This window comes from Hemitrygon akajei, unplaced genomic scaffold, assembly GCF_048418815.1.
Source record: "Hemitrygon akajei unplaced genomic scaffold, sHemAka1.3 Scf000093, whole genome shotgun sequence".
NCBI classification, from domain to species: domain Eukaryota; kingdom Metazoa; phylum Chordata; class Chondrichthyes; order Myliobatiformes; family Dasyatidae; genus Hemitrygon; species Hemitrygon akajei.
The window spans coordinates 758,829-830,917 of NW_027331979.1; the positions used below are offsets into that span (position 1 = coordinate 758,829).

Consider the following 72,089-nt stretch of genomic DNA (forward strand, 5'->3'; position numbering starts at 1 on the left):
CGCTACCCGCTGGATATGGCGGTCTTCTTTTAACCTTTCCTCTACTGGCTGACGGCCAAGCGCCTGCGCAGTCTTGCCTCTCTTTTACCCGGAATGGTAAAAGTACCTTCGCTCCCGAAATCAGTCGTTCACTCGCAGCCTTCTTGCTCCGAATCCAAAACCTTTGAAGATCCCTTGTTTTTTTTAAACGTTTTACGCTCTACTCTCTTGACGCCACGCGCCAGCGCAATCTTGCCACTCTTTAACCCCGAGTGGTAAAAACTGCCTTCGCTCCCAAAATCAGCCGTACACTCGCAGCCTTCTTGCTCCGATCTGAAACTGGACAGCCGCAGATCTGAAACTGATTTCTCCACCATTCCTCCTTTCACAGATGTACCCTGAAATACTGAATTCCCAATATTTTATGTTTTACGATGTTACATTACAAGGGTAAAGTTCGCATTTCGTTCCAGCTACATTATGGAAAACATGGCAGCGAGAAGGATCCCACTGAGGAACAGGATAGTGAACAAATGAGTTCCGTTTAGCTGGTGTAACCGCATCCTCTCGCAATCTACAGACCGGAGAATCCGCCTGAGCCCCGAGCCAAGCAGAGCTTCATTAGGTTCCAGTTCCACATTAATTTGCGAATCAGAAGTAGCAGGAAAACCCCGGCAAATCGCCGGCAACAGAACGTCCCGGAGGAGTCTATGTGGGTTGAAATATTGGGATGGAGTATCTGAGATTATAGAATTGGCAGTATACGGGCTCTACTCCAGGTTTGTCAGCTGGGTTGGAGATCCCTCAGTTTGCAGGAAAAAAAAGATGATCGGAGCGTTTGGACTTTGGTTGTGGAAAATCACCGGTTACACCACCCAGTGGCGCCTAGTTTGCCAATTATTTTGATGTATCAAAAAGGGATAACAATTTTGACCCAAGTCGATGTCAGCAAACAAAGGACGATAACTGGAGATGGATTGAGCTTGTGACGACCGTGATGTGTGTGTTGGTATTGAGATACATCATTCATGACTTTGATTTGTTTATGAATGTACATTGCACGGTTAGCAAGTTGTGATACTCAATTAATAGGTCTTGTTGACACTGCAACGTTACAATGTATTTCAAACAGATGTTATGGAGACAGACCGAGATATGGCGAATGGTTTTCAACTTGGACAAGTGAACAATGGTGCATTTTGGGCGGTGAACCATGGTGGGCCTCGTATGCTGAATGGTGGGGCAACAAGTGTTGTGGAGCTGAGCGAGCTGGGATTACAAGGAAAAAGTTCGCTGAAAGCAGACGTCCAAGCATAGAAGATGGAAAGGAAGGCTTTAATCATGCTGGCCTTCATCAGTCAGGCACTGAGTTTTGTAATACAGACATTATATTATAGCTATATCAATAGTCGGTGAGGTTACACAGAGTATTTCAACAGATTCATTGATTTGCGAGAATAAAATCAGGCCTGTGAGGCATTATGTAGTTAAACCATTTTTCCCAGTATGAATCAAATTTTTCCAGCTTGTGATTAACAGATGCTGTTATCTTCTCCATTTTGTAAATGTCCATTGTAATTTCCATTCATGTATTTAAAGATGGGCTCTCCTGTGATAACCATTTCCTAGTAAGAGTCTTTTTACCTGCCACCAACAGTATATTCATTAAATATTTATCTCTTTTCAACGATTATGGACGTATATATCCAGAATATATGGTCTAACACTGTAAGAGTATTTCACAGGGTATTTCTAAGGGTATGTCTTGCAGGGCATTGTGTATCCCCCCCCCCCAATAGTTTTTGATAACAGGGCAGTCCCAAAAAAATATGATAATGATTTGCATTTTGATTTCCAGAATTTCTCCAGCAAACAGCGAGATTACTATCATAATGGGATTTCTGAGAGGATGTAATAAATTATCTTATCAAGTTTTTCCATCCAACCTCCCTCCATTTCTATGAACTGGTACACTTCCACTGATATTTCCATATTATTGTTCATTCTTACTCAGATATAATTATCCCTCCTTCCTTCTCCCATTTTGTTTTAATGTAAGAAGTCGAATGTGTTTTAAGATTTGACCACCCCTTATTCATGCTTCAAATGATTCTACTACCATTATCTGAATTACATGCTTTTCTAAAGAGCTCAATCAAGCATGTATTTGCCTTGGTTAAATTTTTAAGCGTCTTATTAACATATTGTCGCATCTGTAAATACCGATAAAAATCTTGCTTTTCTAATAAGTGTTTCTCTTTAAGTATTTCAAAACTGAACAGTGTTCCTTCTTTCATTAGAGGCAAAGAACTGTTATTCCTTTAGCTGTCCAGTCCTTAAATCTAGCTTCCAATTTATTTGGTGTGAAATCCGAGTCATATGCACACCATTTAAGAATTGCAATTTCTTCCTCTAGATTATATTCTTTTATAGTAGTTCTCCATTAATAATCTCTAAGAGAAGGTAGGCCCCATCCCCCTCTTTTCCTTTGCTAATTGCAAAGTTTCGAGACGAACTCTAGGCCTTTTACCCTGCCAAATATACCTTGATAGCATCTTCTTCCATTCATTGAATTGATTTTTATTAATCTCTATTGGGAGGCTCTGAAAGAGGTATATCAGTCTGGGCAGTATATTCATTTCAATAGAGTCAATCCTTGAAGTGAGAATGAAAAAAGAATCAGGTTCCATCTTGCCACATCTTCCTTATATATTTATATATAAAGGCTGATAATTACATTCTGATAATTTTGTCAAATCTTTTGGCATAATGATGCCCAAATATTTGAAAGACTCCGTGTGCCGTGCCCAAGGGTATCAACTTTAAATTACTCTTGGTGGACTATAGTAATTTGAAAGTAATTAGGTTTTATCTATGTTGATCTTGTAACCTGATAATTGACCAGATTGTTCAAAGGATTGCATAAATTTAGGCAAAGAGTGTGTTGGTTGCCCGAGATTGATCAAAATGTCATCGGCATAACAAGTCAATTTATGCTCTGTCCCTTTAATAGTAATTCCCCTGATATCTTAATTTTGTCTGATGTATTGAGCTAATGGTTCCAGATATAACCATGCACAACCCTGTCTCGTGCCCCTTTCCAGGGTAAGACTATTTGATAAATATTCATTGATTTTAACCCTAGCAGTTGGATTGTCATATAGTGTCTGTATAGTTTTAATAACTGTGCCTTGGAAACCAAATCTCTGTAAAACCCTGTAATGAAAATTCCAATTAACCGAATCAAATGTTTTTTTCAGCGTCCACACTTATCATTATTGCTTCGATCTTTTTTTTTGTATATGATCCATAATGTGAAGTGTCCTACGTATATTGTCCTGTGTCTGGCGTTGTCGTATAAAACCTGTCTGAACGTTACGTATCAGTATGGGTAGAAAATCCTCTATTCGTTTGGCCATGATGGAGGTAAATAACCTATAATCTACATTAAGAACAAGATATTGGTCTAAATGACCCGCATTCCATTTTATACTTGCCTTCTTTCGGTATAGCTGTGATTATCGCTTCCTTCCAACTGGGTGGCATTTGTGCCTTTTTTAGAGCCCAGTTCAGTGTGGGGAGTAAAACAGGAATTAACTCATTTTTAAATCATTTGTACCACTCTGCCGTATACCCATCTGATCCTGGTGACTTGCTTAATTTAAACCTACTAATTGCAGCTTTTAATTCAACTTCAGTTATGTCAGCAGTCATCATTCTATTTTATTCTTCTTTTAATCTGGGTAACTCTAGAGAATTCAAGAAGCTGTCAATTTGATTTAGGCTTCCCCCTGAAACTCTGGAAAATAGAATTTTGTTAAACAATTCAAAAGTTTCTTGAATTTCACTTAGCTTATTTTTTATCATTCTTGTTCTTGGTCACCTAATTCTATGAATTGTATTTTCTGCTATTTTATTTTCAGTTTCTACGCCAGTATTTTCATAGATTTCGATCCACTTTCATAATGGCTCTGTTTCAGAAACATTAAGTTTTTCCTGATTTCTTGCGTAGTCAAATTATTTATTTCATTCCTAATTCTTTTAATTTCCCCTAATGTATCCTGTACCAAATTCAGTTTGTGTTTTTTATCCAGTTCCTTCAGCCTATTTTGTAATTCCTCTAACGTTTTATTCCTTTTTTTTCTTATATGAAGATATCGCTATAATTTTCCCTCTTAAGACCGCCTTCAGAGTATCCCATAAAATGGAAGGTGAAACCTCTCCATTATCATTAAATTCTAAGTAGAGACCAATTTCTTTTTTAAAATTTGTTCCTTAAAGTACGGATCATTGAGTAGACTTGAATTTCGTTTCCATATAGTATTCTTTGGTTGTAGGTTAAAATCAACAGATAAATGTTTAGGTGCATGGTCACTTACATCAATTGTCCCAATTCCACAGGTGTTTATTTTGTCTTTGTCTTTTCCAAATGTTATGAAGTAGTCTATTCTTGTATATACAGAATGGGGAGCAGAATAATGAGTGTAATCCCTTCTGTCAGGGAAAAGGTCCCTCCATATATCAATTAAACCAACATTCTCAAAACGTGTATTAACTTTCTTATGTAAAGATTTTGTTTCATAGGTTTTTCTATTGGAAGAGTCTAAGCTCGGTTGTAATTGTAAAGTTTAGTCTCCCCCGCGTATCAGGAGACCTTCTGTTTCCTTTACCATAATATCAGTAACTTTCTGAAAGAAACCAATATCACTTCCCGCGGGTGCGTATATATTCAATAGAGTAACTGAATTGCCGTCTATATTCCCCCTTACCAGAATATATCTACCCTCTTTATCTCCCATTTCGAATATTTTTTTTCAAAATTTAGCTTACTTGAGATATGAATAGCAACTCCTCTCCTATGTCCTGATTTTTATGAGGAGAAAAACAGATTAGTGGAGCCCATTTTCTTTAATTTTTTAATGCTCATTATCACTTAACTGAGTTTCCTATAAATATACTACACGGACTTGTTCTTTTTTTCATTTTGGATAAAATTCTCTTACGTTTGATTGGATTTAATAGCCCATTGACATTAAAAGAAATGAATTTTACCTTGTCCTTAGCCATTTGTATTTATCTGTCAATGTCTCAATGAAATTAGAACAAAACTTAATCGATCTACTCTATGAACAAATAAGAACCAAGAAACGAAAATAATAACAAAAATGGCAACGAACATGTGATTCCAAGGCTGAGGTCTCTGGTAGATGACCCTGCGTTGAGCTAGACGAAATGTCTAGCTGTGGGGGATAACCCCTTCTACTTGTGAGTTGAGGGCCCCAATTGCAGTATTCATAAAAGACAGTGAACAAATACTTTACGCAGCAAAGATTCCCCTGTGTACTCCTCCTGTGTGTGTGTGTGTGTGCGTGCATGTATATATATATATATATATATATATACACACACACACACATATATATATATATATGTACACACATTACATATAAACACATATATGCACACAGACACACATATATTTATTCTCATTTTGGTGGGGAAAAAGGAGTAAGTGAGCGAATAAAGAATAACAATTAAGTAATATAAAATTCACATTATAATAAGTATTTCTCGAGATAGGTATATCACGGTGTACTTTTGCTTCTGTGTAGCTTCTCAGCATTTTTAAAGATAGCCAAACCTTATTGTTCTTCTGAAGAAGGTGATGACTGTCTTTGGGATCTCCCGGTCTCTTCCTGATATGTTTCTCTCGGCGTTCTCCTGTCTCCTGCCTTCTCGATTCTCGCACTATTTCCCAACCGGAGCTGGATAATTCCTCAGCCAGGCTTTCCTTCGTTTTGGTCATGATGACGGACAACCCTCTGGTTTTCATGTCTGTAGTCGCCTCTTCCACTGTCTGGTACAACTGCGTCCAGTTGTCATAAAACACTCCAAATTTAGCAGGGTTCAGAGTTTGAAATCTAATCTTATTTTGCTTTAGTACTCACTTTACTTCAGAGAATTCTTTGCGTTTCCGGAGGACCGCGTGGGGGGGGGGTAATCTTGGTAGAAATACATTAATTTATCCTCTAAAACACTCTCTTCTTAACCCAGGCCCTTCTTAGAACTCGCCTTGGTGCTGTACCGAAGGAATTTAATTATTATTCAGCGTGGCTTTCGATCCTGGGTAAATTTCGGGACTAACGCGCAGTGGGCTCTTTCGATTTCCAGCTCCATGGCTGGGGGAAGCACCAGCGCGTCCCGCAGTAACTTTCCAACAAACTCCGTCATGGACGACCCCTCCGCTCCTTCGGGAACGCTGTAGATTCTGATATTTTTCCACCGTGATCTTCCCTCCAGGTCAAGCAGTTTACCTTCTCGGTGATGTATTATTTTTATTGTCTTACTCAGTATCTGTTCCACGTTTTGAACGCGATCTTCCACGTTCTCAACTCGAGTCTCTGCCACCGCTATTTTTTGATTGACGCTGGCGAGCTCTGAATTAATATCACGGAGCTCCTGCTTTATATCTTTCTGGACCTCCATTATTTGTTTCAGGATTTCGAGGACATTCGCCGCTTCGACTGAACGAGACCCAGCGTCCGCCGCTCTAGCACGCGGTCGGGTAGGAGAGCCGCCCGCTGCATTCCTCTCGGACGCAGGCTCTGCAGCGTCGCTTTTTTTATTTCCATTCCTTTTTCCCATTCTTGCTCCTCTTCTCAGTTCAAACATTTTTTGAAAACTATTATATTTGATGGGTTAACAGGGCTTAATACGCGTTTTTCCGGAGGAGCTAGTGACTTAAGCTGCCATTCTCAACGATGACGTCACCGGAACCCCCCCTTCGCAGTTTTTTCTCATTTATTTCTCAATTCCTGCTATAACGTTGTTTACATTTTACAGTTACATCTACATTTACATTATTCTTTGTTATATTGCAAATTGCTCTCTACTGCGGCTATTGTTTTGCTTATTAATTACTGTACTGTCTTGCACTGTTTTGTGCACTTTATGTAGTCCCGTGCAGGTCTGAAGTCTAGTGTAGCACCATGGTCCCGGAGGAACGTTGTACGTTTCTACTGTGTACTGTACCAGCAGTTATGGTTGAAATGACAATAAAAGCGACTTGACTTGAGTAGAGTTCCTTCGTGCAGGGATGATGGTGGCTTATTTGAAGCAGGGAACAGCAGCCTGGATGTGTGAAGTGTTGGTGGTAGCTGTGAAGACATCAATATGCTGAAGTGCACACTGGGTGTTTTCTGGCCCAGAGCCTGGGCAGAGTCCTTGTTACGTCTGCTTGAACAAACATTGACTACTCTGCTCTCAGAGGGGTAGTTGTCGTGGCTGGCTTGCATTGTGCCTCGAAGTAGTATTTAGAGCGCCAGGGAAGAAAGCGTTACAGGTACGGTCAAGGTTTTTTTTCCCCCACACTTCGTCTGTAAAGCCATTGATGCCCAGTCTCATACACCAGGGATCGTTTCCCAAGGTTGTGGAGTCCGCTTAAGGGAACCTGAGAGGTGATCTTAATACACAGAGCTCGTGAGTTCCTGGAATGAGCTGTTCCGTGTTTGCAACTTTGGTTGTCTACCACGGGTTCAGTATTCTCAACGTGTTTGGTAATTCCTACTTACTGTCACCTGCCTGTGAGCAGCTGGAAATTAAAGGAACACTCAAAATGCTGGAGACCTGAAATCAGATCAGAAATTGTTCAAAGCCATTCCGACACAAAGTGTTAGACCGGAAAATTATCTTTGGACAGATTATCTGTTGAGTTTTTATTTAATCTGTAGCTTTTTAGCACATTGCCTTGGAATGATTCAAGTCTCTTGTGAAACAGAGTTGAGTGTAACTGGGAAATTGGATTGAAAACTATCAGATGGAATTTGTGGGGTATTTAGTTTTGACAGGACAAACGAGGATTTGATTTATTCATTGACTGGTATGGGGTCTGCGATGTGGGACAAAACAAACTGTCATGGGAAAACAGAATTACTTTAATGTAACAGCAGAGTTAGATAGTGTCTTAAAGAGATCCCAGATTAGAAACCCTTTGCTGGAGATATACAGAGGTATTGTGCTATAAATAGCGTGAATTCAGTTAGGCGTTTGTCCATCAGGTCGGGTGAGGACATGGATTTAAGGGGAATCTGAGGGGGGAACTGCTTTACTCTGAGGGCAGTGCGAATACTGAAATGCTCCCAGCCGAATGAGAGATGAAGGTTCAATTGTAGTATTTAAGAGATATAGGTGTACGGATGACAGCGGTGTAGAGGGCTACGGTCTGGGTGCAGCTGGATGGGACCAGACCGAACACGACCAGGAATGGATGGGCTAACAGTCTTGTGTCTGTGAAGTAAGGGCTCTGTCAATCTCAATTGAATCTTCTACACATAATCCACATTTGCTGCAGACTGGTCGTATCCAGCAATATATTTTTATTTGAGACCAGAGTCCGCACTGCTGGAATTTCTGCAGAGCTGAAACTACCAGGAGATTGGCTGAATGCACCTCAACAGTGTAAATACAACCGCTGGAATTTCAGTTTCACCGTTACAAAATGGCTGAATGTTCAGTTCATCTTTGCTATAATGAAAAGCAGAACATGCCACATTGAGCGTGTTACTTCCTTTTTCGGTTATCTTTGCGAGCCACTTCCTCCGTCGCCAGGGCAACAGCTCACCAGAGCTGCAAAAAAGGGTGAACATGTTTATCGCACTCTGGTTACTGATTCTCAGCGGAGAGATAAGGACCTCAGCAGCCGGTGCTGATACGAGGATGCTTTGAGTATTCACTGTGCGGGATGGATGATGTCTGTGCCGGAATGAAGAAACAACTGATGATTGTAAGGATTTCATTTATGCATTTCTGTTCAGTGTGTCAAACATCTTGCAGTCAGTCAGTATTTTGTGCATCAAAGGAACAAAACAATCTCCTCTACTGAGTTTCTAGTGCTATATTTCAATTTTATGTTTGAAACATTTTGCTCCTGTTATACGATGGGGAAGTTCCGGCTAATTGACGTGGGCTAGATCACACTCAACAACAAAATAATGAACAAATGTGCTCAATGTAACTGTGGAGACAAGTTGAAATGTATCAGTACACTCTTTGTGATGCAATGCCCATGTTTCCCGTCTGATCCCTGTCCAGACAAAGCATCATGAGGCTCCAGTTCTGTCATGGGTTGGTGTGGGTGTGTATGTTTTTGAACTGGGATTAGCTGAGACACTGCCGCATATTACTGGCGGCAAATCGCCCCGAGAGAGTTGGTGGTTGAGATACAATCTAGGGATGTTGACTCCAGGTATATGTAACTGTTGGTGTTTGGGCTTTGGTCCAGGTTGGTCTTTTACAGATGGGGTTGGATTCTCCTCCTTCTGCAAAGAAGCAGACGTCTCCGGAGACTGGATTTTGGTAGCGTGCATCTCTCATTGTGAGAAGTGGGATCACCCAATGCGAGTTGTGGAAAATATGTGCAAGGCTCGCGGTGTTGGCTGTGATCCTGTGATGTTGTGACCTGGAATATCACAGATGATTTGACCCAGATAAAATGGATCAGGAGATCAAGTTGTCCGAGTTTTTGAGGTTATGAGATCATATTTCAGTTCTCTGTTCAGATGTTTGCTTCTGAAGTTCCTTTGGAAGCAATGCAGAGAATGCTCCCATTCCGTCCTCCACAGTAAAAGGCTGTGAATAAATAAGCGGTTTTGTGTTTTGCACGAGTAGCAATGGATCCGGGTGTTCATGTTCGATTCGTGTTTGGAAATTCCCCCTCACTGTCATCTTTCATTCATCCAGTGGGAGTCAAAGAGAAGCTCAAGATGCTGAAGATAGAACAGAGTATAGAGCCGTTTATTACAGGAACAGGCCCTTCGGCGGCAATGCTGTACTAAACCAGCTAAAAGTAAATCAACCCCCCCCCAAAAAAAACTAATCCATCCTACCTAAACAGTGTCTATGTCCTCTCAGTATTAGTCACATTGATTGGCTTATCTAAACGTGCCTTAAAAAGCCTTTGATGTATTTGCTTCCACCACCATAACAGGCAGCTTATTCCCGGCATCCACCACTCCCTGAGTAAAACGACTTACCCTCTCATTTCATTTGCATCTAGTCCCTCACACCTTAAATTCATGCCCTCTGGTATTAGAAATTTCTAACCAGCGAAAAAGATACCCCCTGTCTACTCTATCTATGTCTTTCATAATCTGATAAACGTCTATCACGTATCCGCTCAATCCCCACCGCTCCACGGAAAACAAGCAAACTTTGTCCGCAACAAACTGGATGATATTTAAATCCATTCTGATGAAATATTAGGAAACAGAACCGCTATCTTTGTTCATCTCCCGAATGCAGTTCTTGCTGAGCATTTCTGTAATCCCAGTCTCTCTTTATTCATTCACACTGAAAACATTTTTAAATTCCTGGAAATAGACCAGTACACCAGCGCTCGTTTTGAGATAGTTAGTAGAAGAGTAAAGAAGCCACAGATTTTCCAGTTAATTACCCTGGTACCAATTTGCATGTTAATCCTGGAAAAGTGTTCAGTGCATTTGTTGCTAATAAGGTTCACAAGAATATTCTGAGGAATGCTAAGCTTCATACATAAAGAATATTTGATGGCACTGGCCCTGTGTTCCGTGGAGTTGAGAGAGATGGTGGTTGGGGAGGGGTTGGGCGGGGGTGATTTTTTCCATCAACTGAATAACGAGAAACCTGAATATAGTGGGAATGGCTAGGGTGTCTTGATTAGACGGAGAGTCTGGGATCTGTGAGTGCAGCCTCAGAATAAAGAAGCTTCACTTTAAAACTGAGATGAGAGAAATTACTTTAGCCACAGGTTGGGTGATATGTGGAATTAGTTATCTCAAAGGGTACTGGATGCAATCATTGGGTATATTCATTTTCTGGATTGCTAAATAGGTCGGATATTATACCACTGAAGCAAGAATACGGTGGTGGGGAAAATCCTCCAATATGATTATGCAGCAGACTGAAATGAACGAATCGCCTAAATCTAATTCGATATATTATGGCATACCTTATACCGTTACTGAACGATGACTTCTTTGTATCCCATCACAAACAAGAGAACATCTTCAGTTGCTGGAAATCCAAGCAACACATACAAAATGCTGGAGGAAATCAACAGGCAAGGCAGCATCTATGCAAGAGAGTAGAGTCGACGTATAGATGCTGTCTGGCCTAATGAGTTCCTCCAGCATTTTTTGTGTGTTCTTTTGTATCCCAAGTCAGGATTTGTAAGATGTGAGGGACAGTTACAGATTTCTTCACTTGGATTATTATATATGCGTTCAGCATTTAAATTTTAATCAATTTAATGTTTTGTTTCCCTTTGTGTTGTTAACATGCTTCATTATCTCTCCGGTTAAAGTTATCCCTGCGGCGAGAGATTTTTTGGAAGGGAAGCCCACGAGTGGAAGAGAACCACAACTGAAGGCAAGGGAACAACAACAGTGAACCAGTTCAGGGACTGAGAGCACCAATTCGAAAGATCCCCTCTGAGTTGGAATTTCCTTTGAATCAGTCAGGAGGAAGTTTGGTGAGTCTCATTTACTCAAACAGTGCTTTCGACATGACATTTCTATACCAAGAAAGGGAGGAGATAGCTGTAGTGAGATTGAATAAGCCCAGCAATACCAGTTATGGCTCTGTCAGACCCAAATGCAATCACTCCAGTTATACTAATTGCTGTCAGCATTACAGCTTTTTGAAGCCACGCAGATTCTCTCATATTGTTTGCTCATTTCAAACTTATGGGTGCTGGTGTTCCTTTGCTTGGCTGTATTAGGTCACAAACATATCAAAACGCGTTGAGGATTACCTCGCTTTGCAAGACGCCGCCATTGCTTCTTGTTGTAGCGATTGCAGAAATGTAGAATTGTTATGTACTACAGCAACACGTCATTGTTTCCTTTGGCTAATCGCAGCTACAGAAATAGAGGCATCACGGAGGGACCATCTATAATCTCAGTGTGTGTGAAAGTCAGGAAGGGAGCTATCATTCTGCAAGTAGTCTAAAGGCCTCTCCCAGTGTCAATCGGGTCCACCAGGAGCAGACAAGCTGTCAGCTTAAGGAAAGGTTGTTATTATTGGTGACTTCAATTTCCCAAATGTTGATTCTTCCTTCCTTATTCCAAAATGTGTCAATGGGGAAAATGTTTTGTTCGTCCAGGAAGGATTCCTGACATAGTCTGTGGATGGGCCAGCTGGAGAAGACACCATATTGTGTCTGGTACTAGGCAATGAAACTGGTCAGATGACAGACGTCTCGATGGGCGACAATTTCGAGATAGTGATCACAACACCTCAAATTTTACCCTTGTCATGGAAAATAGCAGACGATACGAGACAGTGTTTAATTAGTGGGTGGATAATTATAATGGCATTCGTAGCAACGAGTGAGCGTAAACTGGGAAAACATTTTCTGAGGGAAACGCAAAATGGAACTGGAGGTATAGTTGAAACTTCCAACATGCACCACGTTACTACAAGAAGCGAAGAAGGAGTTTACAGAAGCATTGACAATGAACTTTCTGTTCTTTCTGGCCACAAGGGTATGGCAAATGTTGTTCTCTAATTCAATAAATGTAATAGATATAATCCCGTGGAATATATACCAGTGAGTGTTACATCAGAGGAGGGCAGACTGTTGGAGCGGATACTTGGGAACAGGAACTTTGAGCATTTGCTGAAATATTCTCTTACTACTGGTTGTCACATTGACTTTTTGATTTTGAGTGGAGAAAATTGTTGGGGAGATGCCGGAGATAATTTTCCACAACATGTGCCAGTCATGCACCGACATTTTAATCGACAGAGTCTGATTAGGAATCAGCATGGCATTGTGCATGGATAGCTGTGTTGAATAATACTTTTTAATGTATTGAAGTGGAGTATCAATGTGGGTAGGGGAGTGGATGTTGTACACGGGACCGCTACAAAGCGTTGTGTTGTGTTCTTTATACGTACAGTGGGTTATTAATAACAAACCAAATTCTGGAAGAATAAAACTAGAACTTTTTGCTCCAACAGCAACAGCAGCCACGATTTTATCATACACGTTTCTCGATCATTCTCATTTCTGCGCATGCTCCGAACTCTGTCCAATCACGTTCTGACACGTGAATCACCACTTTTTTTTTATTCGGAACAAGAAGGCAGCGGGAGAAGACCTAAGGATTTCCCGTAGGAAGATATTTTGAGTTCTCGGGGACAGAGAGAGGCTAGAGTGCGCAGGCGCGTGACGTCAACCAGTTGAGCGCGAACAGTTTAAAGAGAAGGCAGCCATATCCAGCGAACAGCGTTAGGAGCGAGAAACGGATTGAGAGGCTACAGAGTGGAAGGGTTTTTGCTCAACGGGCTCTGGCGGTAACGGGACGAGGTGAGGCAGCTGTTGATTGCAAAAGGAAGTAGTATGCCTGTGAGGCCAGTTTTCTGTGGTCGGTATCAGATGTGGGAGGTCCAGCAGTCTCCCAGTGTCCCGGACGGCCATATTTGCATCCGGTGCATCGTGATGCAACTCCTAAGGGACTGTGTTGGGGAACTGGAGCTGCAGCTCGATGACCTTCGTCTAGTCAGGGAGAGTGAGGAGGCGATAGAGAGGAGTTACAGACAGGTGGTCACTCCGGGGGCACGGGGGACAGAGAAATGGGTCACAGTCAGGAGATGGAAGGGGAAGAGTCAGGTACTAGAAAGTACCCCTGTGGTTGTACCCCTTGACAATAAGTATTCCTGTTTGAGTACTTTTAGGTGGGACAGCCTACCAGGGAGAAGCGACAGTGGCCGTGCTTCTGTCATAGAGTCTGGCCCTGTGGCTCAGGAGGGTAGGGAAAGGAAGAGGAAGGCAATAGTGATAGGGGACTCTATAGTCAGAGGTTCAGATCGGTGATTCTGCGGACGTTGGAAAGAAACTCGGATGGTAGTTTGCCTCCCAGGTGCCAGGGTCCGGGATGTTTCTGATCGCGTTCAAGATATTCTGCGGTTGGAGGGAGAACAGCCAGAGGTCGTGGTACATATCGGTACCAATGACATAGGTAGGAAAAGGGAAGAGGTCCTAAAAGAAGACTACAGAGAGTTAGGAAGGAAGTTGAAAAGCAGGACCTCAAAAGTAATAATCTCGGGATTACTGCCTGTGCCACGCGACAGTGAAAACAGGAATATAATGGGGTGGTGTATAAATGCATAGCTAAGGGATTGGAGCAGGGGGCAGGGATTCAGATTTCTGTATCATTGGGACCTCTTTTGGGGCACGTGTGACCTGTACAGAAACGACTGGTTGCACTTGAATTCCAGTGGGACCAATATCCTGTCGGGTAGGTTTGAGAGAACTGTTGGGGAGGGTTTAACCTAGTTTGGCAGGGGGTGGGAATCAGAATGTGAGTGCAAGTATTAAGGTGGAAGGACATGATGCTAAGAGTTCTGAGTTGATGAGGAAGGACAGGTAGGGGACAGAATATGACTGTATCCAGTTAAAGGGGTTGAAATGTGTCTATTTCAATGCTTGGAATATTAGGAACAAGAAGGATAAACTTAGAGCATGAAGTAGTATGTGGAACTACGATGCTGTGGCCATTACTGAAACTTGGTTGGAGGAAGGGCAGGATTGGATGATGCAGGTCCCGGGGTTCAGGTGTTTAAAAAGGAATAGGATGGGAGGCAGAAAGTGGGGGGGGGGGTGGCATTGCTGGTCAGAGATAGTATCACGGCTATTGAATGGTATGACGCTGTGGAAGGAGTGTCCACGAAGTCAGTCTGGGTGGATGTCAGAAATAGGAAGGGATTAATCACTGTGCTGTGAGTAGTCTATAGGCCCCCAAATAGCCCTCGGGACACTGAGGAACAGATAAGCAGGCAGATTTTAGAATGGTGTAGGACAGGAGTGTCAAACTCATTTTAGGTCACGGGCCGGATTGAGCAAAATGCAGCTTCATGCGGGCCGGATCAGTCGGACGCGTGCGAACGCAGCTTTGGTTGCCTCCGTTTTTTCAGCCTGCTCTCATGTGTCTCAGTCTCTGCTATAACTACAAAGTGTTTCACTTTACAAATTCCGGTTCTTATGAAGAAGACTGCCGAATAAACACTAAAAACCCTGAAAACCTGGTACCTGAATAAACTCAGCATTAGCCATATCATACGCCATAGGCGCTTCGATTACTGGGGCCAGCTTTAATAGTAATTAGATATTATCTCGCGGGCCAAAGATAATTCCACCGCGGGCCGGATTTGGCCCGCGGGCCTTGAGTTTGACATATATGGTGTAGGACATACATGGTAGTAGTTATGGGTGATTTCAAATTCCCTCATACTGACCGGCACCTCCTGAGTGCAAGGGGGATAGATGGGGCTGCATTTGTCAGATGTGTTCAAGAAGGATTCCTGACACAGCATGTGGACCAGCCGACTAGAGGAGAGGGATCTATTTCTGGGTAATGAACCTGGTCAGGTGACAGACCTCTTGGTGGGGGAGCATTTTGCTGAGAATGACCACAACTCCCTTAGCTTCAGCATAGCTATGGAAAGGGATAAAATCAGATGAAATGGAAGTGCTTAACTGGGGAAGGGCTAACTTTGAAGGGATGAGGCAGGAACTAGCGAGAGTAAATTGGAAACTGATGTTCAAAGGTTAAAGCACAGAAGTAATGTGCGAGAAGTTTAAGGACCACTTGAGCTGGGTTCAGGACTGAGTTTGTCTCACTAAGGCAACGACAAATGGTAGGAAAAGGGAACCGTGGCTGACGAAACACGTCAGGCAACTCGTCAAGAGGAAAACGGAAGCATATGTTAGATATAAGAAGCAGGACGTGGGGGGGGGGGCGTGCTTATGAGAAATATAGGGTAGCCAGGAAGAGCTAAAGAAAGGACTTAGGAGAGCTCGAAGGGGGCATGAGAAGGCCGTGGCATGTAGGATTAAGGAGAAACCCAAGGCGTTCTATGCCTATGTGAAGAATAGGAGGATGTACAGAACGAAGGTAGGACCGCTAAAGGATAAAGAGGGCAACTTGTGCCTGGAAGCGGAGGAGGTTGGGGAGGTCCTAAATGAATACTTTGCTTCAGTATTCATAAGTGAAAAGGATCTCGATCAGGATGTCTAAGTAGAGCGGGCCTGTGTGCTGGACAATGTGGAGATTCAGAAAGAAGAAGTGCTGGATCTTCTTAAATACATTAAGATTGATAAATCCCCAGGGCCAGAAATGATACACCTCAGGTTGTTGTGGGAATTGAGACAGGAGATCGCAGGAGCATTAGCTATAATCATTGAATCCTCTTTGGCTGCAGGGGAAGTGCTGGAGGACTGGAGAAAGGCAAATATAGTTCTCTTGTCTAAAAAAAGGTAATAGGGAGCAACCTGGGAACTATAGACCGGTGAGTGTTAAATCGGTGGTCTGCAAACTACTGGAAAGATTTCTTAAGGATAGGGTTTACGAGCAGTTAGAGAAGGACAGTCTATTCATGAATAGTTAACATGGCTTTTGAAGGGAAGATCGTGCCTCACGAGCCTGATTGAGTACTTTGAAGAGGTAACAAAATAAATTGATGAGGGTAGGGCAGTGGATGTGGTCTACATGGGTTTTAGCAAAAAAATTGACAAAGTCCCTCTTGAGAGACTCACCCAGAAAGTCATGAGGCATGGGATAAGTACAGCCTTGGCTGTTTGGATTTTAAAAAAATGGCTTAAAGGAAGAAAGCAGCTGGTAGTTGTGCAAGGAAAGTATTCTGCCTGGAGGTCGGTGACTAGTGGAGTGCCGCAGGGATCTGTCCTGGGACCCCTGCTATTTGTGATTTTTATAAATGACCTGGATGTAGAGACGGAAGGATGGGTGAGTAAGTTTTCGGATAACACGAAGATTAGAGGATTTGTGGATGAAGCTGTGGGTTGTCGAAGGTTACAAGAGGAAATAGACAGGCTGCAGTGTTGGGCAGAAAATGGCAGATGGAGTTCAATCCGGACAAGTGTGAGGTGATGTATTTTGGAAGGACAAACCAGAAGACAGAGTACATGATTAATGGTTAGTTACTTAAGAGTGTGGATGAACAAAGGGACCTTGGGGTTCAAATCATACATCCCTCAAGGTCGCTGCACAGGTTGATAAGGTAGTTAAGAAGGCCTATGGGATGCTAGGCTTCATTAACAGGGGGATTGAGTTCAAGAGTAGAGAGGTCATAATGCAACTCTACAAATCTCAGGTGAGACCACACTTAGAGTTTTGTGTTTAATTCTGGTCACCCCATTATAGGAAGGATGTGGAAGCTATGGAGAGGGTGCAGAGGAGATTTACCAGGATGTTGCCTGGATTGGAGAACAAGTCATGTGAAGCAAGGTTAGAGAGATGGGATATTTCTCCTTGGAGCGTAGAAGAATGAGAGGGGACTTGATGGAGGTTACAAGATTATGAGAGGCATAGATAGGGTGGATAGTCAGTGCCTGTTTCCCAGGGCACCAATAGCAAACGCCAGAGGGCATATGTACAAAATTAAGGGAGGGAAGTTTAGGGGAGACACCAAGGGTAAGATTTTTACGCAGAGGGTTCTGAGTGCCTGGAATTATTTGCCAGGGATGGTGGTGGAGGCTAAAACATTAGGGGTATTTAAGAGCGTCTTGGACAAGCAAATGGATGAAAGAAAAATGAAGGGTTATAGGATAGTGTGGGTTTAATATTTTTATTTAAGAATTATATGGGTCGGCACAACATGGAGGGCTGAAGGGCCTGTACTGTGCTGTAGTGTTCTATGGTTCTATTTTCCTTTCCTTAAAACAGAAAAACGAGTAGCATCATGGATCAAAACAAAAGCATTAATTTAACATGTCTGTATCAGTCTCTCTGGGGGTTTACGGACACGAGTTGACTTCTAAGTGGTTTGCAGATTTCTTGTGTTTAGTTGTTATTTCCTTGTGTTGTCTAGTCTGCATCAGTTAACTGAAACGCTGAGGTTGGCTCTTTCTTGAGCTCTTTGCGATTTCTTCTGTCACAAAATTAGCAGCTATGAATATATAATTGAGGCAGATTTTTTTTTAATTTAACAAATAAACATTTATTAAACACAATAAAAATAATCCAAAAGTAAATAAACGACTAACGTAACCGGAAGTCAGCTCGAACAGTCCTTAAAGCGATAATGCGGAAACAGTTCTTAAAGTAGTAATGCAAAAGTCCAAAGTTCTACAGAGTCCGTTAAAGGAGAGACTTAAAATTCTTTCGTGGAGTTACTGCTGATCCCAACCGAAGTATTTTATTCCCCTGAGGATTTACGATCGAAAGAAACAAAATGGCTTAAAGGCACTGAACTTCCTTTGGCAAAACTTTGTATACAACCCTCTGTTCTTCCTGCAGAACAGGAGTTAACAAGGACACAGGTTACTAATTCCTCGTGCGAAGATTAAATAAAGGTCGAACCTGCTTCACAGCTGACATCAACTTTCTTCGATCTTTCCGCTCCCCGACTGTCGACGAATCTTCACTCTCCACGAACTAAACTGTGAGTATTATAGCGATACTGACGGCAATAAACTTTGAGACTTAAAACAGAAAGTAAAACTCCACTTTTAAACGAAACTGCGTCATAATATCGGAATACGGAGCAGCATGGAGTCAGTAGTGAATTCAGCCACGAACTACCCACGTCACTAGGTGGAATTCTCATTTTATACCCGGTTGAAAAAAAATATCACATGATCTCTGACTGGCGGGAAAAATGACCATTACCTCATCTCCAGTACAGCCTCAATTGCATCACGTTCACGTCACAGGTACAAGATACCCACGGGTACGTAACACTTCATAACACTGCCCCTTATTCTGTTTGGACCATGCATGATCTGGGTTGTACTTCTTCAAGTACTGTAGCTTTCTTAATCCCTTCCACTTCTATTTGTAATGAAGTATGAATCTTCTTTTCTTCTTCATATTCATCCATTAACTGTGTAATCTCTTTTTTAAGCTGAGACGTCGTTATTTCAATAAAACTTCTCTATTCATTCTCTTGTGTTTTCACGTCTTCAATTGGTTCATGATTCTTGTCACTTTTTGGCTTCAGATCAGTATTGTACTCTACCGGCAAGTTTGGCCTCCGTCCTTCTGCACAGGTGAGATTGTGATGGAATGCATGGCCCATTGATGCATGTGTGTTACTGTCAGAGGGCAAAATTGCAACACCGGATTTTGGTGGAAATGCTTTGTCATATGCTGGTAACAGAGGGATCGGTGTAGGACCTTTCTTTATGAAAAACTCCTAAAACTCTTTCATCAAGTAACTGTATCCTGACTCTGTGTCACTGTCCAGGACGAAGGCTCTTTCACCAAATTCTGTCTCTCAACGGCTGATAAACCCACTATTGACTGTACTTTTTTGGCAACACCACAAATGAAAGCGTGTGCAACATATTTTTGTGGATACTTTTGCCACACACATTCCTTTAAGGGGAATGTCTGTACCTGACTACCCAGTCACTTTTATATTTGTCTGATATAACTTTGGTCTTGGCTTTAATGCATTAAACTCAGATTCTGCAAAAATATTTATTTGTGCTCCAGTATCAAGTTTAAACGTAATACTGTTTTGTTTCACTTGCAATGGAATAGTCCAGTCATTCTTTCATTGATTGCTTTCACAAAGCACATTTGTATAAAACACGGCAAGTGCATTTTCAAGCACTGCATTTACTTGTTTTATTATCTTTCTACTTCTGCAACAGCGTTAAAAATGATTACTCTCAGCGCAGTCATTACACATTTTCCCATGCGCTGGACACTGCTTTTGCTGTTGCTGCTGCCCACAGCGATCACATATTTATTTTTTGGTTTTGTTGTCGTTTTATTTTTTTCTCTCTCTCTAATATATTCGCTCTTTAGCCTGCAACGTCACAGCTTCTGAAGCTTTGCCGAGCATCCAAACTTTTTTCAGGTTCAAGTCTTGTTCTCTTAACAGTCTTTTTCTCAGACCGTTATCCCGAATGTCACAAACCATTCTGTCTTTAATGAGAGAGTCCGCCAGTTCTGCAAAATCGCATGTTTTACTGTGGTGTCTCAACTCCGTAATAAATTGATCAATCGTTTTACCAGCTTTCTGCTTACACGTGGAAAAATTTGTACCGCTCATACGTCACATTATGCTTCGGTAAACAAAATGCTTCGAATTTGTCCAATATCGATTACAAATTTAAATTATCTTCATCTTCAAAAGTAAAATGTTTAGACACCTCAATTGCGACGTCACCTATTACATAAAGTAGAATCACAGTGCTCGTTTTCTCCGATATTTATCTAATTCGATCTCCGATAAATAAACTTCAACACGCTGTATGAATCTTCTTCAATTCTCAGCTACATTCCCAGTCAGGCGAAGTGCAGGTGGAGGATGCAAACCTTCCATTTTTAAAACTGTTAGCAAACCAAAACAGTCTGCGCTCTTTTTTCGATTTTTTACGATTCTCCTGTGTTAGCGAAACGTATTATTCTTCCAGACCGACTTCTGACACCATCTTGTGATCTTTATACGTACCCTGGGTTACTAATAACAAACCATATTCTGGAAGAATAGAACTAGAACTTTTATTTACAACAGCAACAGCAACCACGTTTTTATCAGACAAGTTTCTTGATCATTCCCTCATTTATGCGCATGCTCCGAACTCTGTCCAATCACGTTCTGACACGTGTATCACCAGAGCTTATAGCCGATCTAAATGGGCAGAAGAGTGGTAAATAGATTCCAAAACCGACCATAAGAGGTTGGTGATGATGTGGGGTGAACTGCCGGAGGAAGATGATGAGGCAGGCACAATTGTATAACTCCAGAAGCAGTTAGGATGTGTAGACAGAGTCAAGAGGCCACAAGGAAATGGGCCTATCACAGGAGATTAAGACCATCTATGTGGTCACAGTGGTCATTGAGCTGAAGCATCTGTATCTGTGCTCAGTTGCTCTGTGACCCTATCAGTAGGATGCGCCAGATATCACTGGACAGACATACAGACACAGTGTAGAAGTTGATGGAAACGGGGAATGGGTGGTCCTTAAGCTAACGACTGCTCTCATACAGGTGATGGAGATACCGTCATATTTGCAAAGTAATCCTATTCCCTCTGACTCACTGTCTGTTTGATTGTAATTCAGGCCATCAGTAGCAGGCGGACCGTTCCTGCACCGGGACCAAAGTGCAAAAGAGACGTCAATAAACAATCCTCAGTCAGAATCAGAATGGCTACAGGTATGTTCGCTGGGATCTTTATAATTAAACTTCCGTCGCGTTTGTGTACAATAGCTCAGATGAAGAAACGTGCATAGATGCTAACAGTCACAGAAATGTTTCATCAATCAGGGACATTGAATCCCTTGGTAAAGAGGCTTTGAATAATGGATCATCCAACAGTTCCATAGCAGGGACCTGACACTGGTCATGGTCAAAACAGTCCGATCACCATGCAAAGCTTCAACTGCGTGAAAGGAGCAGGAGATCCTGACTCAGTTGGTTGAGAACGAAACACAGACAGGGAATGTGACAGTGGTGCTGTTTGTTATGTAAAAGCGCAGGTTTAGGGTTTGTTGCACATCAGGGCCTGTTTAGAGTTGAAAGACATCTCCAACTTTCATTAATAAAATCCAGAGCTAGATGATTGGAGCATTTACGGGATTTCGGAGATTGTGTTCAGGTTTTGCAAGTTTTTTTTTACTGCTATGCGAAGAACATGAGGTTCAGGGGTGTTCTTGAAATCTGTTTTCTCTAGCCGAGCAGAGAACATTGCCACTGTTGGCAATAGCTGAGAATCAGGAGACAGATCATTGTAGATAAATGTGTGGTTTGCTTCCGAGACCCTTCATCAGGACTAACGGCCCGAAACGTCGACAGTGCTTCTCCTTATAGATGCTGCCTGGCCTGCTGTATTCCACCAGCATTTTGTGTGTGTTGTTTGAATTTCCAGCATCTGCAGATTTCCTCGTGTCTGATCTATGCAGGGAAATGATTTTCTCTGTCAGAAAATGTTCTCATCCGATTCAATCTTCTGTAATTGAGATTTTCAATCTGCAATCTCCCCAGCCTTAATATATCCTTCCTGTAGTATTGGTACCAGAACCGCACACACTATTCCAACTGGTATAACCAACAGTTTATAAACCTGTCAGAAGATCTCTCTGCGCGTGCATTCTGTGCTGCAGCTAATGACAACAAACGTGCTAACTGTCGATGGGTGGATGGGTGCCATGTCCACTGTTTCCTCTTTATATTAAAGGTTTGGTAGATAAAGTTAACGTTGTTCATTAGTTTGCAGATGGCCTCAAAATTGCTGGTAAAGTTGTGTAATGTAAATTTACAAGGAGACTAAGACGAACGTGGAAAGTGCTCCAAGGAATGGGTTAAATGTGTAAAGTTAAACCAGGACAGGATGTGCGTAGTAAATTGCAGCGCCCTGAAAAGTGTTGCAGAACAAGAGAAGGTGGGGGACCAAAAGTTCAGATGCACGATTCCCTGGAAATGTTCATACACGTAGGTAGAGCAGAGCGTAAATTTCTTTCAGATGGAATGGGTACAGAAACATTTTGTCCAGGCGACTGGACAGTGAGTGTGTCACGGCAATGGTCAGTCTGTGACCTAGGCAACAGCACATTGTATGTCAAAGTGCACGGAGAGTATGTGGTCCAGAGGATCCGACTCTGTGTAATCAGGTGGCTGATCTGTGTGTGACCCTGGAGACAGGACAGTGTGCTTATCTAGGTAATGTTGAATTTGTGACCGAGGGGACCGGACAGTTTGTAACACAAGGCAGTGATCAGTCTGTGATCCAGGGGAGTAGACAGTGTGTGTTTCTAGTTAATGGTCAGTCTGTGACCCAGGGGATTGGACACTTTGACACAGACACTGTGTCCAGGGGATCGGGCAGTGTAGAATCCGATGGCGAATCTGTGTGTGTGACACAGGTGACTTGACAGTTTGTGACCCAGGGAGATTTTTTTGTGTGGAAAATAAACCCATAATATTTCGCCGAATCACCTGACACCGTTCTATTAAGATCCTCTGGACATCAGTGTGTTTAACTAATGCGTAGCTAGTGATCAGTATTACTGTGTCTATCCTATTCTTTTTCATTCACCAGCACAGTCCCACTCCACATCAGGTCAGCCAGAGTCTGGGCTCCATTGTTTGATGGCTTTGGGCTCTGGGTCTGTTCTCGCTGGAATTTATAAAAATGGGGGTTGGGGGGATCTCATTGAACCCTTTCGGATGTGAGAGGCCCAGAGCAAATAGATGTGGAAAGGATTTTTCCCATGGTGGGGAAGTGTAGGATCCGAAGGCACATCCTCAGGATGGAGGATCATCCATTTAAAACAGAGATGCGCAGAAATTTCCAAAGCCAGTGGGTGGTGAATTTGTGGAATTTATTACCACAGGAAGCTGTGGAGGCCAGATCGTTGGCTCTTTACTTAAGGCAGAGATTGATAAGTTCTTGATGGAACACAGCATCAAAGTTACAGGTGGAAGGCGGGGAACTGGGGTTGAGGATCAGATAAAAAGGATCAGCCATGGTTGAATGGCGGAGCAGAATCGATGGGCCGAGGGCCCTAATTATGTTCCTATGTCTCATGTTCTTAATGTAGCCACCCATTGCGTACCCTTGCTCTGCTCGTCTCTATGTCTAACCTGCAATTCATCATGTATTTCAGGTGAGAAGTTCAATAGGTTACGGAAATCATTCGAGAAACTTTTATCAGGCAACTCATCAAGGGCAGGTGATCGGGACACGGGAAGAAAGGTACCAAAGCAGGGTCAGATTGAGAGCAATGTGCCAACGGAATGCGGTCCGGCCGCAGAGGAGGAGGATGAGCAAGGTCAGCCCAGAGACAGTGAGGTCAGAAATACCGATCAGGTCCCTGGAACCGGCACAAGTGAGGCGACTGCCTGTCAGCCCAGAGACAGTGACATCAGAGACACCGATCAGGTCCCTGGAACCGGCACAAGTGAGGCGACTGCCTGTCAGCCCAGAGACAGTGACGTCAGAGACACCGATCAGGACCCTGGAACCAGCGCAAGTGAGGCGACTGCCTGTCAGCCCAGAGACAGTGACGTCAGAGACACCGATCAGGACCCTGGAACCAGCACAAGTGAGGCGACTGTCTATCAGCTCGGAAGCTCATTAAACACGGAACTGTCAAGTCCCCAACAAGGAGCGGGTGAGTGAAATAAGAAGATGGTGTGTTCGCAGAATGCGGGAGGGAGGACGTAGTTCCTTGTTGGAAGGTTAGTCAGAGAGGGGAAATTTGAGGGTGTGCTACAAGAGTCTTTGTAGGGCACCCGTTACCGCACTACTGCCAGCTCTGAGGATTTCCAGGATTTGTATTGGAGGAAATGTCGCTGTGCAGATAATAGAGCATCTCTGGGATATGAATTAAGGGACATGTTTTCGCCAGGATGGAGAGAGCATCTCTGGAAAGCAATTCTCATTGACAGCTCCAGCATTTATTATTGAAATAGGTGGGTGTGTGGGGTGGGATGGGTTGCTGTCTGGCAAGGTGGTCCTTCTGTTTAAGTAATTCCCAACTATGAATCCTAAAGGCAATTCACCACATTTCCCAAGCATGTTAATTTCCTGTATGCGCCTCCCATGTGAGACGTTGTCAAACAGATGACTAATATCCAAGTAGAAAATATTCATCTGTAACTTCATCCATCACCTTTGTCACCTCCTGGAAGAACTCCATCAAGTTAACAAGACTCTACTTCACCCACCCAAAGCCTTGGTGTTGAAGTTTAACTCACCTCAAACATTGTCTCTTTCATATTCCCATGGGGCCGAAGATATAAAAGGCTGAATATCTATACCACCAGCATCAAAGACAGCTTTAATGGTGCTTTTATAAGACTATACATCGACATCTACTATGTTATTATTGGCTCTCAATAATAATGAATCAATTTTAGGTATAAAATTGTAACATCATGGCATCTGGTAACTAAGACAAGCTCGATATACTTACAGAAGAGCAGAAGGCATACTGTTTGGTTATGAAGGGATTTAAGGAACAAGTGATAATCGATAAACAAATTCAAAACCAAGTCCGGAGGGGAAGCTGCAATCTGACTATCAGAAAACATTTGATTCTGTCCCTCACTCGTGGTTAATTGAATTTTATGATATATATAACTAATAAATGAGAAATATCTACAACATCTGATAAAGCATTAGCGTGCAATAATCACCTTATTAACAATCAAGAAGGAACAAGTAAATGGAAGCATTTTCCAGAGCAAAACCCTGAGCCTAGGGTTTTGTCTAGCTTTAAACCCGCTCTCTAATTTACTGAATCAAACAAAATCAGGGTATCATACAGGAGCAAAAAACAAATGAATATTACCTTGACACATCTGCTGTACAGAACGATTTGAAATTAGTCTCTCTTGCATCAGTAAAAGCTAAAATAATTAATTAAAATGATGGAACTAACTTTCAAAGATACAAAGGTAAGCTTTAGACTGGAAAAGTACAGAACATTAAAAATTACGAAAGGTGTAATAGAGCTTGTAGTGTATGACAGAGCATCAGGATTCAAGAGAACAGATATATATTAAACATAAGTATATTAAGGATGTCAACAAAGAAAATAGATCATCGTGTGATAAAGAGAAATGTTTCAACAGAATTTACTTCAAGGCTTAAGAAAATCTTCCAAACTGAGCTGAATAGTAACAATATAACAACGGCCATAAACACGTTCACTCTGCCTATATTACCGTATTCCTTTGGCGGAATATCTTGGTCTGAAACCGATCTAGAAAACCTAAAAAAAACTGAAATAACACTCGACTGCACTTAGATTAACACTACCTACGACAGTATGCTGAGGAAGATTCATGAACATTAAAAGCATTCAGATAAACGTGCTCAGAGTCAGAATCTGAGAATTGCTGTGAAAGTGTGATCTACTAAATATGGACTAGAAGGGTGTGTGTGTGTGTGGTGTGTGTGTGTGTGTGTGTGTGTGTGTGTGTGTGTGTGTGTGTGTGTGTGTGTGTGTGTGTGTGTGTGTGTGTGTGTGTGTGTGTGTGTGTGTGTGTGTGTGTGTGTGTGTAGATAAAAGTTCTCAGATTCAGAAACAGGTTTAGTATCACTGATATATGTCGTGAGAGTAATTGGCATTAATTTATGTATGATTTTATGCTCTCTCTGTACACACACACACACTTTAGTCTATTTCTCTGTGAAGTCAAGTGTTCCCTTCATGACTCTTTCCATTTCTTCCTTAGCTGTTAACCCAGCGTCTCTTCGAGCTCTCATCAGTAATTCCTTTCTTTCGTCTCTGATGTCTTTCAACTTCTATATTCCATTCTTGACAGAGACCGACTCCTTCTTCGAGTGACTCACTGACCAACACTTCTCTTTCATCATAAAAGTGATCTCGGAGGGTTTTCAAATCCAGGGCAGCAGCCTGGAATTACATGCTAGTATCCCGCAGCCTCTTTTGAATGCGGTCAATGTGAATGAGTACTTTGTCCCAAATCCTGGCAAAATCAGAAAGTCATAATTCAACATGTGGTTGTACAGCTGTGTTGCGTCACTTCTGTTTCACTGGTCTCGTTTTCATTGTCTATCATGTCCTGGAGAACTTGAAGTATCTCCTTGTTGACGGGTTTCACTGCTTCTGTTCTTGCACTCCATGGTTTCGGATTCCGACTTAACAAGCACAGGAACGGCGTTTTTGAGTTTTTACCAGCACTGTGGTGAACGAGAGGAAAACACGCAGAGAGCTTCGATGTTTCCAAAAAGCGTGACCATCATTGTATCCTGCTTGGCTGCATGTACATCCACCAAGTTGATTGAATGATTGTCACAATTCATAAACACTGCCAGGTTGTTTTTCTCACTTATTCTTTGATGAACACCACTTCTGTGTCCAGCTATCACAGCGGCGTTGTCACCGCACTGTGACCAACAATCTCGTAGCTCCATTTCGTCCTTCTCTAGCTGTTTCAAGATGTCTTCAACCAAGCTCTAGGCATCTTTCTGGCTCATCTGGATAAAACCAAGGAAGGACTCTCTAACACGGACTGTTTCCCTCTCAAAATCAACTTCCACGTACCTCACTACTTCTGACATCTGCTCACGTTGTGCCTGATCAGGAGACGAGTCGAACATGAGACATTAGTACTTGGCTTTACAAATGCTTCTCAGTAAACTCTGGCGAACAGTGGGTGCCATCATGTGGATGAATTCGTTCTGGATATCCGGTGAAAGATAAGACTTAAATCCTGGATGACTTTCCACATGAGTGAGGTGTTCTTTTACAACAGGGTCAAAGATGGCAAGTGGGTTCAGCAAGCCAAGGAACGTTCCCACAATTGAATCGTCGTCCAGCTGAAGTGACTTCCTGTGTCCTCGCAAAGCCAAGTTCTGAGTTGTAATTAATTATAGCAGTGAAGAATTCTCGTCGTTATCACGCCACTTGGGCATTTCCTTCTCAATCTGTGGCTGAAATACCGCGTCCATAACTCCTCTGTTTCCAGCTAAATTTCGTTCCATTTCTTTCCACTGTGTGAAGCATTCCCAGTGATTCTTGGCATTTTACTGAACACTAATCATTTCATGTGCTTTCAACTGCTTGAATCCACTTTCCTGCTCCAATGAGGATTGATGGCCTGACCGGGAATAGGGTAGACCAGCCATGAGCGAGTCACTTCCTCACCATGACCATTTCCCAATTTCCTCTTGAACCAAGTTTTATTCATTGAGCGGTTGTTTGTTGGGAGGAAAGGCCCCTCACTGTTCTGGGCATATTTCGGACCCAGCTTTATTATTTCAGTTCTCAACGTGTCAGACAAAATAGCTTTTCCAGTATGCTTGTCGAGCTTCAGAAGTTCAATGTCATGCTGTTCAATCATTTCTGGTATGACAGTTCGATGCTCTTTGACACCATCCAGTTCACTAGTTTCAGAGTCGTCAGGTTCAATCTCGTCAGGTAATATCTCATCAATAAACTTAACATCACCACCACGACCATTGTCTTCCCGTCCTGTCATGTCCACGTTCTCTGTGGCAGCCTCACACTTAATCTCGTCATACTACGATTTATCTGACTTGACTTCCTCCTCGGCTTGTGACGCATTTGTACTTGATCCACCTTCGGATTCTAACAAACGTCGCAAGTGAAGGCGTCTCCAGGGAACGTGTCGAACTATTTGTTCCAGGCTTTTGAAAGAAGGGCACGAAGAACTTGCTAGACTTCTTGGCTTCCTGCGCCTCCAGATTTCGTGTCTTCTGTCCTTCAGCTTCACTTCCCTCCTTCGTGAAGAAGATTTTCATGATCTTCTTACACAACGCTCCGTAATAAGACCACCCTAGTGCTTCTCACCCATGATATTCGAAGACAGATCATACATCTGAAGAAAATTCCTGTTTTCTACTCTCCAAGGATGGCTTGTCTGACTTTAATGGAAGCTGCTCAGTGGCGCCCCCCTTCAAGTTGCGCGCAGGGCACGTGCCATACCTGCCATAACTTAGAAACGCCACTGGGGATATGCAGTGACGTGGAAATAATCCTGTACAAATACCTGACTTGTGCTTTTCAATAATCCTTATACAGAGTTGCTTGTAGTGTTCTTTTGTTTTCAGGGTGTAGGTTTTCCCTGGCAACTGACTCTTCCACAGTTGGACCTTTTGAAACATGTGTATTTTACTACAATCAATTGAAACACCTTGACTGCTCACAGGTGTCCAAAAACAGATCTCCATTTAACTAATCATATGACTTCTAAAACCAATTGGCAGCATCAGTGGTGAATTGGTGTCATATTTAAAGAGGATAAATATTTATTCAATCAATTATTTTGAGTTTTATATTTGGAATTATTTTAGGTCACTTTAAATAGATGTTTTCACTTTGACTTAAGTACTTTAATTGTTGGAAAAGACACATTTAATCAAATGTGATTGAACGTTGTGAAACAATAAAACATGAAAAGAGAGAATTTCGGAATTTACAGCACAGTACAGGTCCTTCGGCTCACAATGTTGTGTTGACCATGTAACCTACTCTAGAAAATGTCCAGTAATACCTACAACATAACCCTCTATTTTTCTAAGCTCCATATACCTATCTAATAGGCTCGGAAAGGACCCTATTGTGTTCGCCTCCACCATCTTGCTGGCAGTGCTTTCCATGCCCCAACCAGTATCTGAATGACATCCCCCTGTACCTTATTCCGAACACCTTAAAAATATAGCCCCTGGTGTTGTCTATTTCAGCCCTTAGAAAAAGCCTCTGTTTACACACAACATCAATGACTTTCATCATCTTATACACCTTACCAGGTCACCCCTCATCGTCCTACGCTCCAAGGAGGAAAGGTCAATTTCATTCACCGTATTCTCTTAAGGCATGCTCTCCAATCCAGACAATATCCTTGTAAATCTCCTCTGCATTCTCTGTACAGTATCGACATCCTTGCGTTAGTGATCTGGGCACAGTCCTCCAAGTGGGGTCTAACCAAGGTCTTATATAGCATTAACAATCATGTGGATAGTCAGAAGCTTTTTTCCCAGGGCTGAAATGGCTAACACGAGAGGGCACAGTTTTAAGGTGCTTGGATGTAGGTACAGAGGAGATGTCAGAGGTAATTTTTTTTTTACGCAGAGTGGTGAGTGCGTGGAATAGGATGCCAACGACGATGGTGGAGGCGGATAGGATAGAGTCTTTTAAGAGTCTCCTGGATAGGAACATGGAGGTTAGAAACATAGACGGCTATGTGTTACACTAGGTAATTTCTAAAGTATATATATTTACGGCACAACATTCTAGGCCGAAGGGCCCGAAGGGTTTTTGTGTTTCTGTGTTTCTATGTCTCACAGGTCTTGAACTCAATTCCACTGTTGATGAAGGCTATCACACCATACGCCTTCTTAACAACACTGTCAACTTGCTCAGAAGCTTGGAGTGCCTTATGGACACAAGCTTCAAGATTTCTCTAATCCTCCACACGGTCAAGAGTTTTACCATTAATATTATATTCTATCTTCAAATTTGATACCACTGGTCACCGTCCTCAATGCAAAATTTGTACCATGTACAACTATCGTTTGCCTTCTGTGAGCAAGCCATTTCTGTATCCAGAAAGCAACGTCTCTTGGATCTCATGCATCATTACTATCTGAATGAGCATTGCCTGGGGAACCTTACCAAATATATTACTGAAATCCATATGCACTACATCCACTGCTCTACCATCATCAATGTTTTTCGTTAAATTCTCGAAGAATTCTATTAGGTCCGTGAGGCATGACCTGCACTTGACAAAGCGATGCCAGATTATTGACGTATTCAGATTATTAGTTTCAGAATGCTCAGAAATCTGGCCTGTCAGAATCTTCTTTAACAACTTGCCCATCACGTAAGTAAAATTGACAGCTCTATAATTTACTGGGTTATCTCTGCTCTAGGGGTGGCCAACCTTTTACATTCCATGAGTCATTTTTTTTACGCATGAGTTCAACAATTGTGTCCCCACAATTCCTGTGAAAATATGTCAATACAGAATTCGCGAGTGAAAAAAATCGTATATGAACTCGTGCGTGAAATGTAGTGTTTCAGGACAATATGTCTTTATTGCATTGTTCAGTAAGTCAAAGTGCTTCTCTATAGACTCAAACCAAATATTGACATAGGTGTCAATGCCAGGCGATGTTAAAATGCAAGGAATCAGTGAGAATCAGGTGTGACTGAGAAATCTGTATAGTTCAACGACAAGAATAATAAATGTCCCATTGGTCAGCAGAAATATTTCAACCCACACTGCTGTAACACTTGTCCATTACTCAACATAGCGCCACCAGTAGTAGAAGGAAGAAAGCAGTGGGCGCTGTCCGCTCAACCTGCCTTACCATTCCCTTGATTTGTTCCTTAAAAGGAATTGCCTGAAATATAGCGAGTAGATACACTAGAGAACTCTGGCTCAATGTACAATCCAGGAAGAGAGCGGGAATGGGCTTTGAGTAACTATGGGTAGATCCGGCCGTGTCAAGATTTAAGTGGAGAGGCGCAAGATGTTTGGAAGTGTTTCCCTGAGTTTAAAAAGAAAACGGTATTATCCTTTACACCTCAATTCATGTCTGACCCTCCTGTTAACTTTGTTTGTTATAGAACAGCAAAATATGAACACAATTGTACTCAAAATGGCTGAACGGGCGGCTAGTGGAGCAGTTCCAGTGAAGTCAACAGCAGGAAAGGTCACGGGTATGTTGGTGAATTATATTAATTATTAAATATTTTTCTGACTGTGTGTCTGGGTTTTATTCAATGTCGGTACTTAACAAACTACTTGTGAAGGATCTGAGCAGAGGGAGAGAGAAGATAACTTCTCTGGGAAAACATAGTCACATGCGGAAGGAGTACAATTAATCTTTCCTCTAACAGATTGTGATGCAGATTAAAATAGCGAGTTAATCCAGAAGACAAGACATTCTGCAGATGCTGAAAGTTTTGCGCAACTAAAAGACACACAAAATTTTGGCAGAACTCAGCAGGTCAGGCAACATCCATGGAAAAGAATAAACATTTGACGTTTCGGATCAGGACCACAAAGAATAGAAAGTAATTTGGAAATATCTAGAATTTCTGTCCCCTCATTTCCAGTCCCGATTAAGGGCCTTGAACTAAAACGTTGATTATTTATTCTCTTCTATAGATGCTGTCTGTCTGACCTGCTGTTTACCCCCAGCATTTATGAGATATTCCAGAGATATGTGGAGGAAGGGATTAACCAGGCAGGCAGACAGCAACCCATAGCAAAGCGGTAGTGGTGAGCAGTAGCAGGACAGTGATGCTGATGGGTTACTATATCCGCAGGAATAAGCAGAGTTCTTTCAAAGCAGTGAGGTACATTCCTTCGGCTAAGAAAGAGCAGCTTCAACAGATGGGACTATAACCCGGTTCCCTCTCTCCCCCCGCCCCAATCCGTGCTACCTCCCCCCTCCACCTGCCAGGCCGCACCCATTCTCCCCCCGCCACGGTCTCACGCCCGTCCCTCTCAAATATATCTCATATTGTGGTTGATGATCTGGTGCACCATCTTTAGGTTCCAGGGAGAAAGTTACTGCCCATTATGCGGTCAATAATTTATCTAATGGTCATCATGTGCCTTCACAGGTCCGACCTCAGTGATCACCGAGCTCCTGGCGAGCTGGAATGATTTCCAGCTGCTGCAGTTGACGGACTTCTACCGGGACAGGCTGGAGCAGGCGATGGAAGGAGGGGTTCACGGAGTGAGTCTGGCGCTAACGGCCGAGAATCTGTTCAGCGGAGTGGAACATCGGGTGAGTAGGAGGGAGAATGAGTTTAAATTTTCGTACATTACAGAACTGATGGGTTTCGGAACACAAACTCATTGGACATTTACTTATATAAAGGAACATTTGGGAAATAAATACTGTACCTGAAATCTCAAAACATGTGAATCTGAACCAATTGTAGAAAGGGATGAGAGGACCCCGTGGACTGATGGGTAGCTGCTCAATGTTCAGAGCAAATTGAACAAGTATCTCCTTCTGAGCCTGGTGTGGGCTTACAGTATTAAATGGAAATATTCCAGTAAGTTTCAGTTTGGGAGGACCGTATAGCGTGACGGCAGGATGTCAGTCAGAACGGTGGCGTCATCTGTGGGTGCCGCAGAGGCCCCGTTCTGGGTAGAGAATATTGTTTTACAATCTCTAACTGCAAACAGTGTGAACTGGGAAATACTGCTGTGTTGTAATGCGTTGTTTCTTCTTCTTCTTCTTCTTCTCCTCCTCCTCCTCCTCCTCCTTCTTCTTTCGATGTTGACTGAGGACCTGACAGTTGTCCATGCTGCATGTCCCCCCTCTCCACGCCACCAATGTTGTCCAAGGGATGGGGCTAGGCCAATACAGCTTGGCACCGGTGTCGTCGCAGAGCAATGTGTGGTTAAGTGCCTTTCTCAAGTTCACACACACACAGCCTCACCTAAGGCTCGAACTAGCGACCTTCAGATCACTAGAACAACGCCCTAGCCACGCGCCAACACGTTGTAATGTGTAACCGCTGAATAAACCTCCAATGGAAAAGGCAACGGAAATGCATTAGGTGTCAGCCGGTAACCCGCTGTCATGTTGGACACTGGTGGATGGGGGAGATGAATCACATCATCTTTTCTGCAACTTCTCTGCGACTGTTGTAAAAACGCTCCTGACTTCTTTCTTCATCTGCGATCGTTATTTTATGATTTTTGTTTTACACCTTCAAATTCGGTGAGGAATTATTTATGGATTTGGAGCCACGTCAGTGAAGCGATCACAGACCAGCCAGGATCTCATTGACTGGTGGACCAGGTTCACGGTGAATGTCCCTCCGTGTGCTCTGCACTCAGAATGTACAGTCCATGTCCAGACAGGATCGGCACCTGTCCGGGTGACTGCTCAGTGTGATCCCGTTACAGAGCACATCATTTACTTCTCATTCTCTGTGTGAATCTGTCAGTCCCCAATATGTTCACTGTAACTCTTCACAGAAAATCTCTGATCTCGCTGATAAGGGAGAGCGGGCGGACAGTTCTAAACTCCTCCTGAGCCTGGTGATGGAGAAAGGCTCCCGCGCCCGGAGGGTGATGTGGGAAACCTTTGTGAAAATGAGGAATGGTGTCCCAAAGTACAACAAAATACTGAAAGAAATTCAGCAACATGGTGAGATAATATCAGAGATTAATTTAATTTTGGATTCAAAACATTTCATAATAACTTTACACATTTGAATTCACCTAATTGTTTGAATCCAAACAGGTTGTGTTCCGGTGCATGGACCCGTACCGAAGATTCCCAGTGAACTGAAGGGTAAGTAAAGAAACCGTTGTTTCCACCAGTGTTTCATGTTGTGTCGGGCCATATCGTTGTTGAACCACGAGGATTTGACCAAGTAAATGGTGGCACCGTGACAGTGCACAGTAAGACGCATGGAAAATGTTTGTTGCAGGGCGAGTCTTCACAGGACATTATGCGGAACAACGTAGAGATTTGGGTTTGCTGAAAGGGATCACACATCTTTGGTGCAGCAAATACAGATCCCTCGATTGGGGTCAGAAAAGAGAGGAGAGTAATCTGGAGTAGTGAAAATAAGAGAAATGTCTTCATTGCTCAAGGTGAAATCATTTCTATGCAGCCGACCAACCTCCGAAACAGCCCAGAACTAAATCACTTTTCAAAATACCCTCATAACCGACAGGTCTTTATTTTTAGAGTTGGGAGTCCATTGACGCGGTCGTCACAGAATAACAATGACAACATCCATTTAATGAAAAAAAAACAGGTAACACCCCAACTAGTCTGCTCAAGCCTAAACAGCATATTAACCCCACTCTCTTCATATCTGCTCTCCCTAGTCCAAACTGCTACAGGTATCCAGTTTCATTCCCAACTCAGTAATCCTGGGAAGTCCATCAGGAGACAGTTTTAGTGAGGATGAGATTGCGGGAAAAAAACCTCCGCTCAGTCCGCTGAAGCTGAAATTCATGTCTGCCGGTGTTGTGTGATGGGCACTGTGGAAGTCTGAGAGATGGAAATCAGGACAGAGAAACTGTCTGTTGTGCAAAGGACTGAAAATATCTACAAATAATATTGCAATTCATTAAATTATGACCGTCTGGATGGGAAGCTCACGGCATTCGTAAGCCCATCTTCTCTATGAAAATGGATCGCGGGGCAGTGAATGGGCTGAAGAGATGATGAGATTTCATAATCGCAGACTGAGTTGGATCACGCAACTGCACACTTAAGAGAGGAGAGCGTGAAGGAAAGACAGTTATTGCAGCCGATGTTTTATCTGATTATTCTCTTGAACAGCAACGTAAGGACTCTGAGTTGGAATTCTCGGTAAGGAATCCTGGTAAAGTACCATGGTTCAGCCTCTCTCATTTCCAAGAACAAATGCCAAAGATGTTATTTTTCATATGGGATCAGGAAATTTACAAACTGCTCATGTCTCTGTCACTTCTGTTAATGATTTTCCAGTCCATATAAAGACAACGAAGACCCCCAGTTTCCCTGAACCATGGATTTGGTAATTCTCCACAATTTTCCTGAAAACTTGTTCTTTATTATTCTGTATATTGTTTGCCAAGGGAACAGCCAAAGCAATGCAGTCTCCACGCCCTTTGCTGAATATGAAACAGATTATCTCCCCGATTACTGGAGAACATCATTTCCACTACTGTCACATTCTCTAAAGTAGTTATTTCACCAGTCAATGTTTTCCTACGATCCCTATTTCATCTAAATACGTTGAATAGAGAGCCCACATACTCCCAGCAGGGTCCTGAGACACTGTGAGACCATACACCGCAAAAGGGTCCTAACACGCTGTGAGACGCCGACATATTCTCTGGCAGGGTCGTTCACACACTGTGAGACAACACACAACCCTAAAAGGCTCGTAACACGCTGTGAGACCTACACAACCCGGAAAAGATCTGACACCCTGTAAGACCCCACGCACTCTGACAGGGACCCGCCACTCTATGAGACCCCACACACTCCTGTCAGGATCCTGATACACTGTGAGACACCCAGACACCCCACCTGGTCCTGACACACTGTGAGACCCCACACAACGCTGGCAGGGTCCTGAAACATTGTGAGATCCACACACCTCCGACAGGTCCCTGAGACACTGTGAGACCCCACACACCTCCGACAGGTCCCTGAGACACTGTGAGACCCCACATACCCTTGGCAAGGTCCTTTACACAGAGTGAGACTCGAAAACCTGTTATTGGGCAAATCCCCATCAGGCAGGTGGGATTGATTAAGTATCAGCTGATCAGAATTTGGCGCCGGCATGTCCTAAGGGGATTAAAGTCAACGACGGCAGCACCTGTGGATCTTGACGGGAGATGTTGTAAATTTAGTTCGAATCCTAGGTAAGGTTTATGATGTGAAATGAGACGCTGAGCTGTGGAGAGAGAACAGGTGTGTCAAACAATCCATCGGGATATAGATCAGTTGCAGATGCAGATGGGGAAATATCAGATGGAGTTTAATCCAAAAAAGTGTGAGTTTCTGCAATTCCTGAGATCAAATATATTGGGAAGTAAAGGGTAAAGGTCACGACGCTTACATCATTCATGTCCAGAGGGACCTTGATGTCCATGTCCATAGTTTCCTGAATGTGTATCTCTATGTTGCAGCTGTATAAAGTTTCGGTTTGGCTGCAGTTGGAGTATTGGTACAATTCTGACCCCCATTTCAGGAAAGATATGAAGGCCTCAGTGGGAGCTGAAGAGAGATGCAACTCACATCCTAGGTTAGAGGGCATAAACTTTAAATAGTTGTTAGGCAGATTTCGAATCATTTATTTGAAGTGCAAAGGTTTAAAGGGAGAGCATATATATTGGATTATACAATTGAGAGGTGAAGATAGAGTGTTTTCGGTGTAGATATATCATATAATAGAGTTTATTGATTTGTGGTGAGATTGGGGCAAGATGTACAGTTCATTTTCTTTTGCACAGCGTGGCGGATGCCTGCAATATGCTGCCAGGCGTGGAAATGTAGACAGATGTTAGAGATTTAGGTAGGCACATTAACATTCAGGGAATGGCGGGGGGAGGGGGAGGGGGTGGGGGTGGAGTACGGAACACCGGAGGTAGGTAGGATGTTTAATGTGGCATCATTCTGAAACCAACGTTGTGGGCCGAAGGGCCTATTCCTTTGCTGTTCTATGTTCTATGTACGTCCTGTGACAGCTGAAATCCTGCATCACCTGCTACCGAAATGCCTCAGTCTCTGCTCTCTTCTTCACCACCCGATAGGAAATCAGCACGGTTTTCAAACTTGTATTTAAAGTCATAGACCAGTAGCATCTCCCCTTTCTACCCTTTCCACAGACGCCGTCTGATCTATACTCATATCTACTCTCCCGTCCATCTACAGCTGTGCTGCAGAGAACAGGCCAACATGCTGCATAACTGTGGCGGACTGGAAGTCTGTACAATGGGTAGTGAAAACTGCCCAACGCATCACCGGCACCCCCAGCCTACCTTCCATCAGGGACGTGTATACAGAAAGGCTCCGGAAGAGGGCCAGCAGCATCAGGAAGGACCTCCCCCAATCCTGTCTATGGGCTGTTTGCCCCTCTCCCATGAGGGAGGAAGCTACGTAGCATCCACAGCAGGACCACCAGACACAAAATCAGTTACTTTCCTCAACCAGCAAGACTGGTCAACACCTCCAATGACAAAGCCACCCCTCCACAACTGACAACCCCCACCCCACCACCAGCACGATTTCTGTCAGAACCACATGAGGTCAGAGTGACTCCTGTATCTTATGTATTCATATTTATCTGCGTTTTCTTTGTTCCACATCAGATCCGAAATAACTTCTCCTTTACACCTGTTTATCTTGAATCTTGAGTCTGTTGAGTATTTGCAACCCATACTCCTTCAGGGACACGAGACCGTAGATCTGCCGTCTCGAACCATTGTCTGGAGGAACTCAGTGAGCTGAGCAGCATCTGTGATGATGGAAGCGTCTGTGTGTTGGGGAGGGGCGGATTGTCTGCGTTTTGTGTCCAAATGCTGACAGTCTGAATCCCCTGAACAAGACATTGACATTTTCTCCCCAACCAAGCACAACAGTGCACATGCTGATCAACAAACAGTGAGAGTGGAAGGGAGAGCTGCGATCTCCCGCCCTGTACCTTTGACAGAATGTCCGCTACCCTTTTCTCTACCACCATAGCCAGATCAACACTGGACTTTCAAAGTTCTTTCACAAGAACAATAATACCTGTGGTAGTAGTGGTAGGGTGTGCACTACGGAACAGTCGGGTGTCAGTAAACTACCAAGGAAATACTCACCTTTACAACACAATTAATGTGGAAGGGTGTTTATCTAGACGGCGCATCTCTGTCCAGATTGCTGTTTGTTCATCAAATTTACGTTACTGTACGAAAATCCATTGATAAAGCTGTTGGAAAAGATTCTTAGAGAAGGGATCAATGGGCATTTTGAGAATCATGGTCTGATCAGGGACAGTCAGTATGGCTTTGTGAAGGGCAGATCGTGTCTAACAAGCCTGATAGAGTTCTTTGAGGAAGTGACCAGGCATATAGATGAGGGTAGTGTATTGGATATGATCTACGTGGATTTTAATAAGGCATTTGACAAGGTTCCACACGGTAGGCTTATTCAAAAAGTCAGAAGACATGGGATCCAGGGAGGTTTGGCCAGGTGGATTCAGAATTGGCTTGCCTGCAGAAGGCAGAGTGTCGTAGTGGAGGGAGTACATTCAGATTGGAGGGTTGTGACTAGTGGTGTCCCACAAGGATCTGTTCTGGCACCTCTACTTTTCGTGATTTTTATTAACGACCTGGATGTGGGGGTAGAAGGGTGGGTTGGCAAGTTTGCAGACAACACAAAGGTTGGTGGTGTTGTAGATAGTGTAGAGGATTGTCTAGGATTGCAGAGAGACATTGATAAGATGCAGAAGTGGGCTGAGAAGTGGCAGATGGAGTTCAACCCGGAGAAATATGAGGTGGTACACTTTGGAAGGACAAACTCCAGGGCAGAGTACAAAGTAAATGGCAGGATAATTGGTAGTGTGGAGGAGCAGAGGGATCTGGGGGTACATGTCCACAGATCCGTTAAAGTTCCCTCACAGGTAGATAACGTAGTTAAGAAAGCTTATGGGGTGTTAGCTTTCATAAGTCGAGGGATAGAGTTTAAGAGACGCGATGTAATGATGCACCTCTATAAAAATCTGGTTAGGCCACACTTGGAGTACTGTGTCCAGTTCAAGTCGCCTCACTATAGGACGGATGTGAAAGCATTGGAAAGGGTACTGAGGAGATTTCCCAGGATGATGCCTGGTTTAGAGAGTATGGGTTATGATCAGAGATTAAGGGAGCTAGGGATTTGCTCTTTGGAGAGAAGGAGGATGAGAGGAGACATGATAGAGGTGTACACGATATTAAGTGGAATAGATAGAGTGGATAGCCGGCGCCTCTTCCCAGGGCACCACTGCTTATTACAAGAGGACATGGCTTTAAGGTAAGGGGAGGGAATTTCAAGGGGGATATTAGAGGAAGGTTTTTTTACTTCCTCTAATGAGATTCCTCTAATGGAGAGTGGTTGATGCGTGGAATGCACTGCCTGAGTCAGTGTTGGAGGCAGATACACTAGTGACGTTTAAGAGACTACTAGATAGGTATATGGAGGAATTTAAGGTGGGGTGTTATATGGGAGGCAGTGTTTGAGGGTCAGTACAACAATGTGGGCCAAAGGGTTTGTACAATTCTGTACTATTCTATGCTCTATGTTCTCTGTTCTAATTGAATTAATGCAATAGCTTTGAGCTAACTCTTGTGTGCTTAAATACTGAGTTCTGAGTTGAGGCATCTAACAGCTTGTCCACTGTCTGTTCCCATGGAAGATGTTCAACAGAAACACAAGGAGACTCTGCGGGCACAAACTGAAACACTGAGAGTGAACACGATCCTGATGAGGGAGAAGGTGAAGGTTTTCCAGCTGGTTGATCGATATGCTGAGCTCACGGTTATTTCCACTGTTCGAGATCTGAGACTCGTGGAACATGAGCTGCTGGCAAGAGGCAGAGACCACGAGGTGGAGAGAGTGGAGCATCTCTGCAGAGAGCTGGAAAAAATCCGGACTGATCAGTTGTTCCAGAGCAGCTTTTCTGGGAGTAAATCCAGAACCGGGAGTTCAGCAGCAGTGGCCGGAGTCCCGGGGATCGGAAAAACTACAATGGTACAAAAGATTGTTTATGACTGGGCCTTAGGGAAAATATACCAACAATTTCGGTTTGTCTTCAGTTTCAAATTTCGGGAATTAAACTCCATTAACTGTAGGATAAACCTCAGGGAACTGATTCTGGATCAATATCCTTACTTTGGGAATTTCCTGAGAGAAGTCTGGAAGAACCCAGAGGGATTGCTGTTTATATTCGATGGTTTGGATGAATTCAAACACAAAATCGATTTCGCTGACAGTCGGAGAGATACAGAACCCAAGCACCAGTGCCCAGATCCCGAGTGGTGGTGTGAAGTGTCTGACATTGTGTACAGTTTAATCCAGGGCAAGCTGCTCCCAGGGTGTTCAGTGCTGGTGACCACCCGCCCCACTGCGTTACATTTAATGGAAAAGGCAGAGATTAGTATCTGGGGTGAGATCATGGGATTTGATGGTGAGGAGCGGAAGGAATATTTTATCAGGTATTTCGAAGATCGGATGGTGGCAGCAGCTGTTTTCAAACACGTGGAGGAGAACGATATTCTTTACACCATGTGCTACAACCCCTCCTACTGCTGGATCCTCGCTCTTGCACTGGGCCCCTTCTTCATACAAAGAGTCAGGAACACCCAGCGTGTTCCCAAGACCATCACTCAACTGTACTCCTACTATATTTACAACATCCTGAAAAACCACGGCCGTGAGATTGAGAACCCCCGTGATGTGTTACTCAGGGTTGGTCAGATGGCCTTCAGGGGAGTGTTCGATAAGAAGATAATATTTACAGATGGACATTTGATCAACTACAACCTGCAGCCTTCCCAGTTCCTGTCCGGGTTCCTGATGGAGCTTTTGGAGAGAGATGATTCTCCCCGGTGTGTGGTGTACACATTCCCACACCTCACCATCCAAGAGTTTGCAGCTGCACTTGCACAATTTTTGAATCCACATCCCGGGGATATCTTCAGATTCCTCACCGAAGCCCACAACACGACAGATGGACGATTTGAGATATTTCTCCGTTTTGTTGCTGGTCTCTCCTCCCCAGTAGCAGCTCGAGGCCTGGTGGAGTTTCTGGGTCCATTTCATCATGAAACCATCTGCCGGGTGATTGACTGGGTGAAGGAGGAGGTTAGACGCCAGATTGAAAACGCAGAGAGTCAAGATAGTAAAGGGAGCCTCCTGAACACATTGCACTATCTGTTTGAGTCTCAGAATCGTGGACTGGCTCAGGACATATTGGGATCTGTGGAAACACTTTCATTCAGTGGGTTGACACTGACCCCGGTGGACTGCGCGGTCCTGTCTCATGTCATCGGACTCTGTGATACAATAAAGCACCTCGACCTGTTTCGTTGCCGCATTCAGTGTGAAGGAATCCAGCGGCTGGGACCCGGGCTGTACAAGTGCCGGGATTTGAGGTAACTTGTTTTACCAGCGAAAATGTTTCATTGTGTTGTTTCAATGTAATGGAATTTGGGTAAAGCTGTATTAAATCAGATTGTGAAGAATTGCAACAATTGCCCAGGGGATTGGTCAGTATTCTGCAGGGACGGGAGGGTTCTGTGATTCCTCGTGAAGGGATAATGGAAACTTCATCCAATCAGTGAACAACGGCCACTGGTTTGATGGTAGTAAATCACAGGAATGGCCGTGTTTCTCGCTGCCTGTGACACGTCCATCGACAATGATCCTTCTCATTGTTGCTGATACCGAGGCCGATACTGACCCAAGCAGGTGTGTCGGAGTTTCACGCTCTCTTCCTGGTGTGGTTACTACAGAGGATTAGAAGTAGAGAAAAAAATACCTCGGGTGTGTCATTACCCCCGCCTTGTGTAACTATCATTCTCATGCCAACTGTGTGACTTTGATTGCTACCCAGCCCACAAATTATCATTTCATTTGCAGGTTATGAGCTCCAATTCAGGACCACCGCTCGCATAAGTTCTACTTTCGCACCCCTCCCTCCTCTGTGAACTCTCTTCCCCATTCCCCTTCCTCTTGTCGTGTCTATCTTCCCCATCTCCTTCTCCCTGTCGAATCTCTCCTCCCCCTCTCCTTTACTCCTGTGATATCTCTTTTCTCCATCGCCCTTCCTGCTGTCGGATCAAGCATTCCGATCCGCCTTTCCACCTGTGGGATCGTTCTTCCCGATCCTCCATACCTCATGAGGGATCTCTTCCCCAATGCCTCCTTGCTCCACCTCCATCCCTTTTCCGCAGGTGTGGACTCTTTTACTTCAGGAACATTTTTCTAACCGCTAGGAAATAGGACAGAATATGTAGAGTTTACAGTGTCACACCGACAGACCAAATTACTGACATTCGGTGAATACCCTGGAGCAGGTCAGTGAGGGACATTGACAGTGATGGGAACTCCGATCAGTGACTTATTGAAGGGCTAAATGCTCCCTGAAATATCCGAGTGAGCGAAATTCCCTCAGACCCACGGTTTGAATCACGGTTCATCAATTTGTCTGTTTGTGTTTAGACTTGCGGGGAATAAACTGGGAGATTCAGGAGTGAAAGTGGTGTCTGCGGCTCTGAGGAACCCGGAGTGTAAAATACAGGAACTAGTGTAAGTACCAGACTGTGGGAGATTGTGCTTACAGTCACTGGGTGCCTGACACTGAACATTAATAAAATCAGTAATTGTGTTACGGATAAATACTGGGAATTTCTACCGCCGCCTGTCTCTCTGTGTTCTTCATCCTCACTCTCTTTCATCTCCAGGCTGATCAATGTTGGTCTCTCAGATTCCGGTGTCGAGGATCTCGTCTCGGCTCTCCGTGCAAACCGTTCACTGACGTTGCTGGACCTGGCATTAAACTCGCTCACAGACCGATCAATTCCTGCTCTTCGCCCCCTCATTTTGACACACCCGAGTCTGAATTGGATCGGGTGGGTGCTTGTGTTAATGATTAATGTGATAAAATAAACGCGGATCCGCGGGTTTTGTAGTGATATTTGTCTGTGTCTTGTTCAAACATTAATCTGAATCCCCTGCTACTGACAGTCTGTTTATTTCCTCTGTATTCTTCCATCTGTTTCAGGCTGGTGGAGAATCAGTTCAGTCGGACCGGGGAGAAGGAACTGAGATCTATGCAGGAACCCAGAACCGGACTGACAGTGAAATTGTGATCATCTGAATGTGTGAACATCCACCCACCCCACCACTCCCGTGGGATGAGGACATTTTGGCCGATTTCCCTCCATCTCCTTTAACTCATAGCCTCCCCTTTAACTGCCGCGTTCCAGGTTTAATTCCCAACAGCTGTATCACAAGCACAACCCCACACCAGCAGAGCGCTCTGTGCGTCAGAGGCGGTCCCGCAGTGATGTATTCCGCCCCCTCTTCAATGGTGCTGCTGCCGCCGGATGATCGGGTTCGAGAAGTCCCCCGTGGAATCCCGGGAAATTACAAAGACAGGAAGAGCCCGGGGGAGAGATTCAGTATGTGACACCAATGTTCCGGGGTAGGATTATCCGGGGAGAGAATCGTTTTGCTTACTTTCAGCAGAGGACGGTGCATTCCGCAATCTGGCAGATATAATGATGTTAAATTGACAAATCCTACGGCAGTGACCCTGGATCTGCAGCGATCTCGGACACAGCCCTGAAGTGTAATTTTGTAATCATCGGTTCCCCGATGCAGAGTGTCGGTGAGAAACGGGGCTGATTATTCAACCTGTCACTCGTTGTCGCCTGACAGTTAATTGAGTGTGACTGTGAAAGAGGTTGCAGCCCCTGTTTGTGTATCTGATGTGGATATGTTTCAGCCCCACGCTGGTCATATACGGGCACCCAGTACAGAAGGGGTCGGGTCACGAGGAGGTGTTCCTGGTGGGTTTACCCCTGGGCCGGGCCAAAATGGTCATTTATGGGTCCATACGGCGGTAAGTGGAGGGCTATGCCCGTCCGACTCCTTGCCCCCATCCAAGGATGCGTTCGTGCCCGGCTGTCCTTGGTGAGGGAGCATACGGTCGCTATGGGTACACTGGGGGATTTCCGGGAGCGATGGACACCACAGGAAATTGACTGTTTAATAGACGGTAGTAACCATTTTTTAAACTGAGTGTACTCACTGCCTTGTAAAATCTGAGTGGTTGCACCTTATGTATTTGTTGTGCAAATAAACTTCTGAGGTTTGTAAATTAAAAAAAAAGGTGAGCAGCTTACTAATTCCCGGAGGTCACACGTTGTTTAATTTATATTTGTCATGATCAACTCAGTAGACGGTTGTAACGCCTCGTCCACGCAGACAAAACCAAATGAAGAGATTAGAAGTTCCGATAAAATATCTGCATGAGTCCACAGAGGTCCTGAAGAGGATAGGGATGCGGTGGGACACCGACATTAAACATGTGGTGAAGCACCACCCCTCCACACACTCCCAGGGTCAGATGCAGACTGAAGCTCTCTCCATACCGTCCCATCACACATTACCAGGGTCAGACACAGAGGAACCCCCTCACACCGTCCAATCAAAAATAAAGATCCCTGGTCAGACACAGCGTTAGTACACCTCTGCACCATCCAAAACAACTCACCAGTTATCAGACACAGAGCACCGTCCCATCACAACCCTCCATCGTCAGACACAAAGTGCAGCTCTGTCGGCACCGTCCTGACACACGAAACCAGGATCAGACACAATGCGAGTCTCCCTCCGCACTGTTTCATCACAGACTACCACAGTCTGATTCAGAGAGAAGCTCCCTTCGACAAAGCAAGTCCTTCAGAGTACAAATTGCTGACTTCTACAGATAAAAGTGGTTTATACTATATCAACCAGCTGATATTGGTGGAGCAGAAACAGGAATGTTATCACCATCGGCACATGACAATTGATCTACATGATAGCCCTGATTAAGGAGACCTGAGGATGGAACAAGTGTTCCAAGAAGATGGGAACAAGCCCTATAGCAAGGGGGGGGCGATTTTCAGTCCTCTCATCCTGAGAATCAGGGAAGTTTTGTCAAAAAAAAACCAAAGGAAAAGTAAGATAAGACCGTGCTTGTCTCTCTTTTCGTGAATCGAAAATGGGTGAGAAAAGACGGGCAGATTGAGTCCAAAGACAATTGTGATCCTAGACTGGATGGGTTAAAAGACCAGATACAAAATATGGACATAAAATATTTTAATATTTGAACTGGAAATAAGAGCAGATATTACCCTTGTGCGTTACGGGTTTAATTAAACATGAAGAGAATAATGTATGTTACTGCGATGGCATCAGCCATGACAGGGGCCATGGTCAGTCTTGTTCCAGAGCCAGTAGAGCGGACAAATGTGTCAACAGTGATGTCGTTGCTTGGAAAAACTCAGTGGACAGAAACAAATCATCTGAACGGACACAGGGAATACGATCTAACAACGGAGAAACTGAGAATATAAACTTGTATTATACTGAGGAGATGGCTTAATATGCATGGACAAAAGGAACAGTTCCTATGCCATAAAACTCTACAGGTGACATTATTCAGTATAACAGATAGAATATATGAGTGAGTATCTAGGTCCAGTTATTAAGCAGCCTTGAGGTACTGATGGCCATCATAAGATTACAATTCAGTGTGATCGTAGTCATGTATATATTGAGTGGGGCGGTGATCTGGGGTGGTCAGCCAAATAGTTTCTCAAAGGTTGCTTCGATCATTATAAACTGTCCACAGGGAAATTTAGTAAACGGTGAGAGTAGAATGGGGAAGGCATTAAGAGACAATCAGATGAGGCTTTGGCATGAGCCAAACCTTTTCCACGTATTCAATACTGTTAGAAAAATCACTACTCTATATCCACAAGCGACGGAAACTACACCAGAGCCTAAATGTAGGGAGACCCAGAGTAATACTAACGGGGTAGGATTAGAAACATAGAAACATATAAAACATACAGCACATTACAGCTCATTCGGCCTTCAAAGTTGTGGCGAACACGTCCCTACCTTAGGAATTTCTAGGCTTACCTATAACCCTCTATTTAACTAAGTTCCATATAGCTATTTAAAAGCCTCTTAAAAGACCCTATCGTATACGCCTCCAACACCGTTGCTGGCAGCCCATTGCACGCACTCACCACTCTCTGGATAAAAAAGTTACCCCTGAGATCTCCTCTGTACCTACTCCCCTGCACCTTAAAAGTGTGTCCTCTTGCAGCAACCATTTCAGCCCTGGGGAAAAAAAAACCTCTGACTATCCAGACGATCAATGCCTCTGATCATCTTGTACACCTCTATCAGGCCACCTTCTCATCCTCCTTCGCTCCAAGGACAAAAGGCCGAGTTTACTCAACCTATTCTCATAAGACATGCTCCCCAATCCAGGCAATTCTTGTTTTCAAGAAGGAGCTAGATAGGTATCTTATGGATAGGGGAATCAAGGGATATGGGAACAAGGCAGGAACCGGGTATTGATAGTAGATGATCAGCCATGATCTCAAAATGGCGGTGCAGGCTCGAAGGGCCGAATGGTCTACTTCTGCACCTACTGTCTATTGTCTATCCTTGTAAATCTCCTCTGCACCGTTTCTATGACTGCCACATCCTTCCTGTAGAGAGGAGACCAGAACTGAGCACAGTACTCCAAGTGGGGTCTGACCAGGGTCCTATATTGCTGCACCATTACGTCTCGGCTCCTAAATTCAATTCGACGATTGATGTAGGCCAATACAACATGCGCCTTCTTAACCACAGAGTCAACCAGCTGCTTTGAGTGTCCTATCGACTCGGACCCCAAGATCCCTCTTTTCCTCCACACTGCCAAAAGTCTTACCATTAGTACTATATTCTGCCATGATATTTGACCTACCAAAATGAAGCACCTCACACTTGGTTGGATTGAACTCCATCTGCCACTTCTCAGCCCAGGTTTGCATCCTACCAATGTCCCGCTGTAACCTCTGACAACCCTCCACACTATCCAGAACACCCCAACTTTTGTGTCATCAGCAAACTTACTAACACATCCCTCCACTTCCTAATCCAGAATATGATAAGTCTACAACCACTCTTTGCCTTCTGTGAACAAGCCAGTTCTAGATCCACAAAGCAATGTCCCCTTAGATCCCATGTCTCCTCACTTTCTCAGTAAGTCTTGCATGAGATACCTTATCAAATGTCTTGCTGAAATCCATATACACTGCATCTACTGCTCTTCCTTCATGAATGTGTTTGGTCACATCCTCAAAAATTCAATCAGGTTCGTAAGGCACGACCTGTCTTTGACAAAGCCATGCTGACTCCTAATCATATTATACCTCTCCAAATGTTCACAAATCCTGCCTCTCAGGATCTTACCCATCAACTTACCAACCACTGAGATATGACTCACTGGTCTATAATTCCCTGGGCTATCTCTACTCCCTTTCTTGAATAAAGGAACAACATCCACATCCCTCCAATCCACCGGAACCACTCCTATCCCCATTGATGATGCAAAGATCATCGCCAGAGACTCAGCAATTCCTCCCTCGCCTTCCACAGTAGCCTGGGTTACGTTTTGTCGGATACCAGTGACTTATCCAACTTGATGCTTTCCAAAAGCTCCAGCACATCCTTTTCTTAATATCTACATTCTCAAGCTTTTCAGTCTACTGCAAGTCATCACTGCAATCACTAAGATCCTTTTGCATAGTGAATACTGAATTAAAGCATTCATTAACTACTTCTGCTATTTCCTCCAGTTCCATACGAATTTTCCTACAGTCACACTTGATAGGTCCTATTCTGTCACGTCTTGTCCGCTTGCTCTTCACATACTTGTAGAATGCCTTGGGGTTTTCCTTAATTCTGCCCGCCAAGGCCTTCTCATGGTCCATTCTGGCTCTCCTAATTTCTTTCCTAAGCTCCTTCCAGTTAGCGTTATAATCTTCTGGATCTCGAACATTACCTAGCTCTCTGAACCTTTTGTGAAGTTTTCTATTCTTCTTAACTAGATTTATTACAGCCTTTCTACACCACGGTTCCTGCCCACTACCATAACCTCCCTGTCTGATTGGAATGTACCTGTACAGAACTCTACACAAGTATCCCCTGCATATTTGCCATATTTCTTCAGTACCTTTCCCAGAGAACTGTTTCCAATTTAAATCTCCAATTTCCTGCCTCATAGCCTCATAATTACCCTTACTCCAACTAAAAGTTTTTCTGACTTGTCGGTTCCACTCTCTCTCCAATACAATTGTAAAGGAGATAGAATTATGATTACAATCTCCAAAAATTTCTACCACTGAGAGATTTGCCACCTGATCAGGTTCATTTCCCAATACCAGATAGAGTACAGCCTCTCCTCTTGTAGGCTTATCCACATACTGTGTCAAGAAACCTTTCTGAACAGACCTAAGAAACTCCACCCCATCTAAATCCCTTGCTCTAGGAAGTAATTGAATGAAGGAAATAATGCATACTGCTTTCATAGGACAGTGTAGATGAGCTTTATGGTGGGGAGGGCTTTACCCCCGATAGACTGGAACATATACTCGCTTTTTTGTTGGATTTTCGTACATGGGTATTGGTGTCTCCAGACTGTGCTATGACAGACCCCTTCAATATAATCTCCACCGCACTTTTATGGAAGTTTCTCAAAGCTTTATACGGCATGCTATGTTTTTGGTAAACTTCTATGAAAGTAGAGTTAGTACAATTGTTCCTTCAATTCGGAGAGGCTCATTGACCTCCTTGTTCTTTCTCAAGAGACATCTCCTTGATCTTTCTGACATTAAGTGATAGCTTGCTGTGGCACCTCTCAGCCCGATTATCAGTGTCTCTCCTATATGTAGATTCATCATCACCACCTTTGATTCAGCTAACAACAGTGCCGTCAGCAACAATGGAGTCATGGCGTTGGAGCTGTGTTTAGCGTGATGGACAGAAGAGCAAAGGGAATAGAGAAGAATCTGGGCACACAGCCTTGTGGTACACCTATGTTGAGGGGAAATCTCTGGAAGATGTTGTTGCCAATCCTTATGGACTGGGGTCTGCAAGTGAGGAATTGGATATCTAAATGCACAAGCAGATACTGAGGTCTCGGGCTTGCAGTCAATTCATTAGCTTTATGTGGATGAGAGTACAGATTTATATTATTATATTATAATAGAGTTGGCGCGTGGCCTAGTGGATAAGGCATCGGTCTAGTGATCTGAAGGTCACTGGTTCAAGCCTCAGCTGAGGCAGCGTGTTGTGTCCTTGAGCAAGGCACTTACCACACGTTGCTCTGCGACGACACCGGTGCCAAGCTGTATGGGTCCTAATGCCCTTCCCTTGGACATCATCAGTGGCATGGAGAGGGGAAGGCTTGCAGCTTGGGCAACTGCCGGTCTCCTATACAAAATGCTCAGGCCTGAGCTGGAAACCTTCCAAGGTGCAAATCCATGGTCTCACGAGACTAACGGATGCCTATATACTATAATAGTCCCATCGGTGAGTTTCTCGATAGCGATAGTGTAACTTGTTCCATATCGTTGCTCTGTTGTCACCTTATTGTGTGTCGTTCTACCTAGATGATGCTCAATACAGCAAATGGAGCGAGTAATCATTTTGGACAATTCCTCTGTGATTGGAAACTTCAGTCGATCTGCATGTGGAGTTCACAAGATTATTGGAAAAGCTGATGTTGGGGGATCTGCATTGCCGCAGTTGTAGTGAGGGCTCAGTCTCCGCAGTAGGGTCAACTTGGACGCAGTGACACTTTGCAGCCATCCAGAGGGCATCTCGTGGGCGCCCAGGAACCATGCTGTGCTGGGGTCTGCTGTTCTGCAGGGTTGCTCTCCGGTGTTTGCTTGGCGCTGGCCCCAGTGATCATTCTGTACTGCCCTCCAGTGTTCACTCAGTGAAGGTAAAAGCTGAGCAGGACAATTTACAGTCATGCACTTGGAATTATGCTATATGTTTTGTGATTGTTTTGGGGAATTTCATTTACAGCAAACCTTCTCAGGATACGTTTCCATCACCGAAAACAGGATTCAACACCCGATGCGTCCTTGGAGTGATGGAGTATGAGAGGTGACCTGATAGAGTCGTATAAGATGATGAGAAGTATTGTTCGTATGGCTTTTTCTCAGGGCTAAAATGACTCATACGAGAGAGCACAATTAAGGTGCTTGGAAGTCGGTACAGAGAAGGTATCAGGGGTAAGTTTATTACGCAGATAGTGGTGTGCGCATAGAATAGGCTACAGGCGATTGTGGTGGAGGCGGATACGATAGGGTCTTTTAAGAGACTCCTGCATAGGTACTTGAAGTGTAGAAAATTAAAGGGTTATGTGTAACCCAAGGTAATTTCTAAAGTAGTTACATGTCCGGCACAATATTGTAGGCCGAAGGGCCTCTAAGCTGCTGTAGATTTTCTATGTTTCTACATGCTCTTCCTGTAAGAAGCGCACACCACTGAAATGAAATTAAAGTACAACCGATAAATATGAAGCAATTATGACTACAGTAGATACAGATAATTGGATGGAAGAGAGCCCACGAACTGAGCAGAGGAGATGTTGACAAGTATGCGTCAAAAGCAAGGCTCAGAGTTGAAAATTTCATCACAGAAACAGGGGGGTTTCCAGTGGCAAAACATGGCCAGGCTTTTAACACAAAAAATACCAAAAACAAACAATAAGAGGCACATAAATTGAAGACAATGAAAGTAGAAAATTGCAACAGAAATAAGAAATGATCTAGCTCATCACAGGAGCCAGCATCAGTTTAACTTAATCTGATAACTCACACAGGCACAGTCAAGAGACAAGTATCCTTCACTAAAATCCTGCTTTAAAACATAAACTCATGAAGGAAATACCATACATTACTACAAATACAAACCTGATCTAGCTGTAGATTCAGATTCCTAAAATTATACCATGACCGATGTATTATAACAGAGAGTGCAATGAATGGCACCTGTCTATCCCAATATAATATTACAGGATAAACTATCAAGAAATTACTTAATAGGGTATCGCCATTCCAAACACACACAGCATTCTGTAATCAGTCCCTGAAAAACAGCAGAAATATGCCAAATTCAAAGAGAAAATTGAATGAGTTTGACAGATAAGCAGTGTGTATGTTTTTCCACTTTTAATATCTACAAGTTAATTCATTCCAAAGTCTCGCCACAATAACATTAAACAATTAGATCTACACGACAATATATATGTACATCTCCAGAAAGGCACAAAATGAAACAACAATAGAACAATCAAAAGCTCCTAGAATATTGATAAATCAGTCTGCTTGTCTATCTCCACACTATCTCCAATCTTGACCAGTTTTATCTTAGAAATAAAAATAGTAATAATCATGCCATTCTACTGCAGTGAGTTCACAGGACATTCAACATGCAGATTGCTCGGATGGGAATTTATTAGAAAGCAGGATGTGAGATGAGCAGAGTAGGCATTGGGACAGGGTTCCATAGAAATTTGCACATTTATGAAGAGAATGCATGTTCTGCACTGTTAAGCATTTCTCCATAACAGGTTATCTAGTGTGAAGGACAAGTGGAAAGTTTACTGTAAGTTCCTACAGTCTGTTGACTTTATTTTTTTTTTCATTTTATTTTTATTCAAAGAGTAAAGTAACGAATTAGATCAACTTCTGCCGACTTGATCTTGAACATCCTCAGATTCAGACCCCCTCTTTTATTATCGTAATCACCGTGGCGGCGACGACAGCGGAAAAGTGGTGGAAAAAATAAAGTCCGATTAATAATTGGTCGCAGGCAGACGTTACGTTCTGTAGGGTTCCGAAGGGTCTGTTTCTGTGCTGTGACTCTCTCGGGATCTAAATCAGATTTATTCTCCCCGCTGTTACTTTATCCGATGACCACAAGTTCTCTACTGCCAAAATGGAAAACACTGTGACAGCATCCTCTTTTCAGACACCAAATTCTGAGTGTGTGCACCAATACTTGTATCAATACACTGACACCGAGGAAATTCAGAAAAGAATTGAAGAATGGAATGAAGTATGTGTTTACATTAAATGTTCATTTGTGTAGATAACGCCCACTCCATTTGCAATTCAGCGGGGTTTTGAATAAAGCAGTTTTAAAGGGAGTAGATTTCGCAAATATGCCATAAATTCAAACATTCATGTCTCTGGTCATCATGAACAGAATACATTCCAAACAATCACAGAGACCTGACAATCATTCGGGAAACGGTACTACAGCATAAAAGGCTGGACAACAAGACCCGTTATAGTTTCAGCCACCATGCCATCAGACTGATAAACTCACGCTGTTATCAGTGTTTTCGTATGTTACATTGACTGTTCGATTTATTACGATTATAAATTTCTAGAATTGCACATTGTGCATTTAGACGGAGACGCACCAAAAGATTTTTATTCCTCATGTATGTACTGCCAAGCTGTATCGGCCTTTGCCCTTCCCTTGGACAGTATCGGTGTCGTGGAGAGGGAAGACTTGCAGCATGGGCAACTGTCGGTCTTCTATACAACCTTGCCCAGGCCTGCGCCCTGGAGAGGACACTCCAGTAGACATTCCAGGCACAGATTCATGGTCTCGCGAGACTACTGGATGCCACCATGAGGAGGAAATAAAGTCAATTCAATCTCAAGGGGAGGAATGACTTCCGGGCATTTTGGAGTTCAGATGTTTCAAAATGCTCATAGTCGGGTAAAAGAGAGTAAAGGGAGAGTACAGGGAGGGTGTGATAGTATCACAGCTGCGGAAAGGCAAGATACTGTACGCTAAAAGACTGTGAGTGGAACTCAGAAGTAGGAAGGGAACAAACACTCGTTTGAGAGTATTCTGTACAGAGCTCCCATCACCAAAAAGAAAACAAACAGAGACAGTGGAAGATCGGGAGATATATTTTGGACAGGTGCCATTTAAACACGGCTGTTGTCACAGGCAACTTAAACCACTAATATTCATGGGCACTTCTTCTGTTTACAAAGCATTTGATGAGACACTGTTTCTTGGTTACGTCTGGGAAGGAGTCTGATCACAATAAGCGGACAGGCGGACGAGCGAACAGTCCATCCTAGATCTAGTACTGGAAAGTGAAACGGTATTAGATCTCTCTGCGGGTCAGTACTTCAGAACGATAGGGCACAGCTATTTGACGTTTACTAATACCTTACACTGTGATGGCTGCAGACAGTATGGAAAGTATTTAATTGATGCTATTAGGTAGGAAAATACTACCCGAAATTGGGACATGATTTGTTCCTTCTAATGCACAACAGAAATATGACGATTGTTAATGGACCATTAGTTTGGGTTTCAGTATAGGCGATTTCGTTGAGGCGGGGAACGGATAGCTCCTAAAGTAAGAGATAAGGAACACCTCTTCAAGAAGAAATATACTTAAGGTTTGGGAAGAAAGGATCAGGCAGGGCTATGGAATGACACAATGTACACAGGAGGAATTTAACAATGGACAGAAGAATTAGAAGGGGACATCAGAAGTCCTTGGAGGTGTAGAACAGGAGGATAATGACATAGAGAGTGGGAGAGATCAGCGATAAAATAGGAAACGTGTCTGGAGTGCAAGGATGCAGTGAAAGTCCTTACTGATACTTTGCTTCGATATTCACCAGTGAGCGCGACCTTGATGAAAGTGGATACAGGGAAAAAGGGCAGATGTGCCGGTTCACGCAGACGCTTAGAATTATGAGCTGGAATCTGGGAAAACATGAAAATAAACCATTCCCAGGTGCTACAGGGGATTCACTCCAGGCAATTAGAGAAAGCGAGCGAAGATATTGCTGTACCTTAGGACATGACATTTGTGTCATCACTGGCCACACAGAATGGCAAATGTTATTCATTTTTTCAAGAAATCTAATGTAGTCCTGAGAGTTCCAGGCCAGCGAGTCTTCGGTCAGTGGTAGGAAAGCTATACAAAAGGCTTCTTAGAGACAGAGTTTATGAGCATCTGGAGAAACGTATCCTGGTTGGGAATAGTCAGCATGGTTCTATGCGGTCAGGTCGACCCTTATGAGCCAGAATAATTTCCATGAAAAAGTGAAAAATAGGCAGATGAAGTCAGAACAGTCGAACTGAGATATATTAATTGTTAAGATGATTGACTGAGTTCCCTCTGGTGCACAAACTGGCAGAGCAAGGAAAGGCAGATGAGGCAGTGGATAGAGATGTTCCGCAAGGAAGGTATTATCTTCAGCAATAAATAGAGGTACCAACTAGAGAAGGGGCAGTGTTGGATCTCCTGTTAGGGAATGAATTAGGTTAAGTGACGGAGGTATGTGTTAGGGAGCACTTCGGGTCTAGTGGTCACAATGCCATTAGTTTCAATATAATTATAGAGAAGGATAGGTCTGGACCAAGGGTTGAGATTTTTAATTGGAGAAAGGTGAACTTTGAGGAGATGTGAAAGGATTTAGAAGGAGTGGCTTCAGACAATTTGTTTTATGCGAAGGATGTATTAGAGAAATGGAGGTCATTAAATGGTGAAATTTTGAGGTACAGAATCTTTATGTTCCTGTTAGGTAGAAAGGAAAGGTTAAAAGTTTGAGAGAGCCATGGTTTTCAAGGGATATTGGAAGCTTGGTTCTGAAAAAGAGAGATATCTATAATAAATATAGGCAGCATGGAGTAAATGAGGTGCTCGGGGAATATAAAGAATGTAAAAAGAATCTTAAAAAAGAAATTAGAAAAGCTAAAAGAAGATATGAGGTTGCTCTGGCAAGTAAGGTGAAAATAAATCCAAAGGGTTTCTACAGTTATATTAATAGCAAAAGGATAGTGAGTTGTAAAATTGGTCCCTTGGAGAATCAGAGTGGACAGCTATATGTGGAGCCAAAAGAGATACGGGAGAACTTGAACAACTTTTCTTCGGTATTCAATAAAGAGGATACTGAATTGTGTAAGGTAAAGGAAACAAGAAGGCTAGTTATGGAAACTATGGTGATTAAAGTAGAGGAAGTACTGGCGATTTTAAAGAATATAAAAGTGGATAAATCTCCGGGTCTGACAGGATATTCCCTTGGACCTGGAGAGGTTAGTGTAGAAATAGCAGTGGTTCTGACTGAAATATTTCAAATGTCATTAGAAACAGGGATGGTACCGGAGTATTGGTGTATTGCTCATGTGGTTCCATTGTTTAAAAAGGGCTCTAAGAGTAAACCTAGCAATTATCGGCCTGTGAGTTTGACGTCAGTGGTGGGTAAATTAATGGAAAGTCAGCATAGATTTGTGCGTGGAAGGTCATGTGTGAAAAACCTTATTGAATTTTTTGAAGAGGTTACTAGGATAGTTGACGAGGTTAAAGCAGTGGATGTTGTCGATATGGACTTCAGTAAGGCCTTTGACGAGGTTCCACACGGAAGGTTCAATTGTTCAGTATTAATATTGAAGTAGTAAACTGGTTTCAACAGCGGCTGGATGGAAGATGCCAGAGAGTAGTGGTGGATAACTGTTTGTCAGTTTGGAGGCCGGTGACCAGTGGTGTGCTTCAGGGATCTGTACTGGGTCCAATGTTGTTTGTCATATACATTAATGATCTGGATGATGGGGTGGTAAATTGGATTAGTAAGTATTCAGGTGATACTAAGATAGGTGGCGTTGTGGATAATTAAGTAGGTTTTCAAAGCTTGCAGAGAGATTTAGGCCAGTTAGAAGAGTGGGCTGAAAGATGGCAGACGAAGTTTAATGCTAATAAGTGTGAGGTGTTACAGTTTGGTAGGAAAAATAAGAATAGGACATACATGGTAAATGGTACGGCATTGAGTAATGTAGTAGAACAGAGTGATATAGGAATAATGGTGCAATCTCTGAAGGTGGAATCTCATGTGGATAGGGTGGTGAAGAATGCCTTTGGTATGCTGGCCTTTATAAATCAGAGCATTGAGTATAGGAGTTGGGATGTAATGTTAAAATTGTACAAGGCATTGTTGAGGCCAAATTTGGAGTGTTGTGTACAGTTCTGGTCACTGAATTATAGGAAAGATGTCAACAAAACAGAGAGAGTACAGAGTAGATTTATTAGAATGTTACCTGGGTTTCAGCACCTAAGTTACAGAGAAAGGTTGAGCAAGTTAGGTCTTTATTCTTTGGAGCGTAGAAGGTTGAGGGTGGACTTGATAGAGGTATATAAAATTATGAAAGTGATAGATAGAGTTGACGTGGATAGGCTTTTTCCATTGAGAGTAGGGGAGATTCAAACAAGAGGACATCAGTTTAGAGTTAAGGGGCAAAAGTTTAGGGATATCACCAGGGGGAACTTCTTTACTCAGATAGTGGTAGCTGTGTGCAACGAGCTTCATAGATATTGCCATTTAAAAAAAAATTGGATTGGTATATGAACAGGAAAGGAATGGAGGGTTATAGGCTGAGTGCAGGTCAGTTTGACTAGGTGAGAGTAAGCGTTCGTCACGGACTAGAAGGGCTGAGATGGCCTGTTACCATGCTGTAATTGTTATATGGTTATATATGGTTTAGTACACTCTACAACTATATTTAGACTCTACTATTATAGTGTTTTGAGAGACCGACATCTATTTGACCATCATACAGCACTTATATAATTTACGGAGTTAGGGCTGATGATGAAAGCAAAATACTGAATCCGGAATGAAACTACATGCTCTCTGAACTGAATTCCCGTGTTTTTATTACGGGGCATATGCTTCAATTGCATCAAAACAATCTTTTCCCATGGAACCCTGCAACTCAAAACCAGCGTTTCAAAGTCTTCTGCAGCATCCTACGGTGCTTCCCAAATGAACCAAGTTCCCAGAATGCAAATGTCCAATTCCCAATTCTAGTATACGCGAGTTTGTCTGAATGTCAATTTACCTTTGCACAGCGGATTTATCTTACCTGGAATTGATACAATCATATCTCGATCATTTTAACCTTGATTTCACATGGCCAATGTGGAATCCATGTCTCCCTGTGAAATCAATAGCACAGCAAACAAACATAAGAACACGATCTAAATACGCAGGTAAGGCAAATCATAAATCTAAACTCGAACGTTTGTTCCTTCAAAACTGTCATCCATAACTAGCGTATGTAGAATAAACGTCTATGACCTGGAGTGAAAATCCTCATCAAATATTATAAAGAACAAAGGGAAACCAGATGTGGTTGATGGCGGCCCCCATACACTAACACATCATTTAATTACGGAAAAGGAAGCAGTCTCTGATATTCACATGTTCCTACAAATTTATTTTAAACGACTACAACAGACATTTGTAAACAGTGAGATCCTATTGTGAAAGAAAGGATTAATCCAAACATCTTTTCAATGCAATCTTAACAATCACACGACTGCCGTCTGCTCATTCAGCACGTATTACCTGTGTTTCTCTTTCAACTGAACTCTAAGTGCCCAGTCCTGAAATTCTCAGTGCGTTCACACTTCCAACTCTCGCAGAGCATGACTTACTTTTTTTTATTGTTGAACAGTGAACAAATAATTTATGATTAGAATCAAACACCATTTAAGAAATCATTTCGAGTCTAAAGCAAAGGGACGCCGGTAGTTATGTATCGTATGCAAGTTAACATTCAACAGATTAGAATCATGACGTCAGCACCAAATCTCCAATGACTTAAACGTCCTCTCACCTCCAATCACTGACCAAAGATAAGATTGAAACTAAGTGATCGATTCGTTGCATCGTATCAAGCTTAACGATGGCCATTACCACCGTTGAAGTAACAGATAAGTCACAGACTATACTGTGACCTATGTCACAATCATCTCCAATTGGTAACTATAGTCATTAACGCCTTTGTGATGGAGTGAACGTGTATTCCTTCAGTGTGACACCCCTCTTATAATCGGGGGGAGGAGCTGAGGATGATGGAGCCTAACGGAATCTGCATTGCTTGCATCTTCAGAAACAACTCTATTTCTATCTTTATCTCTTCTATCTCTTCTTCTTCCTTTTCAGGAAAGTTGCTTCCACTGGTAGATCAGACTTGAACTTGGGGTTATAGCCTCACCATTTAGATTTTGGATGATGAGAAGGAACTGCTTTTCCCAGGGAGTGGTGAATCTGCAGAACTCTCCGCCCAATGTTGCAGTGCAGGATACCTCAGTAAATATAGTTAATACAAAGTTGGATAGAGTTTTCCATAGTAGGGGAATTAAGGGTTATAGAGAAAAGATAGGTAGGTGGAGATGACATCATGCTGAGATGGGGTAATACATTTTCTCATCATTGACTGTTCATGGTGAGTCATGGAATCTAGTGGGGTGCACACAGGTAGATAGTTTATGAACCTACGTTGAGACAATCAAAGTCATTTGTCGGTAAATACAGGTTCTCTGTACCTCACTGATCATTATTGCACGGCGTGATTCAGAATTTACATCCCAGGTTGGGTTCAAGGATAAATCATTTTGTTCAGTGGGGGACTCGAGTTGGACCATGTGGGTGAGGTACAAAGCGATCTAGGGCTGGCTAGCGTGCAGTTTCGAATTCAGCATTAATTTGGGAAACACTGCAAGTTCAAAGGACTTGGATTTGTATAATTGGAGTGCATACCTTCAGAAATACGAATTGGGAAAATTGCCGCAATATGAGATTGTCAACCACCAAGGGAAAACTGCTGGGGATGCTACTATCGATCTGCTATCAGAGAGGGGCAGCAGGGGGAGCAACTCAAATCAGAACATACATAAACCACACCATTCTGGGTACAGTAGCTTAAGAAAATTGCTAAATATATTGGCACATCCTTGAGAGCCTTTCCAATCAACTGGTCATTAGAGAGCAATACATTACCTCGATAACTACGAAGAAAGGAAATTAACTATAATGTGTTTGCATCCAAATATACACTCAGCTTCACGAGATATACAACTACTTGATGGGAGACATGTGCTGGTTTGAAAAACACAACAATGATCGTTATGGGTCTTGACAAAGGGGACCTGGTAGACGCACTCGTCAAATGTTACGAGAGGAGAAGTGAACGTCACACTTTATTTGCATCAAGTTGATGTACCTTCAGTTGAGATGACCGAGTGAATCCTTTCCCACAGTCTGAGCAGGTGAACGGCCGCTCCCATTGTGAACTCACTGGTGAGCCATTAGGGTGGATGACCGAGTGAATCCTTTCTCACAGTGTGAGAAGGTGAGCAGCTGCTCCCCTGTGTGAACTGACTGGTGTCTCAGTAGGTGAGATGACTGAGTGAATCCCTTCCCACAGTTTGAGCAGATAAATGGCCTCTCCCCAGTGTGAACTCGCAGGTGCACCTTCAGTTGAGATGACTGAGAGAATCCCTTCCCACAGTTTGAGCAGGTGAAACGCCGCTCCCTACTGTGAACTTGTTGATGCACCTTCATGGTATATGAGCAGCTGAATCCCTTTCCACAGTCCGAGCAGGTGAACGGCTGCTCCCCGGTGTGAACTCGCTGGTGAGCCATTAGGTCAGATGATCGAGTGAATCCTTCCCCACAAATTCAGCAGATGACCTGCCTCCACCCAGTGTGAACTGACTGGTGTGTCCACAAGTGGGATGACTGACTGAATCCCTTTTCACACAGAACAGGTGTTTTCCAGTGTGAACTTGCTGATGTACCTTCAGTTGAAATGACCGACTGAATCCATTCCCATTGACTGAGCAGATGAATGGGAACCACCCCCCCCCCCCCCCCCCCGTGTAAAATGATGGACATGCCAATCGGTCAGATGATGGAGTGAATCCCTCCCCACAGTCTGAGCAGGAAGGATGATCGATTGAATCCCTTGCATCTCTTCTTAAATATCTGGACAAGGACAGCAAAACTGGCCTGTTGTGTTCAGGATTCCCATAGACAAATTCCTTATCATTTGTAACCTGTAAAAAGTTTTACAAAATCGATCAATGCGTGTGGGACAAAATTTCAGATGAGATCACTTGAGTTGTCAAGGGGTGAACTGACATCACACTGTTACAGTGAAGTTCAACCCAAGTTGGAGGCAGAAATCATCTTCTAACTGGGCACAGTGCTTGTATCTCGAACGGCAATGAAACTCTCTGATGCTCTTCCTGTCTCTATGAGAATGGGGCATTTCTGCCATCTCCAATCTGTGAACTGGCTCAGTTGTCTCTCTTCATTGGTATTATTCCCTGTTCCCACTGAGCTGCATGGGTGCCTGACCCCACAGGAACTGAAACACTCTCCAAGCACCCACCACTCTCTATATAAAAAACTTACTCCTGACATCCGCTCGGTATCTATTTCTATTAAAACTATGCCCCCTTGTGTTAGCCATTTCAGCCCTGGGAAAGAAACCTCCGGCTATCCACACGATCAATGCCCCTCATCATCTTGTACACCTAAAAAAAAGGCTCTAAACATAAACAAGGAAATTATACATTGCTTTGAGGATTTGTTAGTATACAAAATTATGAGGGTACAGGTAGGGTAAATGCAAGCAGCATTTTCCACTGAGGTTGTGTGGGATGACAACCAGAGGATCATGGGTAAGAGGGAAGGTGAAAATTTAACAGGAACATCTGGAAAAGCTCTTTACTGAAATGGTTGTGAGAGTGTGGAATGAGATGCCAGCACAAGTGATGAATATGAGCTCGGTTTCACCATTTAAAGGAAGTTTGGATGGGAGGCTGGATGGTAGGGTTATGGAGGGCGATGGTCCCGGAGCAGGTAGTTGCATTTGACAGCTTAAATGTTTTTTCAGCATTGACTAGATAGGCCAAATAGCCTGTTTCTGTACTGAACTTCTCCATGTTTCTATGACAGAGAAGCTGGCCGAACTTGTTTGGAAGGGAAAAGGTAGGAGTGACAACAGAGCAGCAATGGCTGGAGTTTCTGGGAGCAATTCGGGAGCTGAGTGATCGATACATCCCAAAGAAGTGGAAGCATTGGGAAGGCAGGAGGACACAACCGTGGCTGAAATGAGAAGCCAAAACCAACATAACAGCCAAAGAGAGGGCAAACAAAAGAGCAAAAACTATTGGGAAGCTTTGAGAAACCAACAGAAGACGACTTAAAAAAAGTCAGATGAGTTGAGGACGTAGAATGATGATTAATGAGTCAGTCATTAATGAGTCTTGGCAGCACCCAACAATCTGAGGCATTTAGAGGAACAAAATATCCAGGGCTTCAATATCTCTTGAGAACCAAGGTTCCCTGCACCAGTAACCTTTCAACTTTTATTTTGACAGGCACATACCAACTGAACACACTCAAAATTTCACTTCTGAAGGCCTCCCACTTACCAAGTACTCCTTTGCCAGAAAACAACCTGTCCCAAACCACACTTGTCAGATCCTTTCTGATACCATCAAAATTGACCTTTCTCCAATTGAGAATCTCAACCCGTGGTCCAGACCTCTCTTTTTCCATATTTACTTTCAATCTCATGGCATTATGATCACTAACTTTTGTCACCAGCCGTGGATCATTTCCTAACAGCTTATTGCAGACTTATACATCCGGAATTCTAGGTACTGATTAGGGGCACATTTGACAAACTCTACCCCATCTATTCCTTTCACAGTATGGGAGTCCCAGTCAATATATGGAAAGTTAGAATCACTTACTAAATCAACCTTTGTTTCTTGGCATGGTCTGCGATCTCTCTACAAATTTGTTCCTCTAAATCGCTCAGACTGTTGGGTGCAACCAAGTCCCAATAATGGCTAGAATATAATAATTCCCTGTCCTCAGCTCATCTGGAATCTGGACAGAAGGAATGGAGACAGGCTAACCCCTATTGACAACAATGGATCTGGGGTTGAGAGGGTGAACAACTTTAAGTTCCATGGCATAAACGTCACCAAGGATCTCACATGGCCTGCATATACTGGCTGTGTTGTGAAAAAAGCACAGCACCTCTTTCACCTCAGATGGTTGAAGAAGTTTGGGATGGGGACCCAAATCCTAAGGACTTTCTACAGGAACACAATTGAGAGCATCCTGACTGGCTGCATCACTGCCTGGTATGGGAACTGTACTTTCCTTAATTGCAAGAACCTTTACTGGTAGAGGGAAGAATGGATTAAATTAAATACCAGCAAATTCTGGAAGCAAACATCACACTGTCTGTAAATAAGCCGAAGATGAAAAGAGGATGGCTTCTACAACAAGATAATGATCCTAAACACACCTCAAAATCCACAATGGACTACCTCAAGAGGTGCAAGCTGAAGGTTTTGTCATGGCCCTCACAGTCCCCCGACCTAAATATCATCGAAAATCTGTGGATAGACCTCAAAAGAGCAGTGCATGCAAGACAGCTCAAGAATCCACAGAACTAGAAGCCTTTTGCAAAGGAAGAATGGGCGAAAATCCCCCAAATAAGAATTGAAAGACTCTTAGCTGGCTACAAAATACATTTACAAGCTGTGATACTTGCCAAAAGGGGGTGTTACTAAGAACTGACCATGCGGGGTGCCCAAACTTTTGCTTTTGGCCCTTTTCCTTTTTTGTTATTTTGAAACTGTAAAAGATGGAAATAAAAAAGCTTTCTTGCTTAAAATATTAAAGAAATGTGTCATCATTTTTGGAAATCAGTTCAAATTTTACTCGTTTAACTATTCACAGTAACAAAAATTTTGACCAGGGGTGCCCAAATGTTTGCATGCCAGTGTAATTGAGCAGGCCTCTTTTGAAGAGGCCGTCTCCGCCCAGAAGGTTGAGCTGTTCCTACAACTAATAATACCACCATGGCTGTTGTGAAAATATTGCTAAATAACTCCTCACTATGGACTTACAGAAATAAGCCAGGACAATGGGCCAAAATAAATGAGGAAATCTCTAAAGAACTTGCTATAAAACATCAGTTCCATTGCACCCGTCATCTGAAAGCATTGGCATAGTGGAACAAGCCAATGGTACTTTGAAAGATAAGTTGGCAAAACTTAGACAAGAAACTGAAATGATCTGGTTGAAGGTTTTACACTTAGTCCTATTCCATATGGGAATCACACCATCAAGTTAGACAGGGCTGTCACCTGCAGAAATTATCTACAGGAAGCCCAAGAGAACCACATTGGGACCCCGACCTTGTCTGCCGCTCCTCCCTCAGAGCTTACCTGCAACATTGGATATGCAAACCTTGGGGGAGGAGATGGGAAAATATTTATGGAAATTAACAAAAACTCTCCAAAGCTTGCATTCACAGGTACAACAGGCCTATCGAGAGGACGAAACCCCAACTAAAGGTGACCACTCCACCATCGAGCCTGGAGATTTTGTCCTGCTCAAGAACTGGGATCATAAGAAGTTGGGACCGAGGTGGAGAGGACTGTACCAAGTGCTACTGACAACACCTCCTGCAGTGATGGTGGAAAGGCAGCTCCGGCGGATACATTGAACGGACTGTAAACATGTTACTGGCGGAACTGATAAGGACTGAATAATGTACTGGTTAATGCTGATTTTAATGACCCTAAGGGAACGTGACCCTAAGGGAACCTGCCCCTGTCTCAGGAGGCCTCCAATTTAACACTTTCCTGTCCCTCTGCCACACCAAGGCTAAGCACGTAGAGCGGGGAGCATGTTGGGTAAGTGACGAAATTCCCCAACATGGTCAGACTACGATCCCCATGTCACTGGTGCCCCTGAATACTAGCAAAGTAAATTCAGTTCTGGTGTTTTCTGATAGCCGTAATGGTAGCATTGTTAATTGCACCATATCCAGGTCTGGAAGGCGAGACTGGGGATGGTGTTGCTTTAATGTTGGAGACGTAGATCTCCACAACAAGACCCCTCCAACCTATGGCCGGGGATAAGAGTTACATCTCCAGCAGTGGCTAGTACTACTTGTTGGTGTACCCAGAATGAGAGTGCACCCTATCAAGTGGGAAGTAGTAACTGTACCAAGAGTCAAACTTATGATTCCCCTGGACCACTAAATGGAACTTATTGGGTTTGTGGAAACGGGGCCTATCCCTGGCTGTTGGGAGAAAGAACAGGGCAGCGGCATGGAACCAAACCCTACCAGACGGGTTCTCGAGGGGGGACGAGGGTTGGAGTGGTTGTAGCTACTTGGCCGAACTTGTGCCACACTTGAGGATCCTGGCTCAGCTTCAGGATCAACCCCACTGGAATAGGCAACGAAGGGCTGCCTGATAAATTTGGTGGATTGCTTTGAGAAATAATAAGCAGGGTGGACAAAGGAGAATTGGTAGATATTGTGTACGTGAATTTTCAGACCTTTGACAAAGTACCACACATGAGGCTCCTTAACGAGCTCTGAGCCTGGTTGGGCGGCGATGAGGAAGGGGCTGATCTCGGGTTTGTGTAAATCGAAGGGCGGTTGCAGTGGGAAAGGGTCGGGACCGAGCCAGACGGTTGGACAGTCAGGGCCAGGAATGTAGGATCAGTTAGTTCTGGTTCCCCAAGCTGTGAAAGTGGATGTCGGTGACGAGGATCTGTCTACATGTACGGGTGTGGGGTAAATGGTGGGAATGTTGTGGGGCTACTGGCCGGTGGAGGGAGGTTGGGGATGTGGGTTATCGGACACAGTGTGACCCAGGAGGATGGGTCCTAGGGCACATCACGTTGTGAGCAAGGGAGGATCTGGTCCATTGCATCAGAGAGCTTTCAGAAAGCAACAAATCTCTCTTTATATTAATCACTGTCTAATCTTGCTGCTACCATTGTGTTTGTCACAGAGCCCAGAGTCTGGGAACAGCTCGATGGTAGGAAGCAGATGGTGATGATGGGAGCAAACATGAGGAAATCTGCAGTTGCTGGAAATTCAAACAACAAACACAAAATGCTGGTGGACCACAGCAGGCCAGGCAGCAACTATAAGGTGAAGCACTGTCGACATTTTGGACCGAGACCCTTCGTCAGGACTGTCTGAAAGGAAAGATACTAAGAGATTTGAAAGTAGTGGGGGGAGAGGGAAATGTGAAATGATAGGAGAAGACCGGAAGGGGTGGGATGAAGCTAAGAACTGGAAAGGTGATTGGCAAAATTGATATGGAGCTGGAGAAGGAAAAGGATCATGGGACGGGAGGCCTCGGGAGAAAGAAAGGGGGAGGGGGGAAGCACCAGAGGTCGACAGTGTTTCTCCTTATAGATGCTGCTTGGCCTGCTGTGTTCCACCAGCATTTTGTGCGTGTTGGTGATGCTGGGAGGCTGTTTATTGGAGTCAAGGCCCGTGCCTCCTGGAGCTCCCCAGGGTGACACCCATTGCTACTTGTCATCTATGTCAATAATCTGGTTGAGAATGTACAGGGTACGGGTAGCGAGTTTGCAGCAAGTAATTGCAAACAATTACCTCCTTTTGCAGGATAGTAAATATAAACACCCCTCTTTCCCTCTCCACACTCAGAACTGACCAAAAGCTACTTCAGAAGATGCAAGCTCTTCAAATGAGCAAACACTGAGGGAATGTGAGAGACTTTAAAGAGCTGGAATACTGACAGCACGTTACAGACCTGGAGTGATTGCAACTGGGTCTGACAGACTTAACTGATACATTCATTCTCACCTCAACTATTCCCTACTTTATTTTGTACAGTTACCGTAAATTCCAGTGTATAAGCTGAGAATTTGGCCCCAAATTTTGGTTAAGGGGTCAGCTTATACAGAGGGTGCCAAATTTGGACAAACGAATACAGGGAACACAGGTCGGATTTATTGGTTGTTTTTGAGTCTAATTGGTTCCACTCTCGACGCATGAATTCTTTGGTTTGTTTAAACTCACATCCAGTGGCTGGAGCACGGAGATCAAACCACCAGGGATGACTGCAATGTCTGTATTTTCAGCTTTCAATGCTGCTTTTGTCTCACCTGACAAGTGCGCTTTGAACATGTTCCAGACAAGTTGCAACTTTTCTTTCCCGAAACCTTCGGGACATCAACACCACACCTCTTTAACCCGCTTCGTCCATCCAGCAGCGATTTTGAACGTAAACAACACCCCGCGGGAATTTTCTGCGCAATCTTTGTTTTTTGTCTCAACAGAAGATCGCGTCTATTCATAAATCGGGTGCACCAACTTCGCGTAGCTTTGAAATTTTCACTGACCTCACGGTGTTTTTCAGCCCATTTCAACACTTGAACTCGAATCATTTCTCTGGTAACAATGTATCCGGGTGATCGCTGGTGATTCACTCATTCTAAAACCTTTTCTTCCGGTTCTGGCCACCGGCATGTTTTCCCACGGTTTGCACATTTCATCTTTGGCATTTCCCTCAGTGTGTCTTCTGCCTTTCTCCACTCTCTCACACTCTCTCGTTTACACTAAACTTCTTAGCCGCTGCAGAATTATTCGTTCCTTTTGCAAAATCAACAACCTTCAGCTTGAAGCCAGCATCACATTGCATTTGTTTTAATCTTTTGTGCATGGCGGTCGCAATCTCAATACTGAGTACACGTACTGATCCCGCCACCCCATGTTATGTTTTAACGAGATTACGATGGGTGATAAATGGTTTCGCGGGGGTTACATTTCAGAGGCTTCTTTACCATTGGAGACATAATCCAAAATCTCCCTCCCTGATTTATTTATTAAGAATTTGCTTATAATGCTCTTCAACGTGTAAGCCTGTTTTCTTAGCAGGTACCGGTTCACAAAATTTCCAGGTTCCGGATCCGGCAAAGCTGAGTACAGGCACGTGAGATCTTGTGATCGTTTCTGGTTAAATCAAAAACCTCTAAAAAAGGGGTCAGCTTATACAAAGGTAACATGAAAAAGTCACTTTTTTAACCTTGAAAATGGGGGTCGGCTTATACTCCGGAATATACGGCTGTAATGTCTAAAGGATCAGTGTCTGAGTAAATGAGACTCACCAAACTTGCTCCTGACTGAATCAATGGAAACCCTGAGTCAGAAGGGTTTCTCTCCAGTCGGTGCTCTCAGTCCTCGGGCAGGTTCACTTACTGTTGTTCCCTCGTCTTCAGTCGCAGTTTGCTTCCAGTTGTGGGCTTTTCTTCCAATAAGTCTCTCACCGCAGGTCTAACTTTAACACGAAAGATAATGAAGCACGTTAACAGTACAAAGGAGAACAAAATATTTCTGCTCACTGAAATCTAAACATTGAAGACAAATATAATGATCTCAGTGAACAAATCTGTAATTGTCCCTGACATGTCACAAAACCTGATATGAGATACGAAGGAGTCATCGTTCAGTAATGGTCAGATATAAGATGCAGGGACAGACTTAGGTGATTCGATCCATCGAGTCTGCTCCACCACTCAACCATGGCTGAGATTTATTCCAACACCATATTCCTGCCTTCCTCCTGTAACCCTGAACCTACTTAGCAACCATCAATATATTAATCTCTGCCATAAATATACCCAAATAGCAGCCTCAACCAACCTCTGCGGCAACAAATTCCACAGATCAGTCATCTTTTGGCTGAATAAATTTTTTTCATCACAGTTTTGAAGGGAAGCATCTTTATTCTGAGCCTGTGCTGTCAGATCACAGACTCTCCATCTGATGGAAACATCCTCTCCATGTCCACTGTATCCAGGCTTTTCAGCATTCGGTAGGGTTACTAATCCCTCCACCACCCCCACCGTCCCTCTGAACTCCATTGCGCACAGCCCCATGACCATCAAATGATCCTCATACATAAAGCCGATCATTCCTGAGATTATTCACGTGAATCTCATTAGCAACAACTGCACTGAACACATTCCCAAGTACAACAGACAATCAGGAAATTTAAACCATTCCAGAGTGAATGGAATAAAAAGAAACTGGATTCACCAGAATCGCTCAACAGGTAAGGAACTGCTGTGGGGAGAGCAACCAATTTAACGATTCAGGTTCACAATCATTTGTCAGAATGGATTCAAAATTTATCATTTTTAGTGCAGATCTCCAGCAACCTGAGTTTCTGTTTGATTTCCACTGTCTGACAGACAGGTGACAGCGAGGAGGAAGTTCCAAACACAGTTCAAACACTGAACCCCCCCAGGTCTATTTCTACTGGTTCAAACACAGAACAGCCCATTTACTCACAGCCTCTCCTTGTGAGGGATGGAATACAAACTCATTCCCTCCTCAGATTAGCAGCACTGCTTCCAAAGGAACTCCGGAAAAAAAACCACTTGATCCCAGAGCAGAAATACTCGCTCAACACCCCGTAAACCTGGGCAGCTTGATCCCCGGGTCCATGTTACTTGGATTTAAACAGGGGTGCAGTGCTGCCGGAGCTCACCGGAGCACCACTCCAGTACCTCTGTGAAAAAAAAGTCAAAATGAAAAAGCGGGGAATTTAACAGCTGCTGCATATTAAATTGAGGGAATTTTACGGAAGCGGGGGTTGGTGATAGGGGTTGGTGGATGGGGGGAAATGCCACTAATAACATTAAGATCAGATATTTGATCGTTTTTGGTGAAATCCTGGAGCTGTGACTGTGGTGGTCCGTGGATTACTCGCTAATACAAAAGTAAATTTTTTCTTACTAACAACCCTATGGCTTCTAAGCAAACAACGTTCGTTACTCCACTTGCTTGACAATTATATTTTATGATTATTAGTGAATGCAACTGTGCGATACTTTGTCGCATTATTAAATTAAGTGTTATATGTTTTATTGTACCAGTTATATACTGAAATGCAGTGATTGGCTATAATCTTGTTAATGTCTTAACTATCATCGTATTTCTGTGGAGCTCTGGAATTCATATATACTTCTTTCATATTTATTTCGTGTTTGACATTATAAAAAGCCCAAATTGTGTACGTGCTCATCACATGAATGGGGCAAGAAAGTTACCCAGTACATGACAGGAGCAGGTACACAAATTAGGTGTGACATACGAGGGGTAATTGATAAATTCGTGACCTAAGGTGGAAGGAGCAGATTTTAGAAAAACTAGCAATTTTCCATTATCTGAAACAGAAATCCCGCAAAAGTTATTAATTTCAAACTTTCTGCACAATCACTCAAAGAGTTGAACTGCAAGTGCATGTACCGTGAGCTGTATAACTTTAGCCGTTCTAACATAGGCCACAAACTAATCAATCACCGCTCGTACAGCTCTGGCAGCTAAAAGATTGGCATTGCACCCCTGCTCCAGCCGTCCGGCAGAGCTCAGGCCCGGCCCTTTCCCAATGCAACCGGCCCCCAATTTACAGAAATCCGCCGAGATCAGACCCCACTCACACCCGTTCGAGTCGGAGATCCCCCAACAACAGCTACAGTCGACACTGCGCATGCGTTTAACAGGAGGTCTTTCCGCAGCACCACCGGTGGCCGGAGGTCTGCACATCGTCGCCAGTGGCCGGAGGTCCGTACAGCGACACCAGCGGCCGAAGGTCTGCACATCGCCACGAGTGGCCAGCGGTCCCTGCAGCGCCTCCTGTGATCGGAGGCGTGAGGGACAATGGAGAGGCAAATCACAAACGCGGCAAAGTCTGCAGATAATACACACAAAATGCTTGTGGGACACAGCAGGCCAGACAGCATTTATAAAGAGAAGCACTGTCGACATTTCGGGCCGAAACGTTGACAGTGCTTCTCCTTATAGATACTGCCTGGCCTGCTGTGTCCCACCAGCATTTTGTGTGTGTTGTTTGAATTTCCAGCATCTACAAATTTCCTCGTGGTTGCTCTTTAAAGTCTGCAGATGCAGGAAATCCACAGCAACACAAACAAAATGCTGGCGGAACTCAGCAGTCCCGCAAGCATCTATCAAAAAGAGTCAACAGTCGTGAGAAGTCAGAGAGGAAGAGAGGGAGTGGGAGGGAGGGAGATTTGTTCACCGGGAGGAGAAATCGAGATTCATGCCATCAGGTTGGGGGAAGGGCTACCCAGACGGAATATAAGGTGCAGATCCTGGACCTTGAGGGTGGACTTAACTTGGCACAAGAGGAGGGGATGCGTTGACGCGTCGGATCGGAAATCGGAATGAAAATGTTTGGACACCGGGAAGTCCCGCTGGGAGCGGATAGTTCAAAGGTCAGTTTATTATCAAAGCAGGTATCCATAAACAACTCTTGAGTTTTTTTTTCTCCAGAGAACCACAAAACAAAGGAAGAGCATGAAAGTCGTTCAGAGAGAAGAATCAAATTCCAACCTCACCCCCCGCTTCAAAAAGAACGGCACCCCGATCATCAACCCGCAAAACCCACCCCTCCCGCACAAAAGGGAACAATAACATCGATCCGCCCCCCCCCAAAAAACAACCCTACCCCGCACAACTGCGGAGGAGTCGGTGTCACCAGTGTAGAGGCGGCCGCATCGGGAGCAGCGGACACAATAGGCGACCCCGGAAGATTCACAGGTGAAGTGTCGCCTCACCTGGAAGGATGTTTGGACAACGGAGAGAGTTCGGCCGTCTGGCCCTTTCACTGTGACACCCCGAACTCCACATCAAATCCATCCAAACGAATCTGGGCGAACTTTAATGTCCAATAAATATAATTCCTCTCAGCGATCAGCTGTCTGAATGAATAACTGACTTTAAAGAGGAAGGGGTGTCTATGGTCCACATTGTCAGGGTGTTGAGTTTACCAGGAGACAAGACTGCAGGGACGAGAGATTTTCTGTTGACTAATACACTGTGTGTGGACCCCACTGGCAATTCTGGTGTTGTGACCCGAATTGAGACAAACACCACGCTGCCCACTCCACCAACAGCACGGCACAGCCGGACACATAACCGGGGACTTTACATCTCACAGCACTGGATTCAGTGATGAAACCCGTGATTAATGTTGTTGTCCCACTGAAACATCAGAAATGTCCATTCAGGTGTTTTTAAATGTGAGCGCTCCGCCACAGGTGACGTCACATAGGTGAATCCACGAGACTGACGTCACACATAGGTCCCCACACCGGGATCTGCCCTCACGTGCGCGGTGTCTTACATCACCCGCGCGCTGGAGAGCTCGAGCTTTATCGGTTTAACGGCGGAGCTACCAATCACGTGACCATCCCCTCCCCCACCGCTGAAAAACAAAGCTTCAAGAGCTTCGCTTTTTCCATTGGTGCGGAGGAATGTCAATCACTGGTTACACCCAATAGCGGAAGCGGACAAGCTGAGAGGGCGTTACCCTGCTGAGTTCGTCTCTCGCTGCGGTGCCGGAGTCTGGACAGAGCGGAACAAATCTCAATGTAAATGTCCGCTTTCTGATTTCTATTTCCCTCCGAGGGAAGTTGAGGAGTTTGTGCAGCGTCTCCTGCGGCCGGAGTCTGATGTATCACTGAGAGGTAGGAGGAGACCGCTCGGCCCGTTGGTTTGATGCCGGTTCCCCGGGGTGAGGAGAGGGAGAGGGGGATTTTAATGAAAGGATGAAGATGGTGAGAGACGGGTCGGACAGGATGTTTGTCCCGGTGGGGACAGGAGGGACTCATCTGTGGAAATGTCTGAGCCCACGGTGGTGGCGAGCAGAGGGATTCACCACATTGGGGGGCAAACACCGGCAGACTGTTGCCCTGCAAGTGGGGCCAATGGTCCGGGCAAAGTGACAATTATTAGGGATTTGTTAAGACTGTCCCTGGAATATGGTGTAAAATCCCGATCCCCATACTAACACGGGTTATACAGACCAAAGAACAAACTGCCGGAGGAACTCAGTGGGTCGGGCAGCATCTGTGGAGGGAAATGGACCGTCAACATTTCGGGCCGAGACCCTCCCTCTGGACTGAGAGTGGACGGGAAATAGTCAGAGAAAAGAGGTGAGGGGTGGGGATGGGGCAAGAGCTGGGGAGTGAGAGGTGGATCCAGGTGAGGGGGGAGGTGGGAAGGTGGAAATAGTGACGGGGGGAGGTGAGTGTTTGGGGCAACACCGGGCTGCAAAAGGTGGTAATTAATGCAACAGAGGATTAACAAAGAGGTTAGAGAGTATTTGTTATAGAGAGTGCAATGAAGATTCACCAGACTGGTCCCTGGAGTGGTGGGTCATCATATGGAGAAAGATCAAATGTGATAAACCTTTCATTTAGAGAATCGAGGTCTGAGAGGTGAACACATTGAAATGCACAACATCATTACCGGTTGAACCAGGGATCCCAGTCTTTGAAAAAGGGGATGGACTGTCCCGGACTGAGCTGAGGGGAAATGTCTCCACTCTGAGGGTGGGAAATGTCTGTAAGTCCCCACCACAGAGGGTGGTGAAGACTCGATGATCGTCCTCACATAAAACAGAGGCCGGCAGATGTGTGGAGATTGAAGGGATCGAGGAAATGAGGATCGGGCAGAAACATGTGGCTGAGATGGGAGAGCAGCCGCCATCTTGTTGATGGTTAGAGGGGCTGAATGGCCTCCTCCTGCTGTTTCTCACTTGATGTCTCAGTGTTCCTGTCCAGTGAGGCTGGAGGAATGTGAATAGACTGATTTAAATGAAACCTGCTCACTTCCTGTTTGGGTCTGAGTTGTGTGTTGTACCAAGCCCATGTGAATCGAGCCCATGACTTTGGGACCAGGGCGGTGGAGGGAAAGGGATGGGGAAGACATGGAGGGAAAAACTAAATATGTATCTGGTGTAAATATGAAATAATGTGGGAAATGCGACGGATGGGTCGGGCAGTGTGTG

The 72,089-nt window shown here is 43.8% G+C and overlaps 1 protein-coding gene and 1 long non-coding RNA gene across 4 annotated transcripts; one reads left to right on the forward strand and one right to left on the reverse strand.

Annotated features, from left to right (window-relative positions):
• The first annotated feature begins 8,560 nt into the window (after nucleotides 1-8,560).
• LOC140722928 (NACHT, LRR and PYD domains-containing protein 3-like) lies at nucleotides 8,561-43,772 on the forward strand. Its single transcript, XM_073037558.1, has 12 exons — nucleotides 8,561-8,761; nucleotides 11,318-11,485; nucleotides 21,057-21,150; nucleotides 23,601-24,107; nucleotides 31,065-31,157; nucleotides 32,070-32,236; nucleotides 33,445-33,616; nucleotides 33,713-33,763; nucleotides 39,360-41,097; nucleotides 42,167-42,253; nucleotides 42,409-42,576; nucleotides 42,729-43,772. Exons 3-12 carry the CDS (start codon nucleotides 21,141-21,143, stop codon nucleotides 42,814-42,816), a joined length of 3,081 nt encoding a protein of 1,026 aa, XP_072893659.1. The 5' UTR covers nucleotides 8,561-8,761; nucleotides 11,318-11,485; nucleotides 21,057-21,140; the 3' UTR covers nucleotides 42,817-43,772.
• A 6,967-nt stretch (nucleotides 43,773-50,739) lies between these two features.
• Nucleotides 50,740-68,763, reverse strand: LOC140722930 (uncharacterized). Of its 3 annotated transcripts, none has more exons than XR_012097772.1 (5): nucleotides 68,718-68,752; nucleotides 67,565-67,784; nucleotides 66,379-66,548; nucleotides 56,480-56,552; nucleotides 50,740-51,506 (listed from the first exon to the last, which is right to left on the reverse strand). It is a non-coding gene; the product is annotated as an uncharacterized lncRNA (long non-coding RNA). The 3 variants fall into 3 exon arrangements; XR_012097773.1 differs by having other exon boundaries at nucleotides 50,740-52,691; XR_012097774.1 differs by lacking the exon at nucleotides 67,565-67,784 and having other exon boundaries at nucleotides 68,718-68,763.
• Nucleotides 68,764-72,089: the final 3,326 nt, after the last annotated feature.

What these genes read in the sequence shown, in the direction of transcription:
- LOC140722928 (XM_073037558.1), top strand. An exon ending in AACAGCAGGAAAGGTCACGG is followed by an intron (nt 31,158 to 32,069) that starts GTATGTTGGTGA and finishes GTGCCTTCACAG; the next exon opens with GTCCGACCTCAGTGATCACC. An exon ending in GAAAGAAATTCAGCAACATG is followed by an intron (nt 33,617 to 33,712) that starts GTGAGATAATAT and finishes GAATCCAAACAG; the next exon opens with GTTGTGTTCCGGTGCATGGA.